The sequence below is a fragment of the Cetorhinus maximus genome, unplaced genomic scaffold (assembly GCF_964194155.1).
Source record: "Cetorhinus maximus unplaced genomic scaffold, sCetMax3.hap1.1 HAP1_SCAFFOLD_316, whole genome shotgun sequence".
In the NCBI taxonomy this organism is placed as follows: Eukaryota; Metazoa; Chordata; class Chondrichthyes; order Lamniformes; family Cetorhinidae; genus Cetorhinus; species Cetorhinus maximus.
Genome location: NW_027596266.1, coordinates 391,462 through 463,550, shown reverse-complemented (window position 1 = coordinate 463,550; position 72,089 = coordinate 391,462). Strand labels below are relative to the sequence as shown.

Here is a 72,089-nt window from a genome sequence, read left to right as displayed (position 1 = left end):
TGGCCCGACCATCATCAAAGTTGCCCCTGAAATAAGCAGATGGCGAAGTTCTCACTGACAGAAGTAAATAGATATCCACTGGGTTGAACACGACGGACATACATCTCCCAGTCTCTGTTTGACTGTCTCTTGCAGCTTCCTGCAAGGTTGAGTTGGACGAGGAACCCTCATCACCTGAGCTCGAAAAGGCCATTGATTGTTTAGCAAGCGGAAAGACACTCAGCAAGGATGGAATTCCAGCTGAAATGCCCCAACCCGGAAAGTCCCATCCACTGTCACAGCTCATTACCTCCTCCTCCTCTGTTGGGAGATAGGATCATTCCACATGACACGAATGATGCAAAGATCCTCACATTATACAAAAACAAGAGTGACAGAGGAGATTGTCACATTTACAGGGACATCTCACTCCTCAGCGTCACAGGGACGACCTTCACTAGGGTCAGGCTTGAAAGACTCCATCTACTTGCAGACCGAGTGTATCCAGAAGCACAGTGCAGTTTCTGTGCTGGCAGATCTACAGTGAACATGATCTTCTCCATTCTCCAGCTCCAACAGAAGTTTACAATTGGGATTGAATATAAAATGCTGCCAGCTTCTGTGCTGAGAAAAGTGAAAGGTTATAATTACTGAGTGAAAGTAAACCTTTAAGTATGAATTACAAAGAACTTGTACAATTGTAAAAGGCATCGAAAAGTTGGATTCCCTAAAGATAAGCTTCAGCCTTGAGGTTATGATGTGGAGCTCACAAGCTGTGGGACACTCCACCCTCTTTAACTCTTTTTAGTCTCAGAAAGTTGAAGTTTTTGTTTATTTGTGAAAGGAAACTTTTCCAGTTCTACTTTTCTTCAGTTTTTTTTGCACTTATTTGGAAAGATGCCTGAAGAAAAGCTGAGAAAAAAGCAAAAGATTTTAAAAGCAGATTAAAATGGTGTTTGGTTCATCTTTGACCTGAAAATAATGTTATGTAAAGTTGACACAATTGTGCATATTTGTGAATGTTTGATCCACCCTTTTGCAAAGAAGCAGAGAAGTTAACCCTTTCCATTGACAGTACGTTGACAATTTAAACTGCAGACTTTGCCACGTTAAAGATTTGGCTTCATTCCATTTGTTATCTTTCAAGGTAAAGTGCTTGAGAACGGGAGATATGGGAGTTACCTCCAAACTGATTGCAACTACTTCTGTCTCTGATCTTCAAACAGTATTCTGAAAATTGAATTAATCATTGAGGTTTCTCTAGGGCTCATGAATGAGATAGAATTGTCATTAATGGGATGCCCCACTTAGAATAAAATCACAGTACAAACTTGGAATTGAAATAACTTATCCTGGGTGTTGCTCAATCGAATAAATCAATCCTCGAGGGAGATACTGGTGCAGTGGTAATGTCACTGGAGTAATAATCTCTCTAGGGACATGGGCTCAAATCCCAACATAGCAGCTGGTGGAATTTAACTTAAATTAATTGATTCTAGGAAATGATCTCAGCTACCATCTGCTTCACTAATGTCCTCAGAAAGAAATCTGCCATCCTCATCTGGTCTGGCCTACATGTGGTTGCTGCTTAACTTCCCTAGCAAGGCATTCAGTTCAATTAGGTAACAAATGCTGACCTTGATGAAAATGAAAGAATAAAGAAAATCTGGCATCCATGGGCATTACAGTGACAGTCAGGAAAGTGTCGATGAAGCTATCCTTCTCTTGGACAGGCTCGTATCCTTGACCCTGAACTTCTGAAGAAAATGTCATTTGTCAGTCTGGCCACTTCCTGAGGCATTTCACCTCATCTCCACCATGGATTTATTGCCAGTTATTTTAAGGCTGTGTTTGCTGCCAATGCCGCACATGCACTGTTTCTCCACCATGTTCACTGTTTCACAGACTGTCACCCTGAATCTGTGAAAAAGGAAATGAACAGAAACTTTGACTGCACCCGGACACATCCCGGGTTCTGAAGAGACAGGGACATTCCCTCTGTTTATTGCAGAGAGTGGGGAAGGGGCCATGTCTAGCGCAGGTTTGGATTTGTGAGTGAAAGACCTTTCTCTCTGAAATCTGCAGAGATTACAACAGGTAAGAGAGGGTCAAATATGGGACATTTTATCACTGGCTGGCACTGCCCCTGAGTGCGAGATTAATACTGTGTTTGTCTCTGATACAATATCAGTCAGAGATGAGACTGCATCTTCTGTCTCTCCAATAGAGGTTTTCTAGGTGAAACCAGGCTTTACAGGGTTTTCTGGAACCGATACTATGTCTGACCATCTGTGACTCAGCCCTGACTCATTCTGAAACTGTCTCTCACTCCATACTCTCTATTTCTCCTCCCTTGTGCTGTGTAACAAAGTGGGAAGCTGCTGTTTCTGAAGGATACACATGTTTCTATTTAGAGGCTTTCTGACAGACTGGGAGCAGCAGAGTGACATCTGCATGGACCACTGAGCATGTGCAGACAGATATTTTACATTGACAGGAGACACAGTGTTATTTTAAAGCTGTGATCAGCGGTTACCAACCATCCTGCCAATCAAAACTACTTCTCCCTATGTGGAGGGAAACTCCTCAAAAATGTCCACATTTCAATTAAATCACCTCTTAACTTTCTCTGCTCAAAATAGAATAATCCCAGTCTCTCCACAGAACTGAAACCCCTTATCCCTGATACTATTCTGGGAAATTTTCCCCACACCCTCTCCAAGGCCTTGACATCTTTCCTAAAGTGTGGTGCTCAGAATTGAACACAATATTTCAGCTGAGGAATAATCATTGATTTGTAAAGATTCAGGATAACTTTCATGCTTTTGTTCTCCATGAATAAACTGAGGACCCCATTAGCTTTTTATTAAACAGCTTGATCAACTTGTCCTGTCACATATAAATATTTGTGTACATACACTCTTAAGTCACCCTGTTGCTGCACTCTGTTAAAAATTGTACCATTTACTTTATTCTGCTTCTCCTCATTCTTCCTTCCAAAATACATCATTGACTGTGAATCACTTTGGGATTTTCTGAGGGTGTGAAAGATGATAAATGAACACAAGAAATTTCTTTCTCTTCTGCAGCTGATTTAAAGTTGCAGATTTTGCTCCGAAGATTAAATTGGGATCGATATTCAAAGTTAACTATTTAACTGCAGAAACAACGTCAGCTGGGAGTCAGTAAATTTAGAGGAAAGATCCCAGACAGCGGCTCTGCAAGGTACACTGCAGGCCCGACAGCTCAATCAGCTCCACTCTCAGCTCAGGAGAGCTCAACAACTCCACATCCTGTCCACAGGGGAGTTCTCCTGGTGCAGTGGGACCAACATTCGTGTTTTAACTAACACCACCAAATAAAACTGGATTAATCAGTTAGTCTGATTGCTGTTTGTGGAATCTTACTGTGCACAAACTGGCTGTCATGAAACAGAAACAACTTGTATTTATAAAACACGTTTAATGTAACAAAATGTGTCAAGGTGCTTCACAGGACTCTCATAAAGAAACATTTGACATCGAGTGACATGGGGAGATATTCGGGTCAATGGGCAGAACCTTGATTGGAGAGGCAGATATTAACAAGCATCTTTAATCAGGAGAGAGAGCTGGAGGGGCTGGGGAGGTTTAGGGAGGAAATTCCAGGACTTTGCACCTAGGCACAGCCGATGATGGAGTAATTAAAATCAGGGATGCTAAAGAGTACGGAATGAGATAGCACAGATATCTCAGAGGGTTGTGCGACTGGGAGTTACAGAGATAGGGAGGGATAATGCCATGAAGGGATTTGTAAACAAGGTTACGAATTTTAAAATTGAACAGGAGCCAATTTAGGTCAATGGCTACAGGGGTGAACGGTGAACGGGACTTGATGTGAGAAGGCTCATGGGCAGCAGAGTTTTTGATGATCTCATGTTTCTGTGTGGGGATGGGGTGAATGTGAGGGGCCGGCTAGGAATGTATTGGAATTTTCAAGTCTAAAGGTAACACGGACATGGATGAGGGTTTGAGCAGCAGATGAGCTGGGGGTGGGGTGGAGACAGGCGACGTTATGGAGATTGAAATATCTGGTGTTAGTGATGGTGTGGATATGTGGTCAGAAACTCATCTTGGGGTCAAATAAAAGACCAAGATTGTGAACAGTGTGGTTCAACCTCAGACAGTTCCCAGGGAGAGGGATGGACTCGGTAGTTAGGGAACGGAATTTGTAATGGTGACTGAAAAAAATGATTCTGGTCTTCCCAATTTTTAATTGGAGGAAATTTCTGCTCATCCAGTTCCGGATGTAGGATAAGCAGTTTGATAATTTAGTAACAGTGGAGGAATGGAGAGGGATGGTGGTGAGGTAGAGCTGGGTGTTGTCAGTGTACATGTGAAAACTAACACGGTGCTTTTGGATGATGTCACCGAGTGGCAGCATGTAGATGAGAAATAGGAGGGGCCAAGGATAGATCCTCGGGGGACACCGAGTACAAGGACTTTGGAGAGGAAAGGGAGGTTGAAGATGGGGCGGTAGTTTGAAAAGATGGTCAGGTCAAAAGTTTATTTTTAGGATGGGTGATGACGATAGATTTGATGATGAGATGGACATTACCAGAAGAGAGAGAGACATTAACAATATCAGCTAACATGGGGAAGTTGGATAATCAGCAGTTTGGTGAGAATAAGGTCGAGGGAGCAGAAGGAGGGCCTCATGGACAAGATGAGCACTGAGAGGGTATGAGGGGAGATGGGAGAGAAACTGGAGAAAGATGTGAGTTCAGGGCTCAGACAAGAAGGAACCTTAGAGACAGTTTGGCCCAGTTGGCTAGTGGAAGGGAGGGAAGCAGCAGAGGCAGCTGATCAGATTGTCTCAATCTTAGTGAAAAAGAAGCTCCATGAGCTCCTCTCACTTGTTGTTGGAGATGACAGGGGAGAAGGAGAGTATTGGAGATATTAAAAAGATTCAACACACCTTGTATTTCACACCAAGTTGATTTAATTGATTTGTATCGACAATATTAGCCTCTATAACTGGGCTGAAGTTTATTAACATCAGCAGAAGCAGACCCCAATGAACATGGTTCCAGCCAGGATGTGATTAACTACAATGATTGGATTTTGCTGTTACTTGTCAACTTGCTGGTGTCTCAGCAGCACAAATGACTGAGTGAATTGCTTCCCACACACAGACCAGCTGACTGGTCTCTCCTCAGTGTGAACTCGGTGGTGTTTCAGTGGGTAGGTTCAATTGATGAATCCCTTCCTACAGTCAGGGCAAGTGAGCAGCCCCTTCTCCAGTGTGAATTTGCTGGTGTCTCAGCAGGTTGGATGACTGAGTGAATCTCTTCCCACACATGGAACAGATGAGCGGCCTCTCCCCGGTGTGACTGCGCTGATGTACAATGAGGTCAGATGATCGCCTGAACCCAGTCCTGCAGTGAGAGCACCTGAACGGTCTCTCGTCAGTGTGAACACGTTGATGCAAGATCAGGTCCTGGTAACTTTTATAGCACTACCCGCAGACTGAGCATGTAAACTGTCTCTGGTCTGAGTGAACCAGCCGATGTCTCAGTAGGTGGGATGACCTAGTGAATCCTTTCCTACACTCAGAGCAGGTGTACGGCCTCTCCCCAGTGTGAACTCGCTGGTGTGTCAGCAGGTCGAATGATCGAGTGAATCCCTTGCCACATTTTGAGCAGGTGAATGGTCTCTCCCCATTGTGAACTCTCTGGTGTGTCTGCAGGTTGGTTGAACTAATAAATCCCATCCCACACTCAGAGCAGGTGAACGGTCTCTCCCCAGTGTGAACTCGCTGGTGTGTCAGCAGAGTGGATGACTGAGTAAATCCCTTCCCACACTCAGGGCAGGTGAATGGCTTCTCCCCAGTGTGAGTGCATCGATGAGTTTGCAGGTCAGACGGGTAATTGAATCCCTTCCCACAGTCCCCGCACTTACACGGTTTCTCCCCAGCGTGAGCAGCACTTTCTGCTTCCATGTTCAAAGGCTGATAATATTCAGGTCCTGATGAATCAAGTGACTCTCTCAGGTCTTGGTGTGAGTTTCCCGACAGCAAATCCTCCCCTTCAAATATCCTGTGAAATTGATTTAAAACAGAAAAAATGGAGTGAGAGAGAACCCACAAAAACACAAAGGCAGGTTGTGAAATTGAGCTGAATGAATCTGGGAATTTGTGGGGCCGGCACGAGGAAAAAGTGACCATGAAAACTGCTGGATTGTCATAAAAACCCAACTGGTTCACTAATGTCCTTCAGGGAAGGGAACCTGCCACCCAGTCTGGGCCTACACAAGATTCAGGTTTCTATGAGAGGAGGGAGAAAGAGCGAGAGAGAAGTGAGAGATGCAGGAGAACCCTGACAGAATCTCCCAAACCCTCAACCTCCACCCCCTAGAAGGACCAGGGTAACAGGTATGTGAACACCATCACCTCCAAGTTCCTCTCCAAGTCACACACCGTCCTGACTTGTCTGACATCCAGTACTGGATGAGCAGAAAATTATTCCATTTAAATAATGGGAAGATTGAAGCCATTGTCTTCAGTCCCCACTACAAACTGCATTCACCAGACACTGACTCTGCACCTTTCGCTGACAACTGAGGCTGAACCAGACTGTTCACAACCATAGTGAAATATTTCACCCCAAGATGAGCTTCCAACCACATATCCACATCATCACCAAGACCGCCTATTTCCACCTCAGTAACATCGCCCAACTCCATCCCAGTCTCAGCTCATCTGCTGCTGAAACTCTCATCCATTCCTTTGTTATCTCTAGACTTAACTATCCTAACACACTCCCAGCCGGCGTCCCACATTCAGCCTCCCTGTAATCTTGAGGTCATCCAAAACTCTGCTGCCCGTGTGCTTACTTGCACCAAGTCTTGTTCACCCATCACCCCTGTGCTCACTGACCTACAAACGCTCCGTGTTAAGCAGAACCTAAATTATAAAATTCTCATCCTTATTTTAAAGGCTGTGTTTGCTGCCATTGTGCAAGCGCAGTTGTTCTGTTTTACTCTGTCTTCATAGGGTTAATCTCTCGTCCTCCTCAGACTCAGGTCCCACTGCAGACTCACCACGAGGAAACTCAGACTGACCTGGTTACAGTGTCCATCAATCAGCCAATTCAGAACTCAGTCAACAGCAGAGAGCTTTGACTGTACATTCCTAATCTCTAATGCTTTTTATAAACGCATACTGTTCTTTGAAATGCCTTGGAAAGTTTTATTACGTTAAAGGTGCTATATAAACACGAATTGCTGTTGTTGATTTGGACATATATCACTGTTCCTTCATCATCACTGGGTGAATAACCTGTAACTCCTTACCTAACAGCATTGTGGGAGCACCTTCACCACACGGACTGCAGCGATTCAAGAAGGTCAAACATCATCTTCTCCACAGGCAACTGGGGATTGGCGATATTTGCTGGTCTTGTTAGTGAAAGGGCAGGGGAGTGGGACTAGCTGACTTGCTCTTGCAGAGAGCCAGCATGTGCACAATGGGCTAAATGGCCTCCGTCTATATCGCCATCATTCAGTGATTCTGTGACTTGATGAGAAAGGACCTACACTGGAGGCCAGGGACCAACTTCTGGTAACCAACACCCACCCTGATACAAACCAGCTCTTAACTGGTCCGTCTGTGACTCAGTTCTGTGACCAACGCCTGCAATAAAATAATAGCAAAATACTGCAGCTGCTGAAAATCTGAAATAAATAAAAAAATGTTGGAAATACTCAGCAAATCAGGCAGGATCTGTGGAGAGAGAAACAGAGTTAACATTTCAGTGTGTGCAGAATGGATTACAGGGAATAAAAATGGTGCAGAATTTGATGGTCAATATAAGTTCAGAAGTGGATTATAGCGCAGGAAAAACAATTCCTGACTGTGAAAGATACTGTGGGAAGATAAAGCTGGTAAGACAGCAGCACATGGTCAGGGGATGGGCAGCAGTGGAAACCTTATTTGGACACAATCAGCAGAAGTAACAGTTAAATGCCAAACACAGCTAAAATGCACCCAGTATTAGAGACAGAGAAAGTTAGACAATGACCGAGAGGTGATCTGGGATGGCAGAGGTGAAACAGAGCAAAAGATGGACATGGATTCAGATCCACAGGAAAGGAGCCACACTAGCCCCAGAGCGATGGAACCTCTAAAAGATAACAGAGCAGAGAACTAAAAGCTCCAAATTGTAGATGAATGGTCAAAAATACTCTACTCTGAAACAATTTCAGTTTTCAACTTTAAAATCTCCTGCAGCTGGAAAGATATCAGAAGCACTGGAGTCAGAGAAAAATCTCCCAGTTGAGGAAATACCCGGGGAGCGGGATGATATCACCGTGTAATTGTTGATGTGTGATGATGTCACCGTGTAATTGTCGAAGTGTGATGATGTCACAGTGTAACTGTCGATGTGTGATGATGTCACACACACAGACCCAAAACATCTGGGTTTGTACAAACCAGTGATCACCACACATTATGAAGGATGGGAGGGTCCTTGAGAGGGGGCAGAGGAGATTTACCAGAATGGGTCAAGGGATGAAGGATTTTAGTTGCAAGGTTAGGTTGGAGAAACTGGGATTGTTCTCCTTGGAGTAAAGTAGATTGAGGGGAGATTTAACAAAAGGTGTACAAAATTATGAAATGTTTACATAAAGTAGTTAAAGAAAAGTTGTTCACAGTAGCAGATCGTGAAAGGATCGTGGTCACAGATTTAAGATTTTGGGTAAGATGTACAGGAGGGATGTGAGAAAGAAATGTTTGCACAGTGAGTGGTAATGACCTGGAACTCAATGCTTACACTCAGAGGCCGATAGAATCCAGGTCCTGAATTTCTATCCTGGACTGAGTGTGGCAGGTTTGGGAAATGGTTTGTACAGAGCATTAAAAAAGGAGGATCCAGGTCCTGATGAATTGAGTGACTCTGTCAGATCTCACCCGTCTGTAAATGTTCCCCTTCTGACCCCCTGTAAAAGGAGTTTCCAAAATCCATCCCTGCCAGTCCAGGGTAGAATTCCACAATCTTCTCTCCTCCTGCTACCTAGACCAGGATGCCCGCGCATGCGCCCTGCTGCACATTGCCCCCTATTAAGATGGCGGCCGTTACCCCGGGCCTGGCGAAGGGAGAAATCCAGACTTTCTCAGCCAGTTCTCTGCAAACACAAGACTTGTACCTTGTTATTTGGGGTTTGCGGCCTTCACTGTGTCTTTATGAAGCCTCCCTGCCCACTCCGCTGGCTCCATTCCTCCTCACACACCCACTAACTCTGTTAGTTTGTTCCACTCGACATTCACTCACCCTCTCTGAGCAGCTTCAGTCACAGACCAGCACTGCGCATGCTCATGAAATGGGCCACACTGCGCATGCTCCAAACACACATCGTAATACGCATGTGTAGGGAGCGCCTTTTGTGAGGATAGGGCACATTCTGGCCCCTATTGAATGCTGGGTAACGAGGCTGCCATTGAGAGTTCGTTTTTTTGAATAGAAAATTCTGTTTTGTGATCTGATGACGAACGAAGCCCAAGACCAATATACAAAATTATTCAGTCAATTGGTATGACAAACAAAGTGCATGGGTCCTCTGCCATAATACTGTCCCGGGTGTAAATAACTGCAGTAAAACCCCCGACATTTAGATGTAAACTCACCGGAGTCTCAGTAGGCGGTGTGAACAATTATTTTTTCTTCCCATACACAGAACATTTAAACTCTGTCTTGTCAGTAAGAACGTCACAATTCAGCCGGTAAACAATCCTTTCACAATGTCATTTTACCCCTAAGTTGCAGGACCATTGTGCATGGATTTGGGAGGTGAGCATGAATTTGGAGACAGAAGAGTGGTCGGAGATTGAATAAGAATTGCAAGGATGTCGGCGTCAAGGATGTACTCGTGGGAGGGAGAGAAGCAGGAGAGGCAGCTGATCTCAATTTTCTCAAGATTGTCTCAATCTTAGTGACAAAGAAGCTCCATGAGCTCCTCACACTTGTTGGAGGTGTGGATGCAGGAGACAGGGGAGAGGGAGAGTCCAAAACAAGGACTAACTTGTGTTAGAGATGTTTTTAAAAATTCAACATCCTCTGTGTTTGACAGAATGTTGATTTATTTGACCTTTATCCAGAATATTAAACTTATAACTGGGCCGGAGTTTATTAACATCAGCTGAAGCAGACCCCAATGGGTATAGTTCATTCTTGTACATTAATAACAGCAAAATCCAATCACTGTAGTTCGTTGTGAACTCGTTGGTGTCTCGGCAGGTGGGATGACTGAATGCGTATATTGCCACACTTGGTGCAGGTGTACAGCCTCTCCCCAGTGTGAGAGCACTTGTGTAGAGAGAGGTGGGATGATTGCCTGAACCCAGTCCCATAAAGAAGGCATCTGAACGGTCTCTCATCAGTATGAATACTTTGCTGGTGGTCGTTCAAGTTCCTGAGAATTTGTAAAGCACTTCCCACAGTCCTGAAATTTGAAAGCTCTCTTTGATGTGCAATCAGGTTGGATAAATTAATGAATCTCTTTCCACACAGCACAGATGAATGACCTCTCCCCAGTGAGAACTCGCTGGCGTGTCTGCAGGTGGGATAATGGAGTGAATCCCTTCTGACACTTTAAGCAGGTCAATGGCCTCTCCCCAGTGTGAATGCTCTGATGAGTTTCCAATTTCGATGGGTAAATGAATCCCTTCCCAGTGTCAACATTTGCACAGCTGCTTTCAGTTGTGACTGCATTTACGTTTTGACCAGGCCAGATGATCAGCTGAAACCTCATCCACATGTAGAACACTGTGAACGGTGCTTTCTTCTCCCATTTTCAAAATCCCACAATTCTCTGCGGCCCAGAAACCGCTCTGTCCAATAGAGACGCCCTCTGAAGAAGGGTCATACAGACTCGAAACTGCTGTCAGGCGTTGCAAGGGCCAGGGACATAAAAGTTCATTCACAAATGTTACAGGAACGGATACATTATAATCGCCAGGAAAGGCTAAACAGCCTGAAGCTCTTTTCTCTAGAATAGAGAAGGCTGAGAGATGACCTGATAGAAATAGGATAAAGAATGGAGTTGGTAGCTCAGGAATGAAAACAATAGCTTCAATCTTCCCAAAATTTAATTGGAGAAAATTTCTGCACATCCACAAACAGTCTGATAATTTAACAAAAGTGGAGAAGTGGAGAGAGGTGGTGGTGAGGTAGAGTTGGGCACTGTCAGTGTACACGTGATAACTGACACTGTGTTTTCAGATGATGTCGCTGTGGGGAGAATGTTGCTGAGAAATAAATGGAAGCCAAGGCTGGATCCTCTGAGGACACCAGAGGTAACTGTGGGAGTGGGAAGGGAAGACATTCCAAGTGATTCTCTGACTATGATTAGATAGAGAAGAATGGAACTAGGAGAGAACAGCCCCACCCAGCTGGACGACAGTGGAGAGGTGTTGGAGCCGAATGGTGTGGTCAACCTTGTCAAAGCAGGTCGAGAAGGGATAGTTTCCCTTTGCCACTGTCACATAGGGTGTCATTGGTGGCTTTGATCTTAGCTGTTTCAGTACAGTGGCAGGACAGAAACCTGATTGGATGGATTCAAGCAGGGAGTTCTGGGAAAGATAGAGATGGATTTGGGAGGTGTGAACACTTTTCAGGAGTTCAGAGAGGAACTGGGGGTTGAAGATGGGTCAATACTTTGCAAGGACAGTAGAGTTAAGTAATTGTTTTTTGAGGAAAGGGTGATGATTTGAAGGAGAGAGGGATAGTACCAGAACGGAGAGAACTGTGAACAATATCAGTGAACATGGGGAAGTTGGGTAATCAGCAGTTTAGTGGGAATAGGGTCGATGGAGCAGGAGGTGGGTCTCATGGACAAGATGAGCACTGAGAGGGCAGGAAGGGAGATGGGAGAGAAGCTAATGAAAGATGTGGGTTCACGGCTTGGACAAGGTGGAACATTTTAGAGACAGTTTGTCCCGGTGGGCTAGTGGAAGGGAGGGAAGCAGCAGAGGCAACTGATCGGATTGTCTCAATCTTAGTGACAAAGAAGCTCCATGAGCTCCTCACACTTGTTGTTAGAGGTGAGGATGGAGGGGAGAAGGAGAGCCCTTCCAGAGAAACTAACTTGTGTTAGAGATATAAACAAAACTCAATATGCTATATTTAACACAAATATATTTTATTTGTCCTTATCCTGAATATTAGCCCCAATAACTGGGCTAGAGTTTATTAACATCAGCAGAAACAGACTCCAATGAACAAGGTTCAGTCCTGGATGTGATAAACAGCAACATCCTGTTCGTTATTTGTGAACTCGCTGGTGTCTCATCAGTTGGGATGACCAGGTGAATCCCTTCCCACACCAGGAGCAGCTGAATGGCCTCTCTCAGTGTGAATTCGCTGGTGCTTCAGGAGGTCAGAGGACGCAGTGAATCCCTTCCCACATACAGGACAGATGAACGGCCTCTCTCCAGTATGAATTCGCTGATGTCTCAGCAAGTGGGATGACTGTGTGAAGCCCTTCCTGTGCAGGTGAACTGTCTCTCCACAGTGTGAATTCGCTGGTGTCTCAACAGATCGGATAAATTAACGAATCCCTTCTCACACTCGGAGCAGATAAATGGTCTCTCCCCAGTGTGAACTCGCAGGTGTGTCAGCAGGTTGGATAACTGAGTGAATCGCTTCCCACACTCGGAGCAGGTGAACGGCCTCTCTCCAGAGTGAACTCTCTGGTGTATCAGCAGGTTTGACGACCGAGTGAATCTCTTCCCACACTCGGAGCAGGTGAATGGTCTCTCCCCAGAGTGAACTCTCTGGTGTGTCAACAGGTGGGATGAATGACTGAATCCCTTCCCACACTCGGAGCAGGTAAATGGCCTCTCACCAGTGTGAACTCGCTGGTGTGTCAGCAGGTTGGATAACTGAGTGAATGCCTTCCCACACTCGGAGCAGGTAAATGGCCTCTCACCAGTGTGAACTCTCTGGTGTGTCAGCAGGTAGGATAACTGAATGAATCCCTTCCCACACTCGGAGCAGGTAAATGGCATCCCCCCAGAATGAATTCGCTGGTGTCTCAGCAGGTTGGATGCCCCAGTGAATCCCTTTCCACACTCGGAGCAGGTGAATGAGCTGGTGTCTCAGGAGGGTGGATGAATTAACAAATCCTTTCTCACATACAGAACAAGTGAAAGGCCTCTCCCCAGTGTGTGTGCGCTGGTGAGTTTCCAGCCTGGATGGATAATTGAATCCTTTCCCACAGTCTCCACATTTCCATGGTTTCTCCGCACTGTAACTGCATTTATGTTTTGACAGGTCAGATAATCGGCTGAAGCCTCGTCCACACGCAGAACACGTGTACGGTTTCTCCCCACGGTGAACGGTGCTTTTTCCTTCCATGTTCAAAATCCGATGAAATTCAGGTTACGACTAATTGTGCGACACCGTCAGATTCTGATGAAATGTTGGGTTTCACAATTGAAAATCCTGGGGAAATAGTTTAAACAGACAAAAGTGAATGAGAGAGAAACCACAATATCACAAAAACAGGCTGTGAAATTGAGGTGAATGAATCTGGTAATTTGTGGGGCCAGTACCAGGAAAAAGTGACCATGAAAACTGCTGGATTGTTATAAAAACCCAACTGGTTCACTAATGTCCTTCAGGGAAGGGAACCTGCCAACTGGTCAGGGACTATACAAAACACCAGCATCTACTGGGGGAAATAGAGAGGGAGATGGGAGAGGCAGGGGGTGAAGGAAAGGGATTTTATGCATCTGCAATTCTACCAACATCTCCCAAACCCTCACCCTCCATCCCCTAGAAAGACCAGGGTAGATGTATGTGAACACCATCACCTCCAAGTTCCCCTCCAAGTCACACACCATCCTGACTTGTTTAACATCCAGTGTTGGATGAACAGAAATTTCCTCCATTTAAATATTGGGAAGATTGAAGCCATTGTCTTCAGTCCCTGCTACAAACTCCACTCCCTAACCATCAATGCCATCCATCTCTCTGACAACTCTGAGGCTGAGCCAAACTGTTCACAACCTTAGTGTCATATTTCACCCTAAGCTGAGCTTCTGACTACATATCACTAAGACCATCTATTTCCACCTCAGTAACTTTGCCTGCCAATAGAATAATAGCAAAATACTGCAGCTGCTGGAAATCTGAAATAAAAAGAGAAAATGCTGGAAATACACAGCAGGTCAGGCAGTATCTGTGGAGAGAGAAACAGAGTTAACATTTCAGGGGTGCAGAATGAACTACAGGGAATAAAAATGATACAGAAGCTGATGATCAATATAAGCTCAGGGGTAGAAGCGAGATGGACTATATCGCAGGAAAAACAACTCCTGACTATGAAAGACATGGTGGGAAGCTATAGCTGGTAAGCCAGCAGCACATGGTCAGGGCAGCAGTTGGCAGAAGTAACCGTAAAATCCTAAAAAGAGCTAAAATACACCCACTATTAGAGACAGAGAAAGTTAGACAACAGCAGAGAGGCGATCAGGGAGGGCAGAGGTGAAACAGAGCAATGGATAGACACAGAATCAGATCCACAGTAAAGGAGTCACACCAGCCGCAGAGCTGTCGGACCTCACACGGATAACAGAGGACTAAAAGCTCCAAATTGTAGATGAATTGTCAAAACTACTCACCTGTGAAACAATTTAACTCTTTTCAGCTTTGGAAACTCCTGCCAGAGACTGTAGCTGGAAAGATATCAGAAGCACTGAAGTCAGAGAAAAATCTCCCAGTTGAGGAAATACCCTGGGAGCGGGGTGATGTCACCGCGCAATTGTCGGCGTGTGCTGATGCCACAGTGTAATTATCGATGTGTGCTGATGTCACAGTGTAATTGTCGATCTGTGATGACATCACAGACATGGACACAGAACATCTGGGTTTGTGTAAACCACTAATCACAACACATTATGAAGGATGAGAGGGTCCTTAAGAGGGTGCAGAGGAGACTTACCAGAGTGGTTCAACGGGTGAAGGATTTTAGATTAGTTTGGAAAAACTGGTGTTGTTCTCCTTGGAGCAAAGTAGATTGAGGGGAAATTTGATAGAGGTATACAAGTTAATGATTGGTTTACATGAGGTAGTTAAAGAAAAGCTGTTCACATTATCTGATCATAAAAGGGTTATGGGACACAGATTTAAGTTAAGAAGCAAGATTTACAGGAGGGGTGTGAGCAAAAATTTTACACAATGAGTGATAATGACCTGAAACTCATTACTTACTCTCAAAGGTTGATGAATCGAGTGAGTCTGTCAGATCTTGATCTGACGTTTGGTTTGAGTTTCCCATCTGCAAATCCTTCCCATGTTATATCCTATGAAAAGATTACAAAACAATCAATCACTGTCAGTCCAGGACAGAAAATGAGAAATATTTCTCTTGGTTTGAGTTTGTTGTGTGTAAATCCTCCCCTTCTAACCCCCTGGAAAAGGAGTTTCCAAAATCCATCCCTGTCAGTCCAGGATATTCACAACATTCTGTCCTCCTGCTACCTGGACCAGGATGACCGCGCATGCGCTCTGCTGCACAGCCGCGCCCCCGGGCCGAGCAGAGGGAGACCCAGCCATATCCGGTCTGTTCGCTGCAAACGCGGGGCCTGTAGTTTCTGATTAAGGCTCTGCGGGCTGCACCAAGTGTTTATAAAACCTCCCTGCCCACTCCGCTGGCTCCATTTCTCCCGCACACCCACTAACTCTGTTATTCTGCTCCAGTCGCCATTTTCTCACCCACTCTGCCACTCGAGTCACAGGACAGCACTGCGCATGTTCAGCCAAGAGCCCGCAATGCGCAGGTGCGAATCAGACTCCGCAATACGCATGCGTACGACCCTGGCGCTCTGGATAGGGCACATTCTGTCCCGCATTGAATGCTGGGTGGGAGGACGTAATTGCATATCCAATAAATTTTTATGATCCGATGGTAATTGCAGCTTTATGGTCAAGGTTTAAATTATACAATCAATTGATACGATAAATTGTATCGGCCTCTACCATGCTTCTGTCCTGGGTGTAATTAACAACAAAACAAACCCCTACAGTTAGATGTGAATTCACTGGATTCTTCGCATTTGAGGTGAAGAAGTGATTTCTCCTTCCATACACCAAGCATTTAAACTCCGTCTTGTCAGTAAGAATGCGCCTATTGCGGAGCAAATCCTTTGAACTTTTATAGCTGGATTGTTCACTGGTGGCCAAACTGAGTAAATGCCTTCACACGCAAGAAATCTCTAAATTTTCTCCATCAGATGTGACTGCTGCTGTGTTAGCTAATCAGATGATCGAGTAAACTTTTTTCCATAATTAGCTGCTGAATGATGTTTTCACAGTGTGACTTTACCTAGGCGTGTCCAGCACAGACTTGGATTTCTAATCCTCTGGCAATGGGCTCTACATTCTCTTCTGAAGAAAAAAATGAAAGGCGATGCTGTAAATCTGAAATAAAAACAGAACTTCGAATTCTAAACAGGTCTGGTAGCGTCTGAGGAGAGACATAGTTTAATTCCCAGATTTTCTGAGTATTTCCATCATTTTCTGCTTCTATCTTTGATTAAAGACGTTGCTTCTGAATTGGACATTGGATTTCCTGGTGACCAACTTTTATTTATTCTTGTCTATCCATAAGTGGAAGCATCTTCCAAACCCTTTCGGAATATTAAAGGCTTCGATCGGGTCATGCCTCACCCTGTTTTCTAGAGAAAACCTGTTTAATCAATTCAATCTTTGTTGAATGTTAAAACTTTTCAGTTCTAACATCAATCCAGTAAATCTTTATTGTTGCCGGGTCTTAAGGAGTTGAGTTACAGGGAAAGATTAAACAGATTAGGACTTTATTCCTTGGAGCGTAGAAGAATGAGGGGATATTTGATAGAAGTTAACAAAATTGTGAGGGGAAAAGGCAGAGTAGATGCGAGTAGGCTCTTTCCACTTAGATTAGGAGAAATAAACACGAGAGGACATGGCTTTAGGGTGAAAGGGGAAAGGTTTAGGGGGAACATTAGGGGGAACTTCTTCACTCAGAGAGTGGTTAGAGTGTGGAACGAGCTACCATCTGACCTGGTAAATGCGGGCTCACTCTTAAGTTTTAAGAATAAATTAGATAGATACACAGATGGGATAGGTCTGGAGGGCTATGGACTAGGTGCAGGTCAATGGGACTGGTCGAATAATATTTCCGCACAGACTAGAAGGGCCGAATGGCCTGTTTTCTGTGCTGTAGTGTTCTATGGTTCTATGGTTCTACCTTCTCCAGTGCTTCTAGATTCATCTTATAATATGGAGACGGAGCTAATCTGAGTATCAAACTGATAATTGCCCCCAAATACCTGTAAATTGGAAGGATCAGCATTGCAGTGGGCGAGAGGAACAAGGTTCCAAGCTGTTATTCACCAACCTCTATTTCGGCCATTTTCCCATCTACAGAACTTAAAATGAAATGAACACATCCAATAAAAAGATTTAGAAAGTTGGTGTTACTTTTGTTTGTGATTCGTTCCCTCGGGTATTCAGTAAATGCTGCTCGGAGGTTAGGGACCGGGATATAATCTACCTGCGTTTCCTTGAGCCTGTGTTCGGTGAATTGGGAAGTTTGGCCCGGGTTGGAGTATCTTGTGTTCCAGGGATGGGCAGTAACCCGCTCATTGAAGCTGCAGTCGCTGCTTTCTGCTGGCAGCAGGTGAGTGGAGAGTGCGGGGCCGGAATATTGCTGTTTTTCTGCTTTTCCCTGTCTCACTCACTGTGGAGCTGAGGAAGTGAGAATAAATGATGGGTTTGTTTGAATCCAATAATTCTATAGATTTCGGAGGGGCTCGATGCCGGCCTAAATGTTTTTTTCATTATATTGCGGATTAATATTCGTGAACATTGACCAGGACACATGGCTGTGAGTTCAAGCGCCTCCTCATTTTTCTCAGTCGAAATATACAATCTAATATATTTTGCTGTACAACCTGTTACAGAGATTGTTATAGAAAAGAGGGAAAGGTTTGCTACAGCTATACAAAGCCCTGGTTAGATCACACCTGGAGGACTGTGAATAGATCTGGGGGCGGCCCCTTTTAAGGATCAATATTTACCTTGAAAGTTTCAGAGGAGCCGCATTGATGAGGTTGGTGGGTTTTGGAAATTGAAAGTTGTACATCCGCAGCTTGTGGCATTATTTCACCTCACTGTTCACTTCATGTTCATGTCTAACACACTCGATGCTGTTATTGGCTGAACGAGTCTTCTGTGTTTTAACTAAACATGCTATTATTTTGTAGGAAGAACGACGACAGACAGTGTAAATTGCAGGGTTCTGGAGAAAGGTCAGGTAATGGCAATGCTAGGACGGGCAGAAGGCCCACTTTCCCTGCTGTAACCATTCTATGATTTTAAACAAATAATATTAGCATGTTAGCAAGTTCTGTAGTTGTTGTCCAATGTTTAAGTTGAATGGGTTTAAAATCCATTGGGGCCTCCTGACGTTGGTTTGAATCTTGCTGACTGTGCTTCTCGTTATTTCTGCTTGACTGTAGAATTAATTCTCATTCAAATAGAAGAAAAACCATCCAAACAAATCCATTTCTGTGTCAGTCTTCTGCAAGTCTCCAGTCGGATATGAAACAAAAACTGAGCCAAGTTGGTGACATCTTGTTTTCTGGGCGTTTGTTTCTCCTTAGGCCTCTGTCACACTCGGTGTATCCGTCTGTGTGTGTTCCTCTGTATGTGCCAATGTGCTTCAGTTCCCCGAGGGATTGAATACATTTTACCAGCACAAACTTCATTTACTTTAGTTGTGGAACTTCATTTTAAAATATTACAAGGAAAAACTCTCAGGGTAAAAGATGCAAGAGGAGTTTGTCTATTTCTCTGTATGTTAAACTGCAACAGCAATTTATATTTATAAAGCGCCTTTAACCTAATGAAACGCCACAAGGTGTTCCACAGGATCATTATATAACAAAGTGTGACACCGAGTCACATATTCGGTCAGGTGACTAACAGCTCTGTCAAAGGTGAAGAACTGTATTAATGGAGGAAACTATCGATTTCATGTTCCAGATAACAGCAATGGTTCTTCTCGTTGGCTCATTGTGTTCAACCTGAACAGACCATTTGGTCAGAGAAATTTATCTCTGGTGAAAGGAATCGGGAATGAAAAAATGCCAAAATCAGCCTTCATGAGCCAAATTTCCAGCCCTGTTAACAGCTTCCCTGATGGCCGACTGGTTAGGGTTCAGCACTTTCACTGCTGTACCTCCAGTTCGATTCCCTGTCAGGAAATTGGGATTTACTGCCCTTGGGCGAACTTTTAAAACCAATGTTATTGTCTTCCTGGCTGAAAGCAACACAGAACATCTCTGTCAGAGTCAGGGGAGTGAGAGTCAAAGTTTCACATCAGGGCTGGAAATGTCACACGTGCAACAAGTCAAGAACAGATCCAGAGGGCGTGAAAATGAAAGAGAAGGGCTGTGATGGGTTACAAAGCACTGACTATAGAGCTGGTGGTGCACAGCCGAATATTATTTCTGTATTACCCATGTTACTTGCAGCTCTAATTTCCTGATTTATTACAGTGCCCAACATTACCACTGCAGTTTGTTGACCAACTCGCACCAATGTTTGTTGCCTCTTGCCCGTTTCTTAGCTCCCCCAAAATTGATTCGACATCTTGATCCTTCAATCTAAGACCCTCTCTCATGAATGTACCGATCTTGTCGTTATTAAGAGCGCGACCCCGCCTCCTTTCCCTTTTTGTCTATCCTTCCTAAATTACGAATACCCTTGAATATTCAGATCAATCACACTGCTCTTTGAAAGCAGCACACAGGGCCAAATGGCCTCTTTATTTGCTGTAACTTTCTGTCATTTTGTGTTTCCTAACACCCCGGTTGCATCTCTCTAAGTTATTCTGGCATTTCATAACTTAATCTCGCGAGATGTATATCTTGCCCTTCTATCCAACACTTTGAATCTCAGACACTAAACGGATTAGGAACTGAATTTGAAACCAGACTAGTACAACTGCAGAAATGATCGGAACCATTCACTTGAGTTTCAAACACACAGTGCTTGCACATGAGCATGTACCTTCTTGTATATCTACTGAACAAAATAAGCTCATTCCGATTCTTCACATTGAAAATCAGTTCAAAATAATTTCAATGTTTAACAACATACACAAGACTGTGGATAATTGATACTGTGCACATTCCTATTATCAGTGTCTGGGACAATCAGGTCCTGTGAACCCTTCTCGTGTCCTACATTCCCATTCCCTGCTTTCCAGGGAAAGATTGAGTTCATAAACTGGACGGGTGGGTAGTCCCTGGCTAGGTCAGCCCTCTTCCAGAGAGTATATAAGAGTTATTGCTGGGACAGCAGATTTTCGTCCCTACTGCCATTAGTGATGATCACAAGATGTTTCATTGAAAACAAATTTCACCATTTGCCATGGTGAGATTTGATCCCCAGAATCCCAAACCAGTGAAAGTACCACTGTGCCACAGCCTCCTACCAAGGTAAACGCGTTTAGAATTTGACGTGTGTCAGTTACTTTCAGTGATGAATTTCTGCCGTGGGCTCCCTTGTCAGTTTCACAGGAGCCGCAGTGATGAGGTTGGTGGGTTTTGGAAATTGAAAGTTCTACATGAGCAGCTTGAACAGCGAGTTGAACAAGTGCCAGCTCAAATCGAATTGTACGGTTTGTGTGCGGTGTTTCATTTTAACAGGAAGGACGAGGAGAGACAGATTCAAAATAAATTGCTGTGAGGAAAAAGACGAGGGTTATGGAACGAGTTAAACTGCTCTTCCAGAGAGCCGGCACGGACAAGAATGTTCTCCTTCTCTGCTGTAGCCACCCATGATTTCATATTAGCAACATCACCCTGTGCATTGAGTCAGTCGTGGTGACTGAGTGGTGAAGGCGATAGAGTCCAAATCCATTGGGGTTTCCCGCTTCTCATTATTCCTGGTTTTAACTCTGTGTTTACAGAGTTAATTACCGGTTACATTGAATCAAGTCCATCCAAACACTCGGGCGTTTTCCTATTTCCGTTCACTCACGAAAATATTCACGAAACGTCTAGTCGGAAATGGAACAAAAACGGAGCCAGGTTGGTGTCAGGTTTGCTTTCTGGGTGTTTGTCTCTCCTTAGAAACAATCCCTTGTCCTCTGTCACTCTCGGTGTAAATGTCTGTGTGTGTTCCTCTGTGTGTGTCAATGTGGTTCAGTTCCTCATTTGTACCATCCAAACATTGTTTACGATCGTTATGTGGCTTCATATTAAGATGGTCCAGAGAAAACAAAAGCGCTGTTTTAAAAGATGCAAGAGGACATTACTTTCTGTTTCTTTTTGGGTGGAGACTGTTCAGCTACTAAATGTCCGGATGTTACAAAGCGGATAATGATTGAAGTTTTCACATAATCTTATGAAGTAGCTGAGAATGCCCGAGGGACCGAATGGCCTATTCCTGATCATATTTTTCCCACACTCTAATTCAGAGCCGATGCCGGTCAAGGCAATGGTTGTTTCTGCTCTAAATGTGGTACTGAGTCGCCGAGTGGGCTAAGATGCTGGCCGAGGCTTTCCTGCTTTGGGCTCCAGTCCCGCGGCTGCTAAACTTTCCAGTGCTTTGTTGTTTGAGACGCTTCCAAAAAATCCTCCGTGCGGCCAGGGGACGGCTGACCTGTGCAGTGTTGCATTTTGGTTGGGAGAATGGGGAGAGGTGGTTGGGGCAATGGCACAGACTGAAAATCTTTTTTCACTGTTACTCCCTGTCTCCATTCTATTATTTTATACAAACAATGTAGCCGTCTATGATTTTATACAAACAGCAGTGACGTCATTATCGGCCCTGTGTTCAAGACGAAGTGGATAAGGGGTTGGAGTTGGAATCCTGTGAATTCTCCTCACAGAGGCACAGGTCCTACCGGCTCCAGTTCTCATCATTCTTGATTTTAATAAGGTGCCCATGGAATTAATTATTGGATAAACGGAATCAAAACCACACAAACACTCCCGTGGTTTCTTCTTTCCGTTGGTCTGTGTGTGTCAATGTGGTTCAGTTCCCCAAGGGAATGGACACATTTTTAACAGAACAAACTTTATTCACATTAGTTGTGCAACTTCAGATCAAAAAAATATCGGGGTGAAAGTTGGAAGAGGAGCTTGTCTCCTTCTCTATATGCCCCATTACAACAACAGCTTACATTTAGATAGCGTCTTTAACGTAATTAAAGCTCCAAAGATGGTTGACAGGATCATTATGTAACAGAGTCTGACACTGACACACATATTGAGATGTTGGGCCTGGTGAACAAAAGCTTGGTCAAAGAGATAGGTTTTACAGAGCGTCTTAAAGGAGGAAAGAGAGGTCGAGGGAATTCCAGAGCTTGGGGCCTAGGTAACTGAAACCTCGGTCACCAATGGTGGAGCGATTCTGATTGGGAATGTACAACAGGCCAGGATTAGAGGGGCACAGATATCTCAGAGACGTGTGGGGTTCGAGGAGATCTCAGAGATATCACCCAACTGTGTGGAAAAGTTGTATCGCTCCCATTCCTGTTTGTTGTTGAATGTGAGCTGAATGCTGGATCTTGCAGCCACATTAGATTCGTTCTTCACCATTTCTGAAGATAACATTCAGCAAAATAAGAAGATGTTTCAGCTGGCAGCGGGTGATTGGAGAGTGCAGGGCTGGAATATTGTTACTTGTTCCTGTCTCACTCACTGTGGAGCTGAGCAAGAGCGATTAATTGATGGGCTTGTTTCAATCCAATAGCCTCATAGATCTCTATTGATTTAGATGGGGGTTCATGATCGTTCATATTCTTTGTTATATCTGAAATGAATATCCATAAACAGAGCTTGGTGTGGGAACTCAGTGGGTGACAGCCGAGTTTTCAACGTGGGGGGTGGGATGGATTTTCTTGTAGTTTCAGGGCCCCAAAACAAATCAGAGCGTTAATGAGTAATGATGGGGAGGAAAAAATGCCAGCTTCGTCTCTGGGTGGTCTCGAACCACCAACCTTTCGGTTAACAGCCGAACGCGCTGACCGATTGCGCCACAGAGACTTGATGGAGACGCTGGCACTCTGTAAGATATCCTAAACCAATGGCTCAGTGAGAGAAAGCTTCAGATTGCCGTGACTGCAATGACAATTATTCCCTATCAGTTTTACTCTTCCCAAATAAAGGTTGGGACATTCATTGTGGACACATGGAAAAAGTCTGATCCCACCCACTGCAGACACATCCATGTCACCGGGAACCAGCTCTCCTACAACCGGTGCCGTCTCCCTTCGAGCCTCCCTGTGTTTTGTCTGTTACTGAGTATTCTGATAGTCCCGAAGCCGGTAATTCTAAAGGGGTTTCTCTGTTACACAGCGAGTGGTTAGGATCTGGAATGCACCACCTGAGAGTGTGGGGGGGAGGCAGATTCAATCGCGGATTTCAAAAGAGAATTGGACAGAAAATGCAGGTCTCCAGGGACAAACGCGGGGGAGTGAGACCAGGTGAGTTAGTTTTCAGAAGAGAAAGAGATCTCCCTTTTCAGACGGAGTTAAGGAGATTTATTTCCTCTCATAGGGTCATTCGCCTGTGGAATTATTTTCATCAGAGGTTTGGTCATTGAATTTACACAAGGCAGAATTGGACAGATTTTTGATAGACAAGGGGGTCAAAGGTTATGGGGGGCGGGCAGGAAGGCGGAGTTGAGACCACAACCAGATTTGCCGTGACCTCAATGAATGGTGAAGCAGGGTCAAGGGGCTGAATGGCCCACTCCTGCCCCTGAGACCTTTGTTCCTCCGACCCAGGCTGAATTGCCTCCATCTGTGTGTAGCCTTAGCTGTGATTCTCTGACACTATGAGGCGCTGGAGAGGCAAATGGCCAATTCCTGCTTCTATTTGTTAAGTTCTATTTTGGAGCTGTTACCACCCAAGGCAATGGTTAGTTTACCTTTGATAGTGGGAGCGTGGCCGGCTGGGTTAAGGTATTTTGTTTGGGCTCTGTTCTCTTCGTGGGTTCGATTCGAAATTTCAGTTGATTTGTTCTTTCAGCCACTTCACCTGAGCATGGGCTCACGGCCGTCGATGTCTTAAGATCTTCATCTTGGCAGGAAGAACGAGGAGACGCAGTATGAATTGCAGGGTGACTGGGGATATGTGGGGCCGAATTCCCTCTTTCTCTGTTATAACCTTTCTGTGATTTCATATGAACAAGATTGAAATTGATGTGAGATCTGTAATTGCGGATGAGTGGTTAAGACAATGGGTTTGAAATCTACTGGGCTCTCCCCATGTAGGTTTGAATCCTCAATGTCTGCTGCTCCACACTTTAGGTGAATCCAGAATTAAATTAATTGTTGGTGAAATGGAATAAAAACTTTCCAAACACTCCCGTGTGTTTCTCCTGCATCTCCTCCGCATTTCTTCATTTCCGTTCATCTGCAAGCATTCACCAAATCTGCAGTCTGAAATGGAACAATAATTGGAGAAGCTGGTGACATCCTAACTTTCTGGGTGTATGTGGATCCTGAGGCCTCTGTCACTCTCGATGCATGTGTCTGTGTGTGTTCCTCTGTGTGTGTCAATGTGGTTCAGTTCCCTGTGGGGATGAACACTTTTTTACCATCACAAACTTCATTCACATTATTCGTGCAACTTCATGTTAGAATGTTATGGTCCCCCGTCTTTTCCCCGGAGACCTGAATTTTCTGTCCAATTCTCTTTTGAAATCCGCGATTGAATCTGTCTCCCTCACACTCTCAGGCCATGCATTCCAGATCCTAACCACTGGCTCTGTAACACAGAAGCCCCTTCAGAATGGTACACTTTATGTGATGTTGCCTCTCTTCATTCTTCCGACCAACATGAATCACTTCACACTTCCCTACATTAAATTTCAGGTTCGCTTTAACAGTTTACACGAGGAATTCCTGTGCATTGTGACAGTTCACACAGCGGTAAGAAAAAAGTTAGCTCCTGATCAGGAGTTGAACCTGGGCTGTGGTGGTGAAAGTATTAAATCCGAAGCACGAGGCTCTTTGACTTCCAGTGAAGCCGAGGCTGTTTTCATTCAGAAGCCAGCGGCTGTGATATTAACAAAGCGGGATGGAGAAAGACTCAGTTTGAGCGGTGACACTGCTGGAGGGATGGGGAGTTGGGGATCACCCATCAAAGTTTTAAAAAAAACGGCAGCGCCCAGAGTGGGGCTCGAAGCCACGACGCTGAGATTAAGTCTCACGCTTTACCGGGTAAGCTAGCTGGGAATGCACAGTCATTGCTCCCTATGCAAAAATTCAGGGAGATCAATGTTCCTTCCTCCCTGGAGCCTCAGCTTGTTCTGAATTTCAAAGTGTGAAAGGTAATCGGCCTACAAAAGCCCCAAGGTTGCAATACATTCCTCTCAATCACCAATAACATCATTCACATCTTCCACTTCTTAGCTGCACCTCCTTCCAAACATTGCAAACTCCACTTGCATCTTTCATCCTGATATTTTTCTCTTCGACATTTTAATATGAAGCTGCACAATTAATGTGAGTCAAGTTTATGAAGTGAATATGTGTCCACCACCTCGGGGAACTGAACCGCATTGACACACACACAGAGGAACACACACAGACACATACACCGAGAGTGACAGAGGCCTAAGGAGAGACAAACACCCAGAAAGCAAGGATGTCACCAACTTGGTCAATTATTGTTCCATTTCAGGGGCCAAATGTAGTGAATGTTTTCAGATGAACAAATGTAAGAAATACGGGGGTGTTTGGGTGGTTTTCTTTTTAATTGGACTGATAATTTATTATGCAGACAGTTTGTGTCAATCAGGAATGAGAAGAAGGGGAGTTGCGAGGATTCGAACCATGTGGACCACCTGGACCACTCGGCCAGGACAACTGGGTAAAGGCTGATTATTGTGTGTTTAAAATAATAGAATGAATACAGGGAGTTCCAGTGAAAGAAGGTCTTCCAGTCCGTGCCATTGCCCCACCTTTTCCCAGACCCCTGGGATTAACACTGTCTCCCCTCATTCTTCCAGCTGAAATACAACACTGCACAGATCAGCTGCCCCTTCACCTCACGGAGAATTTTTGGAAAGCGCCTCAAATAACAAAGCACCAGAAAGTTTGGCAGCGGTGGGAGTAAAGCCCAAATCACCAGAGAGATCGAAACCTGAACCAGAGGTTGAGCCCGCTCGGCCTCGCTACCACATTCAGATTAGACACAAACATTGTCTTCACCAACATTGACACTGAATTACAATATAAAAAATTATGATCAGGAATTGGCCATTCGGCCCCTCGAGCATTCTCAGCTACTTAATAAGATCATGTGAAAACTTCAATCATCACCCAGTAACATCCGGACCTTTAGTTGCTGAACAGTTTCCATTCAAAGAAAAAAGAGAAATGTTTTAAAACTGCTCTTTTTTTCCTTGTACCACCTTAACATGAAGCCACAGAACTAACATGGCCAATGTTTGGGTGGTAAAAATGGGAAACTGAACCACATTGACACACACAGAAAATCACAAATATGCACGTTGTTAAGATTTGAAATTGTGCTTATTTTCACACTGTCTTTCAGTGTGCAGAAAGTGGAGCTGTGATCAGCTTATAGCTCAGAAGATGTACAACAAGAATGTACATAACAGGCTGATGCTCACTGTGCCTGTTTGGACTCAGCATCTGACTATTGAAAACATTTAGTTGCCACTCAACGAGTCCGGTTCCAAATTCCCTGCCATAAATGAAAGGAAAACTCGCTGAATTTGCTGAATGTCTTGAATTCAAAGCATCATATGGAAGGTAAGAAAGTTCATCTTAACCGTGGTATTAGGAAAAATAAAATGACAGAAAGTTACAGCAAAGAAAAGAGGCCATTCGGCCCTGTGTGCTGCTTTCAAAGAACAGTGTGATTGGTTGATCTGAATACTTTTAGGAAGAATGGACAAAAAGGAAATCGAGGCGGGGTCGCGCTGTTAATAAGGAACGAGATCGGTACATTAGTGAGAGAGGATCTTAGATTGAAGGATCGATATGTGGAATTAATTTGGGTGGAGCTAAGAAACAACAAGAGGCAGCAAATATTGGTGGGAGTTGTTTAAAGGCCACCAAACTGTAGTGGGAATGTTGGGCATGGGATAAATCAGGAAATTAAAGCTGCATGTGACATGGGTAATACAGGAATAATTTTCTGCCTTGCACCACCAGCTCTATAGTCAGCGCTTTGTAACCAATCACAGCCCTTCTCTTTTATTTTCACTCCCTCACTCCGACTCTGTGTTTATTTCCGAGTTTTGCCCTTCTGACATTTCCAGCTCTAATGTGAAACTTCCACCCTCACTCCATCATTTCTAGCAGAGCTTTACAGTGTTATTTTCAACCAGAAAATCAATCACATTGATTTGAACAGCTCGCCCAGGAGGAATAAGTTTCAAATCCCTAACCAGGAATCGAACGCAGGCTGTACTGATAAAATTACCGCATTCTGACCATTAACCCAGCAGTTTGACACATGCAGGCTGCTTGTGGCATTTTCCCTTTCCAGATCTCTTTTACCAGGGGCAAGTTTCTTTGACCAAATGGTCTGTGTCGTTTGAACACAAGTGTCGCCTTCAGCCAATGAGAAGAACCATTGCTGTTAGCTGGAACATGAAATCGATACTGTCCTCCTTTAGGACAGTTCTTAAAGCCTCCCCCTTTGACCGAGCTGTTAGTCATCTGACCGAATATGAGGCTCAGCGTCATACTTTGTTATGTAATGATCCTGGGGAACGCCTTGTGACGTTTCATGAGGTAAAAGGAGCTTTATAAATATAAGTTGTTGTTGTACTCCATACATAGAGAAGTACAGACTCCTGTTGTCTCTTTCATCCTGATATTTTTCACTGTAACATTGTAATGTGAAGTTGCACCACGAATGTGAATACAGTTTGTGCTCGTAAAAATGTGTTCACCTCCTCGGGGAACTAAACCACATTGACCCACACACAAGAACAAACAGAGATATACACCGAGAGTGACAGGGGCCTAAGAAGAGGCAAATGACAGGATGAAATCATGTCACCAAATTGGCTCTTTTTTTTCCATTTCCGACTGGAGATTTGCAGAAGGCTGACAAGGCTGACAAGAGACCACGGATGCGTTTGGATCACTTTTCCTCGATTCAAACGACAATTAGCTCTGTCTGTGTGCAGTTAAAGTCAGAAATAACAGGAAACATAGTCAGCAGGATTCGAACCTGCGCGGGGTAACCCCAATAGATTTCCAATCCATTGCCTTAACCACTCGGCCACGACTACAGAAATTGCTCCTATAATACTATTAGTTGTATGAAATCATAAAAGTTCCAGCAGAGAAAGCGGTCTTTCTGCCCATCTTGTCATGGCCATTACCTGGCCTTTTCCCCAGAACCCTGCAATTTATCCTGTCTCTCCTCGTTCTTCCCACCAATCTGGGAATGAAAGAGTGAGAATGATCTAACCTGGCCAATTACCGCCCCATCAGTCTACTCTCCATCATCAGTAAAGTAATGGAAGGTGTCATCAACAGTGCTATCAAGCGGCACTGAATTAGCAACAACCTGCTCACTGATGTCCATTTTGGGTTCCGCAAGGGCCACTCAGCTCCTGACCTCAATACAGCCTTGGTTCAAACATAGACAAAAGAGCTGAACTCCAAAGATGTGATGAGAGTGACTGCCTTTGACATCAAGGCAGCATTTGATCGAGTGTGGCATCAATGAACCCTAGCAAAACTGGAGTCAATGGGAATCAGAGGAAAACTCCCCGCTTGTTGGAGTCATACCTGGCACAAAGGGAGATGGTTGTGGTTGTTGGAGGTCAGCCATCTTAGCTCCTGGACATCACTGCAGGAGCTCCTCAGGGTAGTGTTCTAGGCCCAACCATCTTCAGCTGCTTCACCAATGACCTTCCTTCCATCATAAGATCAGAAGTGGGGATGTTCGCTGATGATTGCGCAATGTTCAGCGCCATACCCGACTCTTCAGATACTGAAGCAGTTCATGTCCAAATGCAGCAAGGCCTGGATAATATCCAGGCTTGGGCTGACAAGTAGCAAGTAACATTCACACCACACAATTGTCAGGTAATGACCATCTCCAACACGAGAGAATCTAACAATCGCCCCCTGATGTTCAATGGCATTACCATCACAAATCCCTCACTATCAACACCCTTGGGGTTAACATTGACCAGGAACTGAACTGGACTAGCCGTACAAACACTGTGGCTCCAAGAGCAGGTCAGAGGCTAGGAGTCGTGCAACGAGTAAGTCTCCTCCTGACTCCCCAAAACCTGTCCACCATCTACAAGGCACAAGTTTGAAGTGTGATGGAATGCTCCCTACTTGCCTGGGTGAGTGCAGCTCCCGCAACACTGAAGAAAATGGACACCATCCAGGGCAAAGCAGTCTGCTTGACTGGCGTTACATCCACATTCACTCTCTTCACCACCGACGCGCAGTAGAAGCAGTGTGTACCATCTACAAGGTGCACTGCAGGAATTCACCAAGGCTCCTTAGACAACAGCGTCCAAACCCACGACCATTCCCAGCTAGAAGGACAAGGGCAGCAGATAGATAGGAACACCAGCACCTGGAAGTTCCCCTCCAAGTCACTGACCATCCTGACCAGGAAATATATCGCCGTTCCTTCACTGTCACTGGGTCAAAATCCTGGAACTTTCTTCCTAACAGCACTGTGGGTGTACCTACACCACATGGACTGCAGCAGTTCAAGAAGGCAGAGCACCTTCCCAAGGGCAATTTCGGATGGGCAATAAATGTTGGCCCAGACAGATAAGCCCACATCCCATGAATGAATTTTAAAAATCATTCATGTTAGCCTGCAAATTATATTGCCTTGTTCTTCTGGCCAAAGTAAAGCTCTGCAAACGTCAGGGCCTGGAGTAAGTCTGACGTATTTGCTCAGGTGAGGAACCAGCTGAAGCTTTCAGTATTGGCTTTCTTAACTCCGAGTTTCCAAATGGGAATTGAACAATGGCTTGAAAGTGAAAAAGAAACAGGGTTAAGGAGAAAGAGAAGGAAATTGTCGTTAATTATAAAGCTCTTTGTACAAAACTTACATAGACACGATGGGTGTAAGGGCCTCTTAATGTGTTGTGCCATTTGATGATGACATTGTTGATCAGTCTGTCTCCAGCATTCCTAATGAGAACAGCCGAATTCCATTTCTTCAAAACAAAGACCCAAAGTGCTGCTGCATGACGTCACCGCTTAACATTCCAGACAGCTCCATTGGGATCTTTACAGCGCAGGGTTTATAGAGGCGAGTGGGGTCATATTCACTTCCCATATGATGGAGCTGCGGTTTGACACCTGGCAAGAGCATTATTCAAGCTTGTTTATTTGAGTGTGAGCGAAAGTTCGATAATTAACGTTTGTTGTAAATATGAACACAAGGGTTGGAATCCTGCTGACTAAAGTTTTCACCATTTTAGATTTTAACAAAATTAATTATCAGCTAATTAGAAGGAAACCCATCCAAATATGTCGGTACTTTCTGATTTCCATTCATTTGTCAACATTCAGGAAATTTGCTTTCGGAAATGGAACAAACACTGAGCCAAGTCGGTGACAGCCTTGCTTTCTGGGTGTGTGTCTCCTTAAGCCTCTGTCACTCTCGGTGTATATCCCTGTGTCTGTTCCTCTGTGATTGTCAATGTGGCTCAGATCCCTGAGGGGGTGAAAAAGTTTTTAACGTCGCAAACTTTATTCACATTAGTTGTGCGGAATTCATGTTAAAATGTCGGCGAGGAAAGCATCAGCGTGAAAGATAAAACTGGAGACTGATCCTTTCTACAGCTTATATTGAAAAGCGCCTTTAACCTAATGAAACGTCACAAGGCGTTCCCCAGGATCATTATATAACAAAGTGTGACACCGAGCCACATATTCGGTCAGATGACTAAAAGCTCGGTCAAAGGGGGAGGCTTTAAGAACTGTCTTAAAGGAGGAAAGTACCGATTTCATATTCCAGCCATCAGCAATGGTTCTTTTCATTGGTGAAGAAGTCACTTGTGTTCAACCCAAACAGACCAATTGGTCAGAGAAAGTTGTCTCTGGTGAAGGAGATCGGGAATGAAAAAGAAAATATCATAAGTTGCCTCCATAATGCAAATGTCAAGCCTTGTTGGTAGTTTCCCTGATGTCCACTGACTGGGAATCGGTGCTTCCATTGGACCAACAGCGAATAGGGTGGAGGGTTTTGGAAATTGAAAGATGCACATGAGCAGCTTGTGGGACTATTTCACCTCACTGTCAATTTCATGTTCCAGCTCACAGCAACCGTTGTTTTCATTGGCTGATGAAGTCGTTTATCTTGAACCTAAACAGGCAGTTTTAAGGTGAAAGAAATCTGAACTGAAAAACAATAGGCAAAAGCAGCGTAGATAAGCGAAATCGAAAATTATTGGTGCAGCTTCCCTGGTGGTCTGAGGTGTCAGCTATGGCTCAGTTCATAGCACCCTTGCCTTTGAATCAGAGGGTTGGGGGTTCATGTCCCTCTCCCGGAAACCAAGAACTATGATTGTACTCGAAAGAGTTGCAATCTGTGATTGTTGATAACTCGAAAGAGTTTCCCTGGTGGTCTAGTGGTTAGGATTTGGCACTCTCAGCGCTGCAGCCTGGGTTCGATTCCTGGTCAGGGAATGTCAATTTGTTGGAACGAATGTTGATTATTCATTGATTGGAAGCATTTAAAAGCTCCACCAGAATCAGAGGAGTGTGGTTTTAAGTTTTGCCTCAGAGCTGGAAAACATCACACTTCGGGGAAAGGAAATGAAGGAAGAGGAGAGAAGCGCTGGGTGCAAAGCACTGACTGCAGAAATGTTGGTGTGAGGTCAAATATGGGTGGGAGAAGTACGAATTTTGCTGCCTACTGTTTGCACTGACACAAATATCACTCCTGATGGATCAACCAATCACTACTGCTCTTTGAAACCAGCACGCCCGGCCGAATGGCCTCTTTCTGTGCTGTAACTTTCTATAATTTTATAGCAACAGCACGGGTCATTCTGCCATTTTAAAACCCACTCGAGCGAGATGTACTTTCTTACCTTGTATTTGGCTCTTTTGAAACCTAAACAAGGAACAAATTCAGCGAGTTTTCTTGTCATTTCCAGCACGAGATTTGTCACGAGACTAATTGAACGGCACATTAATGGTGTCAATCCTTCACTGGAGCTCACCGCGTCCAAAGAGCACTGTTATCATCAGCCTGTTATGTATCTTCTTGCAGTACATCTGCTGAACCATATAAGCTTATCACAGCTCTGCTTTCTTCACATTGAAACCCAGTGTGAAAATCAATTAAAAAGCTGAACAACTGGGAGGGGAGTGACTGTGGATAATCGGCACTGTGCACATTCCTGTAATCAGTATCTGGGAGAATCAGGAAGATGAGATCCAGGTGTCTCTTTACCCACGACTTTTCCCCATTCCCACGAATTGACTGTGTCTGCATCAAGCAGCTAATTAACCTGGGGGCTGGACGGGTAGAGGGAGCTGGAGGCGAGACAGGGACAGAAGCAGAATGAGATGCGACATGAAAGTGTTTTGAATTAGATGTGTGTCAGTCACTTTCAGTGATGAATGACATTCTTGTAAGTTTCACAGGAGCCGCAGTGATTAGTTTGGTGTTTTTTGATTTCAAGCAGCAAGATTTTAAAAGTAAAAAGATAAAAGACTGAACCTTTCTATATATATATATATATATCCTGCAACAACAGCTTATATTTATAAAGCGCCTTTAACCTAATGAAACATCATAAGACGTTCCCCAGGAGCATTATATATCAAAGTGTGACACCGAGACACATATTCGGTCAGATGTATAAAAGCTCGGTCAAAGGGGGAGGCTTTAAGAACTGTCTTAAAGGAAGAAAGTACCGATTTCATGTTCCAGCCATCAGCAATGGTTCTTCTCATTGGTGAAGAAGTCACTTGTGTTCAACCCAAACAGACCAATTGGTCGGAGAAAGTTGTCTCTGGTGAAAGAGATCGGGAATGAAAAAGAAAATGTCATAAGTTGCCTCCATAATCCAAATGTTAAGCCTTGTTGGTAGTTTCCCTGATGTCCAGTGACTGGGAATCGGCGCTTCCATTGGACCAACAGCGAATAGAGTGGAGGGTTTTGGAAATTGAAAGTTATACATGAGCAGCTTCTGAGGCTATTTCACCTCACTGTCAATTTCATGTTCCAGATCACAGCAACCGTTGTTTTCATTGGCTGATGAAATCGTTTATCTTGAACCTGAACAGGTAGTTTTGTGGTGAAGGAGATCTGAACTGAAAAACAATAGGCAAAAGCAGCGTAGATAAGCCAAATCAAAAACTGCTAGTGCAGATTCCTTGGTGGTCTACTGGTCAGGATTCAGCGCTTTTACATCCGTGGCCGGGTTCGATTCCCGGTCAGGGAATGTTGAGTTACTGAATTTGTTCGAATGGGTGTTGATTTTTCATTGATTGGAAACGTTTAAAAGCTCCACCAGAATCAGCGAAGTGAGAGTTTAAGTTTCGCCGCAGAGCTGGAAAACATCACACTTGGTTCAAATGGAGTGAGGGAATGAAGGAAGAGGAAAAGTTGCAAAGCACCAACTATACAAATGTTGGTGTGAGGCAAAATATGGGTGGGAGAAGTACGAATTTTGCTCTCTACTGTTTGCACCGGCACAAATATCACTCCTGATGGATCAAACAATCACTCCTGCTCTTTGAAACCAGCACACCCGGCCGAATGGCCTCTTTCTGTGCTGTAACTTTCTATAATTTTATAGCAACAACACGGGTCATTCTGCCATTTTAAAACCCACTCGAGCGAGATGTACTTTCTTACCTTGTATTCGGCTCTTTTGAAACCAAAACACGGAACAAATTCAGCGAACTTTCTTGTCATTTCCAGCATGAGATTTGTCACGAGACTAATTGAGCGACATATTCATGGTGCCAATCCTTCACTGGAGCTCACCACGTCCAAAGAGCACTGTTATCATCGGCCCGTCATGTATCTTCTTGCAGTACATCTGCTGAACAATATAAGCTTATCACAGCTCTGCTTTCTTCACATTGAAACCCAGTGTGAAAATCAATTAAAAAGCTGAACAACTGGGAGGGGAGTGACTGTGGATAATCGGCACTGTGCACATTCCTGTAATCAGTATCTGGGAGAACCAGGAAGATGAGATCCAGGTGTCTCTTTACTCACGAGTTTTACCCATTCCCACGAATTGACTGTGTCTGCATGAAGCAGCTAATTGACCTGGGAGCTGGACGGGCAGAGGGAGCTGGGGGCGAGACAGAAGCAGAAAGAGATGCGACATGAAAGTACTTTGAATTTGACGTGTGTCAGTTGCTTTCAGTGATGAATGTCTGCCATGTAAGTTTCACAGGAGCCGCAGTGATCAGTTGGTGTTTTATTTAAGCAGCAAGATTTCAAATTAAAAAGATAAAAGCAAATTACTGTGAATGATGGGAATCTGAAACAAAAGCAGGATATGCTGGAAAAACTCAGCAGCTGGAGCGAGGGTCAATGTTTCCAGACAGTACGACTTTTATTCAGATTTTCAAAGTATTTCAGCACCAACATGGGGCTCGAACCCATGACCCAGAGATTAACATTCTCATGCTCTGCCGACTAAGCTAGCTAGGAACATGAAAAACTGTTTTGTATCCCAACATACATGGTTAAACATGCTGCTTTCTACCTGATACCTCAGCTTGGTCGGAATTTTAAAGTGTGGAACGTAATCGGCCTACAAATGCCCCAAAGTTGCAATGCATTCCCCTCAGTCATCAATAACATCATTCACATCTTCCACTTCTGAGCTGCACCTCCTTCCAAATACTGTGATCCATTTTCCTCGGAATTTTCTCCTGGATTTAATATTTAGCTGCTTCGTGTCCTCATTTTGAAATCAGAATCGCTTCATTATCCAACACAATTTGAATTGCAAACCTGACGGGCAAACAATGGAAAACAAGTCACTCGGTAACACAAATCCCATGGTGCTCATTTTCAGATTCACAACAGTCAGATTTTCAATAAAATGAAGGAATTTTACAGTGATAAGTTTAGAAAGTTGGTGTGACTTTTATTTGTGACTCACTCATTCGGGTATTCTGTAAATGCTGCTCGGACGTTTAGTGACCGGGATAGAATCTACCTGTGTTTTACCTGAGCTTGTGCTCGGTGTATTGGGAGGTTTGGCCCGGGTTGGAATATCTCGTGTCCCAGGGATGGGCAGTAACCCGCTGATTGAAGCTGCAGTCGCCGCTTTCTGCTGGCAGTGGGTGATTGGAGAGCATGGAGCGGAATATTGCTGCTTTGCTGCTTTTCCCTTTCTCACTCACTGTGGAGCTGAGGAAGAGAGAATAATTGAGGGGTTCGTTTGATTCCAATAATTTCATGAATTTCTGATGGGTTAGATGAAGGTACATAGTGGGTCCAAAGCTTTTCTCATTGTATTTGACAGAAAACGTAATTTTAAAAAGAAGCTGTTTTTGTGGGACCTCACTGGACAACAAAAGACCTGCCACCGTTTGGGGATATCTTGCAGCCCAAGTACCCAATGACAACCTGGAACTGTGCGGCAATGATTGGTGATGAGGGGGAAAAACAGTAAAAATCTTCACCCCCTGGGTGGTCTTGAATGACCAACCTTTCACTTAACAGGCAAACACGCTGACCAATTGCGCCACAGACACTTACACAAACCTAACTGACATGGAATCCTAACCAGGGTGTCAGTGAGTCCAATCTTCAGATTGCCGCTACCCAGATAGCTATCGTGCTCTATCAGTTTTACTCTTCAAAAATAAAGGGTGGGACATTCATTCCAGATACATGGAAACAGTCTGATCCCACCCACTGCAGACACATCCATGTCACCAGGAACCAGCTCTCCTACAACCGGTGCCATTTCCCTTCGAGCCTTTCATTGTCTTGACTGTTACCAAGTATTCTGATTGTCCCGAAGCCGATATTAGGTTTGAATTCCTGATGTGCAGTAACGAGAATCCTTTCAATGTCCCAAATCAGTTAATTTCACTGATAACATTAGAGTCACTGTTCCAGCGTCTTAAAGAAGGGAAATGTGCCTTGACTTTCTCTGGTCAGTCGGGCAGTTCACCCTTCATTCGCATTGGATTCCATTCCTCAAAGGGGATTTTCACTTCCTTCTTGAGTTCCCTTACTATATCTGGCAGTATCTTTGGTTTGAGAGGCATGATTAACATTTCAGATGCAGTACAATTCTGATGAAAGGTTACAGACCTGAAATGAAAACCGTGTCTCTCTCTCCACAGTCACTACCAGATCTGCTGAGAATTCCAGCATTTTCTGTTTTTATTTCAGATAACCAGCATCTGCAGTACTTTACCTGATCAGTGAAACATATAAGATCCTCGGGGTACTTGACAGGGCGGATTTGGAGAGGATGTTACCTCTTGTGAGATAATCTAGAACTCGGAATCACTGTTTAAAAACAAGGGGTCACCCATTTAAAATGGAGATGAGGCGATTTTTTTTCTCTCAGAGGGTCGTGAAACTTTGGAACTCTGTTCCTGAAAAGGCTGTGGAAGCAAAGTTTTTGAATATTTTTAAGGCAGAGGTCGATATATCCTTGGGAAGCAACGGCGTGATAGGTTATCAGTGATAGGTGGGATACAGATTTCAGGTGACTATCAGGTCAGCCATGATCTTATTAAACGGCGGAGCGGACTTGAGGGGCCGAATGGCCTACTCCTCCTCCTTTTTCTTATGTGGTGCTAAGAATATGGAACCCATTACCAGTCGATTTCGAGATCCATTACTGAGCTGAAAATGTGTAGGTAAACTCACACTGTAAACAGATTGTTCACCAGTTAAAATTGGAAAGGGATTCACTCTCATCCCATTTACTGACACAGCAATACAGTCTTGCTGGTGGGAGACCATTCAGAAACTTCACATGTGCAAAGGGCTTTATTCAGTTTGCCCACATGTCAACACTCCAACTTTAAAAGTTCAAAAAATTTGATCCACAATCAGAGCAGAGATGCTGGCAAGACACGGTTTAAATGTTCCATGTATCGGGGGAAATGTTACTAGCTCACCCCATCTGCTGAGACTACACTGAGTTCAGATCTAACTGTCGGGGTTTGTTCTGCATCCAGGCGAGAATTGCGGTGGACCCCGGAGCAATTTGGCCGCTGTATCATTGATTCAACAATTTTATGTCTTTCCCCAATGGCACTCATCGTATTCTGATTACAGGACAGAGGTTTCTGTTCTACAACGTGATCTTTCAATGGCGGAGCGGCCACCCAGCATTCCCTGCGGTGCAGAATAGGCCCTATCTTCACAACAGCAACGCGATACGCATGCGCGGTTCTGATAGTGGTGGGGCATGCGCATTGCGGTCGGATCCATGAGCATGCGCAGTGCTGGTCTGTGACTGAAGCTGCTCAGAGCTGGTGAGAGAATCTCGAGTGGAGAAAACTAACAGAGTTAGTGGGTGTGTGAGGAGGAATGGAGCCAGCGGAGTGGGAAGAGAGGCTTGATAAAGACACAGTGCAGGCCTCAGACCCCAAATAACAAGGTACCGGTCTTGTATTTGCAGAGAACGGGCCGAAAAAGTCTGGATTTCTCCCTTCGCCAGGCCCGGGGTAACGGCCGCCATCTTTATAGGGGGGCCATGTGCAGCAGGGCGCATGCGCGGTTATCCTGGTCCAGGTAGCAGGTGGAGAGAATGTTGTGCATTTCTATCCTGGACTGACAGGGATGGATTTTGGAAACTCCTTTTACAGGGGGTTAGAAGGGGAGGATTTACACACAGCAAACTCAAACCAAGAGAAACGTTTGTTCTTTCTGAATTTCAATCCTGGATTGACCGTGATGGATTTTTTGAATTCCATTTACAGGATGTTAGAAGAGGAGGAACTCAAGGGATACTTGAGGGAGATGAGAAACTGAAACCAAACATCACGACCAAATCTGAAAGTCTCTTGATTCACCAGGACCTGAATAGTACCAGCCTTTGAATGTAAGCATTGAGGTCATTTTCAGTTACTGGGTAAAAAATCTCTTCCTCACATTGTGAATCTTACCTAAAATCTTAAATCTCTGTTCCTTAATCCTTTCATAATCAGCTAATGGGAACAGCTTTAATTTAACTACCTTTCATAATCCTGTACACCTCTATCAAATCTCCCCTCAAGCTCCTTTACTCCAAGGAGAACAACCTTAGTTTCTTGAATTTAATCTTACAATTAAAATCCCTCATCCCGCGACCCATTCTGATAAATCTCCTCTGCCCCCTCTCAAGGACCCTCACATCCTTCATAACGTGTGGTGATGACTGATTTGCACAGACCCAGATGTTCTGTGTCTGTGACATCATCACACATCGACAATTACACTGTGACATCATCACACATCTACAATTACATGGTGACATCATCCCGCTCCCCGGGTATTTCCTCAACTGGGAGATTCTGTTGAAGGGTCATGAGGACTTGAAACGTCAACTGTGTTCTACTCCGCCGGTGCTGCCAGACCTGCTGTTCTTGGTCTTTCAGGCGATCTTATCAGAGGGTCAAACTGGGTCTTTGTCAAAATATCTTTACTTTACCCCCACTGCATTGGTCTGCAGTAGTGGCCAGACTATCAAATGCATCCACAAAACAGTTCATAAACAACGATACAAATATCTCCAGAAGCTATCAAGTTAAGAGCCTCCACTACACTTTCGATTCATGTGAATGGACAGTGATACCAGGTTGATATATTCCATTGAACTACACCAAAGGTGAAGGAAAATAGGGAGTGTGGTGAATTGTGAAGAGGACTGAGAGTGATTCAGTGTGAACACATAGGTTAGTAAATAGGGCAGGTAGATGTCAGGTTGAATTCAACACAGCCGAATATGAACATTTTGTAAGTTACAGTAAAATAAAATATACACCATACAATGAGTACAGCAGCAGGACTGGGACATCCTGTCTCCAAACACATCCCACCCTGTTCACTCTGAGAATTCCAGGGTGGAGAATTGGGGCATCCTGTCTCCAAACACATCCCACCCTGTTCACACTGAGAATCCCAGGGTGGAGAACTGGGACATCCTGTCTCCAAACACATCCCACCCTGTTCACTCTGAGAATCCCAGGGTGGAGAACTGGGACATCCTATCTCCAAACACATCCCATCCTGTTCACACTGAGAATCCCAGGGTGGAGAATTGGGGCATCCTGTCTCCAAACACACCCCACCCTGTTCACACTGAGAATCCCAGGGTGGAGATCTGGGACATCCTGTCTCCAAACACATCCCGCCCTGTTTACACTGAGAATTCCAGGGTGGAGATCTGGGACATCCTGTCTCCAAACACATCCCACCCTGTTTACACTGAGAATCCCAGGGTGGAGATCTGGGACATCCTGTCTCCAAACACATCCCACCCTGTTCACACTGAGAATCCCAGGGTGGAGAATTGGGGCATCCTGTCTCCAAACACATCCCACCCTGTTCACACTGAGAATCCCAGGGTGGAGAACTGGGACATCCTGTCTCTAAACACATCCCACCCTGCTCACACTGAGAATCCCAGGGTGGAGAATTGGGACATCCTGTCTCCAAATACATCCCACCCTGTTCACACTGAGAATCCCAGGGTGGAGATCTGGGACATCCTGTCTCCAAACACATCCCACCCTGTTTACACTGAGAATCCCAGGGTGGAGATCTGGGACATCCTGTCTCCAAACACATCCCACCCTGTTCACACTGAGAATCCAGGGTGGAGAACTGGGACATCCTGTCTCCAAACACATCCCGCCCTGTTCACACTGAGAATCCCAGGGTGGAGATCTGGGACATCCTGTCTCCAAACACATCCCGCCCTGTTTACACTGAGAATCCCAGGGTGGAGATCTGGGAAATCCTGTCTCCAAACACATCCCATCCTGTTCACACTGAGAATCCCAGGGTGGAGAACTGGGACATCCTGTCTCCAAACACATCCCACCCTGTTCACACTGAGAATCCCAGGGTGGAGAACTGGGACATCCTGTCTCCAAACACATCCCACCCTGTTCACACTGAGAATCGCAGTAATTGGGAGGTGACAGCATGTTGAAACAGTGTGGCAAGGAGAGGGACGTTTGAGGTGGGGCAGTAATTTGCAAGGATGGTGGGGTCAAAGGTTTGTTTTTTGGTGGGGTGGGGTGGGGTGGTGAGAATGACAGATTTTAAGGAGAGAGGGACAGTACCTGAGAGAAAGAACTGTTAACAATCTCAGCGAATATGGGGAAGTTGGGTGATCAGCAGTTTAGTGGGAATAGGGTCAATGGAGCAGGAGGTGGTTGTCATGGACAAGATGAGCACTGAGAGGGCAGGAGGGGAGATGGGAGAGAAACTAAAGGAAGATGTGGGTTCAGGGACCAGACAGTTTTGAGACCTGAGAGGAACTTTAGAGACAGTTTATCCCGGTGGGTTAGTGGAAGGGAGGGAAGCAGCAGAGGCAGCTGATCGGATTGTCTCAATGTCAGTGACAAAGAAGCTCCATGAGCTCCTCACACTTGCTGTTAGAGGTGAGGATGGAGGAGAGAGGGGAGTGGGGGAGAACTTCAAAAGGAACTAACTTGTTTTGGAGATAATACAAAGATTCGACAAACTGGGTGTTGAGCACAAAGCTGATTCATTTGACTTTTATCCAAAATATGAACCCCTATAACTGGGCTGGAGTTTATTAACATCAGCAGAAACAGGCCCGAATGAACATGGCTCAGTCATGGATGTGATTAATAGCAAAATCCAATCACTGTAGTTACTTGTGAACTCGCTGCTGTCTGAGCAGGGCGGATGACTGAGTGAATCCTTTCCCACACGTGGAGCAGGTGAATGGTCTCTCCCCAGTGTGAACACACTCATGTCTCAGAAGATTGGATGATTGAGTAAATCCCTTTGCACACTCAGAGCAGGTGAACGGCTTCTCCCCAGTGTGACTGCGCCAGTGTACAGTGAGTTCAGATGATGTTTTGAACCCAGTCCCACAGTGAGAGCACCTGAACGGTCTCTTGTCAGTGTGAATCTGTTGATGGCGAATCAGGTTCCCAGAACTTTTAAAGCCCTTCCCGCAGTCTGGGCATTTAAATGGTCTCTCCTCAGTGTGAACTCGTTGGTGTATCAGCAGGTGGGTTGAATCAGTAAATCCCTTCCCACACTCGGAGCAGATGAACGGCCTCTCCCCAGTGTGACTGTGCTGATGAGCTTCCAGCTCACACGGGGAACCGAATCCCTTCCCACACTCTCCACATTTCCACGGTTTCTCCCCAGTGTGACTCTGCTTGTGTCTCGAAAGGCCAGATGATTGACTGAAGCCTCGTCCACACACAGAACACGTGTACGGTTTCTCCCCACTGTGAACGGTGCTTTTTCCTTTCATGTTCAAAATCCAATGATATTCAGGTTACAATAAATTGGGTGACTCCGTCAGATCCTGATGTGATGTTTGGTTTCAGTTTCCTGGCTGCAAATCCTCCCCTTCTAATGCCCTGTGAAATTGAGTTAAAACAGAAAAAATGGAGTGAGAGAGAACCCACAAAAACACAAAGGCAGGTTGTGAAATTGAGCTGAATGAATCTGGGAATTTGTGGGGCCGGCACTAGGAAAAAGTGACCATGAAAACTGCTGGATTGTCATAAAAACCCAACTGATTCACTCGTGTCCTTCAGGGAAGGGCTTGAGGGAATAATGGTCAAATAATATGGAATTAATACAGGAATCTTTTGTTGAAGGTTACTCTGGGTAAATTCACAGTGAAACATAATTTAACAGAGGTCAAAACTAGTTCGTAAAAGTAGCGAGGTTAAATCCCCTCACAACAAAGGTGAGTTTACTGATGAGAAATACACACACCTAAAAAAATGGGATTTCATGGTTCTTGCTATGACACTGACACAAGCTAAAATACTGGCTCTGATAATTAAAACCCCAAAACAGAGAAATGAAATACTCAGCCCCAATTTTCATTATCTCAATACCTTGACTCAGCAACATTGACCAACAAGACTTTTACGGGAAGTCCAGTTTTCAGGAATTATTTCAAAATAACATTTCCTAGAAATTGAATGGGCACCCTCATTATAATAGGTGGTCCTTTCACCAAATATAGAATACTAATTAGAGGTGGTCTGTTAGTGATCAAATGGGCATCTTATACCATTAACTATACAACCCCAAAATTCATTATAAATATCTCAACCCAAACTTGAATCTTTAGATTTGTCAGGGGGATTCATCAGGTTCTCGTCGATTGACTTCAGAACTGTTCTGAACGGAGTGAATCTCACATTCTGGAGGTTAAGGAAATATTACTTTCATATTTGATGGATATCCTTACTGACTGTAGAATTCTTATATCCATAACAAGGAAAGTTTAAACTTTGGATTCTCATATAGAGATCAGAACGAGTTATCTTTTCGGGATTTATTTAGCTTTGCAAATTATACTCTTTATATACTCACAAGATCGCATGTTTTCTTATAATAACAGCCGTTTCATCAATGACCTTCCTTCCATCATAAGGTCAGAAGTGGGGATGTTCGCTGATGATTGCACAATGTTCAGCACCATTCGTAACTCCTCAGATACTGAAGCAGCCCATGTCCAAATGCAACAAGACCTGGGCAATATCCAGGCTTGGGCTGACAAGTGGCAAGTTACATTTGCACCACACAAGTGTCAGGCAATGACCATCTCCAACTCGAGAGAATCCAACCATCGCCCCTTGACATTCAATGGCATTACCATCACTGAATCCCCGACTATCAACATCCTGGGGGTTACCATTGACCAGAAACTGAACTGGACTAGCCATATAAATACTGTGGCTACAAGAGCAGATCAGAGGCTAGGAATCACGCGATGAGCAACTCACCTCCTGACTCCCCAAAGCCTGTCCACCATCCTCAAGGTACAAGTCAGGAGTGTGTTGGAATATTCTCCACTTGCCTGAATGAGTGCAGTTCCCACAACACTCAAGAAGCTTGACACCATTCCAGACAAAGCAGCCTGCTTGATTGGCACCACATCCACAAACATTCACTCCCTCTACCACCTTCGCACAGTAGCAGAAGTGTGTACCATCTGCTAGATGCACTGCAGGAATTCAACGAAGCTCCTTAGACAGCAACTTTCACACCCACGACCACTACCATCTAGAAGGACAAGAGCAGCAGATAGATGGGAACACCACCGCCTGGAAATTCCCCTCCAATTCACTCACCACCCTGACTTGGAGACATATCACCATTCCTTTACTGTTGCTGGGCCAAAATCCTGGAACTCCCTTCCTAAGTGCACTGTGGGTGTACCTACACCACATGGACTGCAGTGGTTCAAGAAGGCAGCTCACCAACAGCTTCTCAAGTGCAACTGGGGATGGGCAAGAAATGCTGGCCCAGCCAGTGAAGCCCACATCCATCCCACTGCAGGATCCATCGTTCCCTCCTAAACGAATAAAAAAAAAGAGAGATACACAGAGAGAGAGAGAGAGAAAGATGGAAGGGGAAACATTTCAAACATCTGCAACACAACCAGAGCATTGACAGAATCTCCCAAACCTTCAACCTCTACCCCTGAGAAGGACCAGGGTAGCAGGTGTATGTGAACACCATCACCTCCAAGTTGCTCTCCAAGTCACATACCGTCCTGACTTGTCTGACATCCAGTACTGGATGAACAGTAATTTCCTGCAGTTAAATGTTGGGAAGACTGAAGCCATTGTCTTCAGTCCCCACTACAAACTCCACTCCCGATCCACTGACTCCATCCCTCTCCCTGACAACTGTCTGAGACTGAACCAGACTGTTCACAACCATGGTGAAATATTTCACCCCAAGATGAGCTTCCAGCTACATATCCACATCATCACCAAGACCACCTATTTCCACCTCAGTAACATCTGCTGACTCCACCCCAGTATCAGCTCATCTGCTGCTGAAACTCTCATCCATTTCTTTGTTACCTCTAGACTTTACTATCCTAATGCACTCCTGGCCGGCTGGCCTCCTACATTCAATCTCCCTGTAATCTTCAAGTCATCCAAAACTCTGCTGCCCATGTGCTTACTTGCACCAAGTCTTGTTCACCAATCACCTCTGTGCTCACTGACCTACAAAGATCCCTGTTTTAGAAGCACCTTATCGAATTCTCATCCTTGTTTTCCTCCATGGCTGTAATCATCTCTATCTCTGTAACCCCCTCCAGCCACACACTCCTCCGAGATATCGACACTTATCTAATTCCAGCCTCTTGAACATACCTGATTTTAATCGCTCCACCATTGGTGACCGTTCTTTCATTTGTCTAGGCCTCAAGCTCTGGAATTTCTTCTTTAAACTTCTCCACCTCACTTTCTCCCCTTTAAGATACTCCTTAAAACCTACCTCTCTGACCAAGCCTTTGGTCACCTGCCCTAATATCTCCTTATGTGGCTCAGTCTCAACATTTCTGTGAAATGCCTTGTGAAGTTTTATTATGTTACAGGCACATTGTAAATTATTGTCACTGACTTGGACATATACCGTTGTTCCGCCTCAACAATAAGACATTGTAACTCAAAGCGTGAAGCAGTTTGATGGACAAGTTGTTCCCATTGTGTCATCATTGAAAAGATTCCCAAAACATTGCCCCCTACAAAGATGGCGGCCGCGCATGCGCCCTGATGTACATTGCCTCCAACAAAGATGGCGACCACCTGCCCCGCGTCGGTAACTGTGAAAAAGCTGCGGCCTCGCTCGCTACAAACAGGTGACGGTCTCCCTGTCATCATTCTCGGGGTTTGCTGCTTATACAACATATTTGCGAAGCCTCTCCGCCCACCTGGCGGACCCATCGCTCCCTCCGCCCCGCCATTCACCCACTCACAGATTGTGGTTCACAGAAAGATCCATCTCTCAATCGCCATTACTCATACTGCGCATGCTTCATTCCCAGCCCGGCCCCGCCCCTCATTCACTCCGATTGGTTGGAGGACCAGCCGCTCCCGTTTGGTCCTCCGGCTCTTTCTATTGGTCCGGAGCTTCCTTCAATCAGCCGGGCATTGTGACGGTTTCAAATGGTGAGAGCGGCCGCAGACTCAGCCTGACTTGCTGATTCTTGGCAGCATTTTCTGTTTGGGAATTAGAGCTAGAGATGGATGGTCAGTTCCCCTCTGTCCGGGGGGGATTCACACTCATTTCCCTAGTGCACTGATTATCACCTTTACTTTACATGAGAAAGTCCCCGGTTCAATCCCAGCTGGAAGCTTTGTGTTTACAATTGTTACGGAGGAGGAATTAACAGTGAGTTTAGTTTCATGTCGAACAGGGGGACAGTTATTGTCTCATTCTTCAAAAGCTCCTTCTTCACCTCTAAACAGGGAACGATAATTCAGAAAACTGATCCACTGTGATCCAAAAAGAAGATACTGCAGGTACTGGAAATCCGACCTCAAAACAGAAAACATTGGAAACACTCAGCAGGGCAACAGCTTCTATGGAGATAGAAACAGAGTGAATGTTTCAGGCTGGTGACATTTTAACCAAACTGGAAGAATTTAGAGATTCAATAGTTTACAAACAAATACAGAGTCAGTAAAAAGAGAGAGCGAGAGGGGGAAAGAACAAACGGTCTTGTGATAGGATGGAAGGCTGGAGCGATTAAATGACAAACGGGAGGATAATGCAAGGCAACATTAGAGACAAGGAAATCGACTAATGGGACAAGAGGAGAAACAAAAAATAGGCCCAGAGGAAGTACAAATGGTGACAGCAGAATCATCACCAACACCTACTGTATGAAAAAAATGGGAGTGGTAGTTATGATCTGAAATTGTTGAAATGAATGTTGAGCCTGGAAGGTTGTAAAGTCTCTAATCAAAGATGAGCTGCTGTTCCTCCAGCTTCCATTAAGATTCATTGGAATAATGCAGGAGGCTGAGGACAGAGAGGTCAGATAGGGAGTGGGTGGAGAATGTAACTGGTAATGGCTTGAAGCTCAGGATCCATAGAGCAGTCACCCAATCGGTATTTGGTCTCCACAGTGTAGAGTAGGTCACATCGTGAGCAGTGAGTACGTATCACTAGATACCAAGAAGTACAAGAAAATCACTTTGCCACCTGGAAAGTGTGTTTGGGGACATGGAATGTTGGTAGGGAGGAGGTGAAAGGGTGGGTGTTGAATCGGCCGTGCTTGATTGGAAATGATTCACAGTGTTGATCAAAAGAACACCAGAAATAAGAGCAGGGGTAGACAGTCCGTCCCCTTGAGCCTGCTCCAACATTGAATGATCTTCCACCTCTACTCTACTTCCTCTCCCCCACCCCCCTCCCGTTCCATATCCATTGATTCGCTGAAAGTCCAAATATTAATGGATTTCCATCTTGAATACGCTTATGATGGAGAACAATAAATTCAACTGAATTTTAATCTGGAAAATGTACAAACAAGGTGCTCTTGAATTGCAAATTCACTTCCTCACTCCTTGGCAATCATGTTAACTGTACTTTCCACTGGCCCCGTGCAGAAATCTAGTCATTCTCTGACTTTTTAAAAATAAGAGGTCGCCTATTTAAACAGAGGTGAGGCTGAGTTGTTTTCTCTCAAAGGATGGTGAGTCTTTGGAACTCTCTTCCTGAAAAGGTGGTGAAAGCAGACTCTTTGAATACTTTTAAGGCAGAGGTGGATGGATTCATCATAAGCAAAGAGGTGATAGGTTATTAGATGCAGATCTGAGTTTACTATCAGATCAGCCATGGTCTTATTAAATGATGGATCAGGCTCGAGGGGCCGAATTGCTTACTCCTGCTCCTTGTTCGGATGTTACTGACAAGACAGAGTTTAAATGTTCTGTGTATGGAAAGAAAAATCATTTGTTCACATCGCCTGCTGAAACTCCAGTGAGTTCACCTCTAACTATAGGGAGTCATTCTGCAGTTATTTACACCCAGGACAGAACTATGGCAGAGGGCGTGTGCACTTTGTTTGTCACATCAATTGACTTCATGATGTTATATCTTGGCTCTGGGCTTCAATCGTCATCGGGTCACAAAACACAATTTTCAGTTCATAAAACTGGCTTTTCAGTGGCGGCGGAACTACCCAGCATTCAAATGGGAGCAGAATGTGCCCTATCCTCACTTTAGCAGCTCCCTGTACATGCGCATCAGAGTGTGAGCGCAATGCACATGCGCCTTCCGTCCAGATACATGAGCATGCGTAGTGCTGGTCTGTGGCCGAAGGTGCTCAGAGCGAGTGAGACAATTTCGAGTGGAGGAAACGAACAGAGTTAGTGAGTGTGTGAGGAGGAATGGAGCCAGCGGAGTGGGCAGGAAGGCTTCATAAAAACACAGTGCAGGCCGCAGACCCCAAATAACAAGGTTCCGGTCTTGTGTTTGCAGAAAACGGGCCGCAAAATTCTGGATTTCTCCCTTCGCGTGGCCCGGGGTAACGGCCGCCATCTTTATAGGGGACAATGTGCAGCAGGGCGCATGCGCGGCTATCCTGGTCCAAGTAGCAGGAGGAGAGAATGTTGTGGATTTCCAAGATAAAAGCAAAATACTGCGGATGCTGGAAATCTAGAACAAAAACAAAAATACCTGGAAAAACTCAGCAGGTCTGACAGCATCTGCAGAGAGGAATACAGTTAACGTTTTGAGTCTGAATGAGTCTTCATCAGAACTAAGGAAAAATAGTCAAGAGGTGAAATATCAGCTGGTTTAAGGGGGGGGCGTGGGACAGCTAGAGCTGGATACAGGGCCAGTGATAGGTGGAGATTGCCAAAAGATGTCATAGACAAATGGACAAAGGTGTTGAGGGTGGTGATATTAGCTAAGAAATGTGATCATGGGGACATTAAGGGTAGAAAGCAGGACGAGCAAGGGACAGATAGCCCTAGTGGGGGTGGGGTGTGGTGGGGGGAAGGGATCGAAATAGGCTAAAAGGTAGAGATAAAACAACACCTGCCCCTTTACTTCCCCCTCCTCACCGTCCAAAGGCCCAAACACTCCTTTCAAGTGAAGCAGCATTTCACTTGCACTTCCCTGCTCCCAATGCGGTTTCCTCTACATTGGAGAAACCAAACACAGACTGGGTGTACGCTTTGCCAAACACCTTCGGTCTGTCCACAAGCATGACCCAGACCTCCCTGTCGCTTGCCATTTCAACACACCACCCTGCTCATGCCCACATGTCTGTCCTTGGCCTGCTGCATTGTTCCAGTGAAGCTCAATGCAAACTGGAGGAACAACACCTCATCTTCCGACTAGGCACTTTACAGCCTTCTGGACGGAATATTGAGTTCAACAATTTTAGATCATGAACTCTCTCCTCCATTCCCACCCCCTTTCCGATCCCCCTTTTTTCCAATAATTTATATAGATTTTTCTTTTCCCAACTATTTCCATTATTTTTAAATGTATTTCCATTCATTGTTTTATCTCTACCTTTTAGCCTATTTCGATCCCTTCCCTTCACCCCAACCCACCCCCACTAGGGCTATCTGTACCATGCTTGTCCTGCTTTCTACCCTTAATTAGCACATTCCTTAGATAATATCACAACCTTCAACACCTCTTTGACTTTTGTCTATGACATTTTGCGGCAATCTCCACCTATCACTGGCCCACTATCCAGCTCTACCTGTCCCCCCCGCCGCCCCCCCCCCCCCCCCCGCCTTAAACCAGCTTATATTTCACCTCTTTTCTATTTTTACTTAGTTCTGTTGAAGAGTCATACGGACTCAAAACGTTAACTGTGTTCCTCTCCGCAGATGCTGCCAGACCTGCTGAGTTTTTCCAGGTATTTTTATTTTTGTTTTGGATTTCCAGCATCCACAGTTTTTTGCTTTTATCTGTAATAATGGCGGCTGATCCTACCCAGGATGTTCCGCGGGTTCGAATACGGTCTATCTCCATCAGCAGGGACACAACCCGCATTAGCTCCACTGTTTTGAATCTAATTTTCAATTTATCCGTGAAGTCTGCAAATCTATTGTCTTCCTGTTTATGCCTGCAGTTCTTCACCTCCTTAACTCTCTCTGCGCCATTGTTGCCACCTGCACATTGCGACAACTGATCTTCAATAAGAAAATTAACAACTTTTCGATAGAGCGTTTTCTGGGGCGCATGGCATTGTGGGAGTGCTGGCCGCCATTACTCAGCTGCTGTCGCTGAGAGTTTTCATGCAATCCGAAGGCCAATCTTAATCTGTTTCTTAATCGGGTAATGCCGCCTGACCTGCTAGGTATTTAAAGTATTTTATCTCTTAATTTCAGACCCAGCCTTGGAGAGTTTTGCTTTCATTTTATTGATTTTTTAGAACCGAGCCAAAAACGCAGACAGACCAATTCGGAGCCGGTTTGAATTTGGTGGGTGTTGGATGGGGGTCTTTATTTGTTGCATCAGTTTGGGCTGGAATGTATTTCACCCCGAGGATTTTGGAACACAGTCAATTTCCAACGTGAGACTGTCAAGGGAGGTAGATTCTGGGGGAGATTCGGTTGCTAAACAGACACTATCAATTCATTTAAGAACATTCTCTTAGTAACAAATATTTCTACGGTGCCTTTTGATCCGAGATTTTTTTGTTAACTCCATTCTTGGTATTTGGGTAACAAGACGAGCAAATGTTGTCAATTCCCAGTTGTCTGTTGGTCAGATGTTGGTGGGCCATCTTCCTGAACAGCTGCAGCCACTGTGGTTAAGGTGCTGTTTGGTAAGAGTTACATAATTTTCACTCAGTGATGATATATGTCCAAACCAACAACAACAAGTTGTATTTATATAGCACGCTGGATATTATAAAATATTCCAAAGTATTTCACAGGAATATTACATTCCAATAATTGACACTGAGGCACATAAGGAGACGTCAGGGCAGATGATCAGAAGTTTGGTCAAAGGGATGGTTTTATGGAGAGTCTTAAAGGATGAGAGAGAGGCAGAGAGGTCTAAGGAGTGAATTCCAGAGCTTCTGGCCTGGGCAGCTGAAGGCACGGTCACCAATGGTGGGTCAGTTAAAATCAGGGATGCTCAATAGGCCAGAATCGGATGACCACAGATATCTTGGAGCGATGTAGGATATTATTGAAATAGTGAGGGGCGAGGTCCTTGATGGATTTGAAAACAAGGATGAGAATTTAAACATTTCAGGTTCTGCTTAACCAGGAGCCTATGTAGCTCAGTGAGCACAGGGGTGTTGGATGAACGAGAATTAGTGTGAGTAAGGCCACGGGAAGCAAAGTTTTAAATCACTCCATCTTTATGTGGGCAGCTAGGAATAGTCCGGTTTAGAGGGAACAAAGGAATGGATGAGTTTCAGCAGTAGATGAGCCAAGGTAGGCAATGTTCCTTCACTCACACCTTTACCTTTACAGATGTATACAGATTTTTAAGGATAACTCAAGTCACAAAAGCTATCTTATACTTTAATGTACACAGTAAATACCTAGTCCATATAAACCTATAGCACCGTGTAGTCAGACACACCACACTCTGACCTCAAATGACAGATGTCACCTCAACCAGATGCTATGGATCTCTCCTCAACTTCCCCCAGACGCTTGTCTCACCGTGAGGCAACCAGTTTCACTGAATTCTGTCCTTCACACGAGAGTTTCCACTCTCCACTTTCCAAAACCTTGCCTTGGAATCTTCTCCCAAACTGACCTTTTCTCTCAGACACCTTCCACAAGGGTTCACCTCCAGGGTTTCGAACTCTCCTTCTGATGTTCTTCTTCCCTGGGTAACCATATTCATTCGAGTTGTCTTCCATGCACTCTCTCTCACCAACTCAGCCATCAACAGTACACCACTGCTTCACATGCCCATAGCAAAGATACAGACCTTCAGTTGGCTCTTTAAACCTTCTTGCTTCTTGCAAACTTTCCTCACTTAAAAACTGAAGCTTGGAGACTTTCTCTCTGCCCCTCACTCTTAACTTCACTTAACAGGATGTTTTCCCAGGTTCCTGTCCTTCCTTTGTCCAGAAGATCTTCTTTGGACTTCCCCCTCTTCCATTCTCCTGGATTTTTAGGGGTTTTCTTCAGTTTGGAACTTCTATCTGTCCACTTTGCTCCAGTCTCGCTGGCAGCAACTTCAAAACCAGCTGAACTCCAACAGGTTCCAAATAAAACTGCTGCCTTTCTTCTGTGTGTGTGTCTGAGGGAGGAACCTGCCTATCTGTACACCCGCCTCCCTCCCCCCACCCCAGGTGCTAGGCAACAGCAATGTTGTTTCTCCTCTTGCGTATTAACTTTTACTTTATATGGATTGTAAACGTCTCATTAGAAATGCAACAGCCTTTTAAGATGAAACTAAAACATTTGATCTTTCTTAACACACAGATACAGAAAAACAAAACAAACCTAAACTTTAAAGCTAAGACTCATTCCTAATGCCTACAAAAATAAAGATAACATAATTAAACTAACTCTATATCCTAACAGGACTGAAGACAATGACTTAAGTCTTCCCAATATTTAAATGGAGGAAATTTGTGTTCATCCAGGACCAGATGTCAGACAGTCATGTCTATGTGTGACTTGGAGGGGAACTTGGAGGTGATGGTGTTCACATACACCTGCTACCCTGGTCCTTCTAGCTAGTGGAGTTTGAGGGATTGGGAGATTCTGTCAAAGTTCTGGTCGAGTTGTAGACATATAAAATCCTTCTCCTTCACCCTTTGCCTCTCTCATCTCCCTCTCTTTTTCATCTCATAGATGCTGGACTTTTGTATTGGTTCTGGCCAGTTGGCAGGTTCCCTGTCCTGATGTGCATTAGTGAACGAGCTGGGTCCAGCAGCTTTGATGGTCAATTTTCCCAGTGCCGGCCCCACAGGTTACCAGTTTCATTCAGCTCAATTTCACAACCTGCCTTTGTGTTTTTGTGGGTTCTCTCTCACTCCCTTTTTTGCTGTTTTGAATCAATTTCACAGGGGGTAAGAAGGAGAGGATTTACAGTCGGGAAACTGAAACCAAACATCACACCAAGATCTCACAGAGTCACCCAATTTATCGTAATCTGAATCAAATCGGATTTTGAACATGGAAGGAAAAAGCACCGTTCACAGTGGGGAGAAACCGCACATCTGTTCTGTGTCTGGACGTGGCTTCAGCCGATTATCTGGTCTGTCGAGACACAAGCGCAGTCACAATGGGGAGATATCGTGTAAATGTGGGGATTGTGGGAACGAATGCAATTTCCTGTCTAAGCTGGAAACTCATCAGCGCAGCCACACTGGAGAGAAACCATTCACCTGCTCTGAGTGTGGAAAGGGATTTACTCTGTCATCTGACCTGCTGAGACACTGGCGGGTTCACACTGGAGAGAAACCATTCACCTGCTCTGAGTGTGGGAAAGGATTCACTCTGTCATCTGATCTGCTGAGACACTGGCGGGTTCACACTGGGGAGAGACCATTCACCTGCTCCGTGTGTGGGAAGGGATTCACTAGGTCATCCAACTTACAAAGACACCACAGAAGTCACACTGGGGAAAGGCCATTCACCTGCTCTGAGTGTGGAAAGGGATTCACTCAGTCATCGAACCTGCGGACACATCAGCGAGTTCACTCTGACGAGAAACCTTTTAAATGTCCAGACTGTGGGAAGTGCTATAAAAGTTCCGGGGAGCTGATTCGTCATCAATGGGTTCACACTGATGAGAGGCCATTCAGGTGCTCTCAGTGTGGGGCTGGGTTCAGGAGGTTATTTCACCTCACTGCACACCAGCGCACTCACACTGGGGAGTGGCCGTTCACCTGCTCAAAGTGTGGGAAAGGATTCATTACCTCATCCCATTGGCTGAGTCACCAGCGAGTTCACACTGACAAGAGACCTTTTAAATGCCCAGACTGCGGGAAGTGCTATAAATGTTCTGGGGACCTAATATCTCATCAACGTGTACACACTGACGAGAGACCGTTCAGGTGCTCTCACTGTGGGACTGGATTCAAGTGGTCATCTCAACTCACTGTACACCAGCGAATTCACACTGGAGAGAGGCCTTTCACCTGCTCCAAGTGTGGGAAGGGATTCATTGACTCATCTAACCTGCTGAAACACCAGCGAGTTCACAAGTAACTATAGTGATTGGATTTTGGTGTTAATCACGTTGAGCACTGAACCATGTTCATTGGGGTCTGTTTGTGCTGAAATTAATAAACCCCAGCCCAGTTATAAGTGTTAATATTCTGGATAAAAGTGAAATAAATCAGGTTGTGTTGAACACACGGTGTTGAGTCTTTTAATATCTCGAACACAAGGCAGTTTCTCTCCCTCTCCCACATCTTCAGCCACATTGGCACCAGTTTTGTGTTCACCAGTTTCTTAACCTTATGCTCCCATTTATTTACATTTGAAACTTTAATTCCTAAAACTAAAAGTTATATTCTAAAACATATGAATTATATTCACGACAGCTCTTAGTTCGTATGTTTGTATGTCCCTCTCCCTTGTTTCCTCCATCTTCACACCCAGCAACACGTGTGAGGAACTCATGGAGCTTCTTTCTCACTAAGATTGAGACAATATGATCAGCTGCATCTACTGCTTCTCTCCCTTCCAGTAGCCCACCGAGACAAACATCCCCCTTGTCTGAGCCCTAACTAATCTCTTTGTCCATGCAACCTCCATACACACATATGAGTGAATTCATACTGGAGAGAGAGGGGGTTTAATACTTAGATTGTACCAAGAGCTTTAAAAACCTACAGTCACTGATGTTTCACCAGTGCATTCACTCCGGTTCCACTCCATTCATCTGCTCTCACTGCAGGAAGAGGTTCAGGCGATTGTCCATCCTGCTACAACACTAGTGAGTTCACACCGGGGAGAGGTCATTCATCTGCCCCATGTGTGAGGAGGGATTCACTGTTGGCATATCAGTGATTTCACACCGATGGAAGATATTTTAAATGCCTGGATCACAGGAAGTGTTATAAAAGTTCTGTGGAGCTGATGTGCCAACAACAGTGACAAAAGACCATACGTGATCTCTCGCTGTGGGACTGGGTTCAGGCGATCATGTGAACTCAGGGTCCACCAGCGCACTGACACTAGGGAGAGACCGTACGCCTGCTCCCTGTTTGAGAAGAGTTATCCCACCTCAATACACATCAACTTGTTCACACTGATAAGGAATCTTTTCAAACTTCTGTCCATGAGCAGCGATTTCAAAGCAAAATGGATTTGCTGACACACAAACACATTCACACTGGGGAGAGGCTGTTCACCTGCTCTGTGTGTGGGAAGAGATTCACTCAGTCATCTCAGCTGCTGACACAGGAGTGACTGCTGAGGTTAGATTCTACTGTTGTTGCTTCTGTTAATCACATCCAGGGCTGAATTTTGTTAGTGTTATTAACCCCTGTGACTGGCCTGAAGTTTAATATTCTGGACAAAATGTCAAACAAATCAGCTTTGATTTAACACATTGTTGTAGATTTCTGTCTTTCCCACTTGGGTGTTTAACATCACCTGGCTGGAGCTCAGAAAGGACAATCTGGGTCGTGGATCATACAGCAGGAACAGAACTTCAACCTGGACACAGTCCCTCAGGGTCACACTGAGAGGGACAAACAGCACTTTGGTCTTTCTTATCTCTCTTCACTGACAGCAAAGCCCCCGTGTGGGTTAATCCTGAAATGTGTAAGAAATGTGTCCCAGCCGCTCTCTTCCATGGTTCAGATCTCCTGGACATGGAACAGAAGGCTCATTTCCAACTGAGACAGGAAGAACAACGGTAAATGCTGCAACCGTGCTGTCAAGTCAGAAATTTGTGTAAAACTGTGATCTGTTCCTGACTGAAAATGAAACAGCAGGTTTAAGTTGAAAAGATAAATTGGTAACCAGGGTTTCCCAAAGACTCACTTGACAGGTCAACTCAGGTTCAGCCCTCAAGCCCTGGGATTTGTTACAGAACTCGCTGCTCTCTTGGTCCTCTGACCTCTGAGCTCTCTTCCTTTTGGTTTCCAGAACCATCAACAATCACTCGCCAACATTATATTGGGAGATGGAGTTCAGGGGGTGGGAGAAAGAAGCAAATTGTGGCCATGAATCTGAGTTTGGAACTAAAATTAGATAAACATAATTACATATTGAAAGAGAACATTTAAAATAATACAATGAACCACTTTAGTTTTCAATGATTATGATACTTTATCCTTCACACCCTTGAATGCATAAATGGTGATCCCTATTACCCACAATGTTAAGTGTGCGTTAATACAGCCTATCTCCATCAGAAGGGCACAAAGTACATGGAAAGGCTCTGCCCTGTGCGCTGGCCTCCCTGCAGGGAGCATGCGTTTTGCTGCTTCAGGAAGCTAGGGGGCGCAAGCTTAGCCTCAGTAACAGTCAATAAATAATTATAAACCTGTGGGGACTTCCAATGGTGGCTATTCTACCCAGCATTCCCCGCGATGCTAAATGTCCCCTATCCCCACCGGTACGCATGCGCCTTGCCACCCAGTGTTCCAAACATGCGCAGGGTGGGTGGTGATGATGGGGAGATGCTTGTTCACAGAATCACAGAAATGGTATGGTGCAGAAGGAGGTCAATCGGTCCATCGTGTCTACACCGGCTCTCTGAGCTTTCTAACTTAGTGCCAATGTCCTACCTTTCCCCCATAAACCTGCACATTGTTTCTATTTGAATAATCACCCAATGCCCTCTTGAATGCCTCAATTGAACCTGCCTCCACCACACTTCCAGGCAGTGCAGTCCAAACCCTGATTACTCACTGTGTGAAAGTTTTTTCTCATCTCACATTTGGATCTTTTGCAAAACACTTAAAAATGTTCTCGGTCCATTTATGAGTGGGAACAATTTCTCCCGATATGCTCTGTCCAGACCTCTCATGATTTTGAAAACTTCTATCAAGTCTCCTCTTAACCCTCTACTTTCCAAGGAAAACATATCCAATTTCTCCAATCTTTGCTCATAACTGAAGTGTTTCATCCCTGGAACCATCTCGTAAACCTCTTCTGCATTCTCTGCAATGTGTTCACTTCCTTCTTATAGTGTGGTGCTCAAAACTGCACACAATACTCTAGCTGAGGTCCAACCAGTGCCCTGTATAAATTCATTATAACCTCCCTGCTCTTGTACCCTATGCCCCTCTTAATGAAGCCTAGGATACTGTATGCTTTAGAAACAGCTCTATCTACTTGTCCTGCCACATTTAATGACTTCTGCACATATACACCCAGAACTCTCTGCTCCTACACACCTTTATTTTATACAGTCTCTCCATGTTCGTAGCACCAAGGTGTATCACCTCACACTTCTCCACATTGAACTTCATCTGCCATCTATCTGCCCTCTCCACCAATGTGTCAATGCCCTTTTGAAGTTATACATTGCCTTCCTCACAGTTTACAGTTCATGTTTTGTGTCATCCGCAAACTTTGAAATTTTCCCCTGCATACTAAGGTATAGATCATTTATATATATTAGAAAAGCAAGGGTCTCAATATCGACCCCTGAGGAACTCCACTACAAACCTTCTTCCAGCCCGAAATATACCCATTAACCATTACTCTCTGTTTCCTATCCCTCAGCCAATTTTTAATCCACATTATAGCGTCCCTTTTATTCCATGAAAGGAGACAGAGTCTCTGTTGAGAAGATCTTGCTCTGTGCAAAGAGGGGAACACTCTGAAGGCGAGTCGTATGGACTCGAAATGTTAACTTTGTTTCTCTCTCCATAGATGCCGCTATACCTGCTGGGTTTTTCCAGCATTTTCTGTGTTTGTTGTAGTGAACCTTCACTGATGCCCTTGTCCTTCTAGATGGCACAAATCATGGATTTGGAAGGTGCTGTCGAAGGAGCCTTGGTGAATTCCTGCAGTGCAGCTTGTAGATGGTACACACTTCTGCAACTGTGCATCAGTGGTGGAGGGAGTGAATGTTTGTGGATAGGGTGCCAATCAGGCAGGCTGCTCTGTCCTGGATGGTGCCAAACTCCTTGAGTTTTGGGGGAGCTGCACTCATCCAGGCAAGTGGGGAGTATTCTATCACATTCCTGACTTGTGCTTGTTGATGGTGAGCAGGCTTTGGGGGCTCAAGAGATGAGTTACTCATCGCAGGATTCCTAGGCTCTAGCCTGCCCTTGTAGTGAAAGCATTGTGAACTGGCTAGTCCTGTTTATTTCTGTGAATGCTTACGGATGACCAGGAAAGAAGGAACACAGAAGTGAAACAGGAAAAACAGATGGGAGTGTTTGGAAGGTTCTGACTCCATTTAGCCAATAATTAATTCTGGAGGCACCAAAAGGAAGGAACACTGAGCAGCGCAATCGGCAGGATGCGAATCTGCGGGGGCAGATCCCAGTGGAGTTCGAATCCATCACCTTAATCACTCAGCCATGACTGGAGACCTCACACTGGTGTAAATGTTGTTCATGTAAAATCATGGAATGGTTACAGCAGAGAATGAGAGCATTCAGTCCCGCCTATTCCCAGTCACCCTACAATTCCTACAGCCTCCCTTGTTCTTCCTACCAAGACAAACCACGTCATAGGTCAAATGCCCCGAGCCTATCCTAAGGGATTTGATGAAACGTCTGAAAGGATGAACCAACAGAAACTTTGGCAGTGATGAGATTCAAATCCACGACTCAATAGAGGCTGCAGCCTAAATCCAGCGCCTTTGACCACTCAAACACGCCACTGCTGGCAATATGATAGCAACTATTGCCTTGAGTGGTATTGGTGCTGAATAAAAACATAACAAACAGCAGCAGAAATAGACCATTTTGTCGCTCGAGCCCCTTACAGTTCCATAAAATCAGAGCCAAGAACAACACATAGAGACCACTCAGCCCGGGTCAGAGGAACAGAGGCCATTCAGCTCGTTGATCCTGCTCCACCATTCAATAAGGTCATGGCTGATCTTGTGGTCTCAACTCCACTTTCCTGTCTGTCCGTTCTGCCCCCTCCCCCCGCAACACCCCCCCCCCCCACCCCACCCCCCAAACCCCTCGCCACCCCCCGCGACCCATGGCCCTGGGCTCACTTGTCTATCAAAACTCTGTTTAATAGTGCCTTGAATAAATTCAATGACCCAGCCTCCGCTACTTTCTGGAGAAAATTCGTCAGACTAACGACCCTCTGAAAAATCTAAACAAGTTCTCTTCATCTCCATCTGAAAAGGGAGACCTCTTACTCTTCTGGAATTAACTCACCTGGTCCCTCTCCCCCACCTTTTCCCTGGACATGCTGCTGATTTTGGTCCAATTCCCTATTGAGTTCCACAACTTAATCTGCCATCCCCACACTCTCAATTTAACCCAGCTGCCAGATCCATCCCTCCCAGATCGCCATGTGGAAATGCATGGTGACCCTGCACTGAAGAACAGGTCCCAGACATACTCAGCTACTTAACAACAGAACAACATGAAGTGATTATTGTGGAAAATTGAATGAGACATTTTAAATCATCAAGACATTAACACACACTCCATAGAGAAACTGACTGTCAAACTATCAGGATAGAATTAAACACACCAGTACCTATCAGAGGGAGTAAAATTAAAGTGAAGAGGGAAATAGAATCTGGATGTAGAAAATATCCACAAGGTGGATGCAGGTGAACAGAGAGCTGGAGAATCTTTAAAGTTCATGCATGAACTTTTGTTTGAGCCAGATGTATTTACGACATGCCAATAATTTAAAATTGTGTGTGATGATCTGCAGGTGGGGAGGACGAATCTCAGTCGATAGTTATCACATTTAGTGGATAAAGTTTTCACATTTATTCTTGGTGGTAGCTCAATGGTTTGTGTTGCTGATTCTGATCATTCTAGTATCTTTAGTATGTTATTTACGGTTTGTCATCAAGAAATTAGGCAAACAGCTGGTAGCTGAGAAATAGTGAAGTTGGTCAGAAATCAGTTGCGAGAAGTCAATAAGGACATTCCCTTACAAAAACAAAAATACCTGGAGAAACTCAGCATATATGACAGCATCTGTGGAGAGGAATACAGCTAATGGTTCGAGTCCATATGACTGCATTCCCTTCTCAGGGTGGAGAGATCTGTAAGAAATCACTGTCTAATAACCCTAAAAAATCTTCAGAAACGTATTGAATATTACAGGAATGGCTCTCCCTCCTCTCTCTATCACTTCGGATCAAAGATTCCTGGCTTGACAAACATAGGACAACATATCCCAATGTTACTTCATAGGGATGGGCTCGGGAGTTAGGGAACGAACTTTGTACTGGTGACTGAAGACAATGGTTTTGATTTTCTCAATTCTTAAAAGGAGCAAATTTCTGCTCATTCACTACTGGATGCAGGATAAGCAGTTTGATAATTTAGTAACGGTGGAGGAATGGAGAGGGATGGTGGTGAGGTAGAGCTGGGCATTGTTAGTCTCCATGTGAAAACTAACACGGTGCTTTTGGATGATGTCACCTCGTGGTAGCATGTAGATGAGAAATAGGAGGGATCAAGGATAGATCCTTTTTTTGGGATGGATGATGATGGTGGATTTAAAGGTGTGAGGAACAGTACCAGAAGAGAGAGAAAAAAACATCATATCAGCATCATATCAAAATAATATCAGCAAACATGGAGAAGTTGAATGGTCAGCAATTCAGTGGGAATAGGGTCACTGGAGCAGAAGGCGAGTCTCATGGGCAAGATGAGCACTGAGGGGCTATGAAGGGAAATAGGAAACTGGAGAAAGATCTGAGTTCAGAGCTCAGACATGGGGGGAGCTTTCGAGACAGTTGACCCGGTGGGCTAGGGGAAAGGAGGGAAGCAGCTGATCGGATTGACTCAATCTTAGTGACAAAGAAGCTCCATGAGCTCCTCACACTTGCTGTTAGAGGTGAGAATGGAACAGACAGTGGAGAGAGAGAGCATTTCAAAAAGAAATGACTTCCGTAGAGATATGAAAAAGACTCGACACACAAGTGCGTTTTACACAAAGCTGATTTATTTGACTTTTATCCAGAATTTTAACCCCATAACTGGGATGGAGTTTATTATCAGCAGAAACAGACCATTGAACATTATTCAGTCCCAAATGTGATTAACAGCTCAATCCAATCACTGTAGTTACTTGTCAACTTGAGTTAATGTTTTGAGTCCATGTGACTTTAAAAGGCCTCATCAGTGTGAACTCACTGGTGTCTGCAGATGGGGCAACTGAGTGAATCTCTTTCCACACTTTGGGCAGGTGAATGGTTTCTCCCCAGTGTGACTGCACCTGTCGAATAAGGTCCCTTGACTGCCTGAACCCAGTCCCACGGTAAGAACATCTGAACGGTCTCTGGTCAGTGTGGGCACGTTGATGGGGTATCAGTTTCCCACACCTTTTAAAGCACTTCTCACACTCTGGGCATTAAAAAAGTCTCTCATCAGTGTGAATGCGCTGGTATCTCAGCAAGTGTGATGATGTCCTGAACATCTTACCACACTGTGAGCAGATGAACAGCCTCTCCCCAGTGTGAATTCACTGTGTTTCAGCAGGTCAGCCCAGGATAGAAATTAAGAGACAGACATATCTCTTGGTTTGAGTTTGCTGTGTGCAAATCCTCCCTTTCTTAAAAGGAGTTTCCAAACACCCGGTGTAAATTCGGCTCTGGGAGTTTTTAAGATAAAGGCAAAATACTGCAGATGCTGGAAATCTGAAACAAAAACAAAAATGCTGGAGAAACTCAGCAGGTCTGACAGCATCTGTGGAAAGAAAGACAGAGTTTCTAATCCGGGTTTGGAGTCCTACACCGGGTGTTTGTGAACCCTCCTAGTCCACCCTCCAGCGCCATTCCTCTCCTGCACTCGCCAGTTTCTCACCGGCTGCATTTTCAATCCTTCATCCCGGCTCCTACACTCACACTGCGCATGCTTCACACTCACTCCGCTCCGCCCCCTCATTCAATCCGATTGGTTGGAGGACCAGACTCTCCCGCACCGCCCGTCACCCCTCCCTCTTCCTATTGGTCCGATGAAGCCGTCAATCACTGAGTTGGAGCATGCGCAGCCGGTGGAGTCAGACGGGTAGACAGCTCCAGCGAGCGGATTTAAAATGCGGATTTTAGAAAAACGAATGCGGACCCAGTGCCGAAAACAAACCCGTGAACATAGAGAGGGCTGGCAGGTGAGTTGGGAAGCTTCATAAACTCACTGTGTTGGCCCCAAACTCTCAATAAGTTGCCTTCGGTCTCGCGTTTGCTCGGCGCTGCGGGGATAAGGCCTGAATTAATGGCCGCCATCTTTATAGGGTCAATATAGCGATGGACGCATGCGCAACCGCCATCTTTCTAGCGGCAAGTGCAACAATGCGCATGTGCGCACCATTCCAAGGAGGGGTGTACAATTTGCTACAGGGCGCATGCGTTGTATAAAGTGACAACACGGCCTGAGGGAGACATTCATCAAATGTGCGGTCGCCGGGACTTTTAGATCAGCAACAATAGAATTGTAAACCCATAGTCACTCATTCGTACAGAATTTAAGCATTGCTTAAAAAAGAGACATGCTGTTGAAGGTTTTCATATTGCACTCATCTGGACAGATGCAAGAAAACCAAATTTCAAAGTGAACAACAATTTATACTGCACGAGGAAAGGGTGATGATTGGTTTGGCCAGTCAGCTCTGATTGGTTAAGGCGTTGCCATGGAGAATACACCAGGGAGCGATCACCCCCCCCCCCCCCCCCCCACCGTGCTTTTGTTTAATTCAACCAAAGGCCCCCAAGCTTGGACATGTTCCTTCTGTCTGCAGAGGACAGGTCCTTGTGCATGAATATATGTAGCTTCCAGCAAGGGGAAGTGAGACACATTACGAGGCTGACTGACTGAAATTTGGTATTCTTGATTTCCTGTTGTGTACAAGATTAAAAAGTTTTGACAGAATGTCTATTTTTTAATCAATACTCGAGTGTTTTAAAGGAGGAAAGTGTGGTAGACAGATGGAGAGATGGAGGAAGAGATTTTCAGAGCTTGCGGCCGAGGGAACTGAAGGCACGGACACTAATGGTGGAACATTTAAAATAGGGAATGTACAAGACCAGAGTTAGAGCAGTGCAGATATCTCAGAGGGTAATGGGGCTGGAGGAGATTACAGAGATAGGGAGGGGCGAGGCCATGGAGGGATCTGAAAACAAGGATGAGAATTTTAAAATCAAGTTGTTGCTTCACTGGGAGCCAAGGCAGGTCAGGAAGCAGAGGGTGTTAGGGCAATGGGCCTCGCTGCCAGTGAAGACACCAACAGCAATGGTGCCAAGTTTGCGGAGCATTGAATGTGGGAGACCAGCCAGGAGTGTGTTGGAATAATCAAGTCTGGAGGTAACAACAGCAGTAATGAGAGTTTCAGCAGCAAATGCACTGAGACAGGGTGAGGTTGTGTGATGTTACGGAGGTGGAAACAGACGATGATGGCACAGATATGAGGTCAGAAACTCATCTCGAGATCAAATGTAACACTGAGGTTGTGAACAGACTGGTTTAATCTCAGACTGTTCCCAAGGCGAGGGATGGAGTTGGCATCTGAGAAATGGAAATTGTTGCAGGGACTGAAAACAGTGTCTTCAGTCTTCTCAGTGTTTAATTGGAGTTAATTAGTCATCAGGAAGAGAAGCAGGAACCGGAATGGGCCATGAGACTGATCCCAGGTTTAACTTAGTTAGAGAGGGAGAGAAGGAAGGAAGGAAACCCTGGGAGGTTTGGACAAACCATCTTCACGATCACTCATTAAATCTCCACACTGTGAGTTTTGAACACAAGGTTAATGTCTGCTATTCTGTCTGGTCGGTCAGCGGGTTTCAGATTAATGACTTGTCACGAGTAATGTCTGAAGTGAATGATCAGAGATATTGTTATCTCCAGTTGTACTAATTTGTTAAAAAGATACTGAAAGAGTTGTCCAAAACTCTCACTGGATTTCAGCACAGGGAGGAGGGAGAGTGTGTGGGACATGGATTAGAGGCTTTGGGGGAACAAGAGAGGAAAAATGTTCCATAGTATCTAGAATTGTTTGTTCTGAGTTTCTATCCTGTCCTGACAGTGATGGCTTTTGTAACTCCTTTTACAGAGAATTAGAAGACCATAAGACATAGGAGCAGAAATTAGGCAATTCGGCCCATCGAGTCTGCTCCACCATTCAATCATGGCTGATAAGTTTCTCAACCCCATTCTCCCGCCTTCTCCCCGTAACCTTTTATCCCCTTACCAATCAAGAACCTATCTATCTCCGTCTTAAACACACTCAATGACCTGGCCTCCACAGCCTTCTGTGGCAATGAATTCCATAGATTCACCACTCTCTGGCTAAAGAAGTTTCTCCTTATCCCTGGGCAATTTTTCACATAGCCAGGTAGGGTAGATGCCAGCGTTGTAGCTGTGCTGGAACAGCTTGGCTAGGTGTGCGGAAGGTTCCGGTGCACAAGTCTTCAGTATTATTGCCGGAATATTGTCAGGGCCCATAACCTTTGCAGTACCCAGTGCCTTCAAGCCATTCCTTTATATCACATGGAGTGAATTGAATTGGCTGAAGACTGGTATTTGTGAATCGATCATCCACTCGGCACTTCTGGCTGAAGATTGTAGCAGATGCTTCAGTCTTATCTTTTGCACTGATGTGCTGAGCTCCTCCATCATTGAGGATAGGTATATTTGTGGAGCCTGCTCCTCGCGTGAGTTGTTTAATTATCCACCACCATTCACGACTGGATCCGATCCGTTGGTGTGGGATCGCCTAGCTCTGCCTATCACTTGCTACTTATGCTGTTTGGCTTGCAAGTAGTCCAGTGTTGTAGCTTCACCAGGTTGACACCTCAGTTTTAGGTGTGCTTGATGCTGCTCCTGGCATGCCCTCCTGCACTCTTCATTGAACCAGAGTTGATCCTCTGGCTTGATGATAATGGTCGAGTGGGGGATATGCCGGGCCATGTGGTCACAGATTATGTTCGAGTACAATTCTGCTGCTACTGATGGCCCACAGCACCTATTGGATGCCCAGTTTTAAGCTGCTAGATCTGTTCGAAACCTATCTCATTTTGCACAGTCGTTGTGCCACACAGCACAATGGAGGGTATCCTCAATGTGAAGGAGGGACTTTGTCTCCACAACGACTGTGCAGTGGTCACTCCTACTGATGCTGTCATGGACAGATGTATCTGTGACAGGCAGGTTGGGGAGGATGAGGTCAAGTATGTTTTTCCCTCTTGTTGGTTCCCTCACCGCCTATGTCATTTGGGACCCAGCCAGCTCGGTCAGTAGTGGTGCTACCGAGCCACTCTTGGTGATGGACATTGATGTCCCTCAGCCAGAGTACTTTCTGTGTCCTTTCCACCTTCAGTGCTTCCTCCAAGTAGTGTTCAACATGGAGGAGCACTGATTCATCAGCTGAGGGAGGGCAGTATGTGGCAATCGAGGGGAGGTTTCCTTGGCCATGTTTGACCTGATGCCGTGAGACTTCATCAGGTCCGGAGTCGATGCTGAGGACCCCCAGGGCAACTCCCTCCCGACTGTATACCACAGTGCTGCCAACTCTGCTGGATCTGTCCTGCCGGTGGGACAGGACATACCCAGGGATGGCGATGGTGGAGTCTGGGACATTATCTGTAAGGTATGATTCCGTGAGGATGACTACGTTGGGCTGTTGCTTCACTAGTCTGTGAGACAGCTCTTTCGGCACTCACCCCCAGATGTTAGTAAGGAGGACTTTGCAGGGTCGACAGGGCCTAGGTCGATGCTGGGTGGTCCGTCCAGTTTCATTCCTTTTTTGTGACTCAGTGGTGGTTTAATACAATTGAGTGTCTTGCTTGGCCATTTCAGAGTCAACCACACATTGCTGTGGCTCTGGAGTCACATCGAGGCTGGACCAGGTAAGGACAACAGATTTCCTTCCCTGAAGGGCATTAGCGAACCAGATGGGATTTTACAACAATAGTTTCATGGTCATCATTAGACTTTGAATTAGGTTTTTATTAAATTCAAATTCCAACATCTGCTGTGGGATTCGAACCTGGGCCTCTGGATTACTCGTGTAGTGACAATGCCATTAATCCATCACCTCCTCCCTACTGGGGGTGATGTGCAGCAGTGTGCATGTGTGTCCGCCATCTTTTTAGGGGAAATGTGCAGCAGTTGTGATCAAATCTGGAGCAATTAAATTTTCAAGTCCGGATTATGGAATTAGAGGAAGTGAAGATATCTCAGAGGGTTGTGAGGCTGGAGCAGATAACAGAGATAGGGAGGGGTGAGACCATGGAGGGATTTGAAAGGATCAGAGGTTTATAATTTAGGTTCTCCTTAACCCCGACCCTTTGTTGGTCAGTGAGCACATGGGTGATGGGTGAACAAGACTTGGTGCGAGTAAGCACACGAGCAGCACAGTTTTGGATGACCTCAAGATTACAGGAAGGTTGAATGTGGGAGGCCAACCGGGAGTGCGTTAGGATAGTTAAGTCTAGAGGTAACAAAGGAATGGATGAGAGTTTCAGCAGCAGATGAGCTGAGACTGGGCTGGAGTCAGGCGATGTTACTGAGGTGGAAATAGGCAGTCTTGGTGATGATGTGGGTATGTGGTTGGAAGCTCATCTTGGGGTGAAATATTTCACCATGTTTGTGAACAGTCTGGTTCAGTCTCGGACAGTTGTCAGGGTGAGGGATGCAGCAGGTGCCTAGGGAGTGGAGTTTGTAGCGGGGACTAAGGACAATGGCTTCAATCTGCCCAGTATTTAAATGGAGGAAATTTCTGCTCATTTAGTAGTGGATTTCAGACAATTCAGGACAGTGTGTGACTTGGAGGGGAACTTGGAGGTGATGGTGTTCACATACACCTGCTACTCTGGTCCTGCTAGGTGGTGGAGGTTGAGGGTTTGGGAAATTCTGTCAAAGTTCTGGTCAAGTTCCAGATATATAAAATCCCTCTGCTTTACCTGGTACCTCTCCCACCTCTATTCCTCTCTCTCTCTCTCTTTCTCTCTTCCCATAGACGCCAGGGTTTTGCTTATACCCAGACTGGGTGGCAGGTTCTCTTCCCTGAAGGACATTAGTGAACCAGTTGGGTTTTTATGACAATCCATCAGCTTGAACAGTCCCTTTTCCCTGTGCCGGCCCCACAAATTACCTGATTCATTCAGCTCAATTTCACAACCTGCCTTTGTGTTTTTGTGGGTTCTCTCTCACTCCCTTTTTTCTGTTTTAAATCAATTTCACAGGGTGTTAGAAGGCGAGGATTTGCAGTCGGGAAACTCAATCCAAACATCACAACAGGATCTGATGCAGTCGCCCAATTTATCGTAACCTGAATGTCGTTGGATTTTGAACATGGAAGGAAAAAGCACCGTTTACAGTGGGGAGAAACTGTACACGTGTTCTGTGTGTGGACGAGGCTTCAATCGATCATCTGACCTGTCAAAACATAAATGCAGTTACAATGGGGAGAAACCATGGAAATGTGGAGACTGTGGAAAAGGATTCAATTATCCATCTGACCTGGAGAGACATCGGCGCAGTCACATTGGGGAGAGACCGTTCACCTGCCCTGAGTGTGGGAAGGGATTCACTACCACCTCCCACCTGCTGACACACCAGCGAGTTCACACTGGGGAGAGGCCATTCACCTGCCCTGACTGTGGGAAGGGATTCATTGATTCATCCAACCTGCGGAATCACCTGGAAATTCACACTAGCCAGAGGCTGTTTACCTGCTCTGAGTGTGGAAAGAGATTCATTCAGTCATCCCACTTGCTGAAACATCAGCGAACTCACAGTGGGGAGAGACCTTTTAAATGTCCAGACTGCGGGAAGTGCTATAAAAGCTCCAGAGACCTGATGTCCCATCAGCTTCTTCACACTGACGAGAGACCTTTTAAATGCTCAGACTATGGGAAGTGTTTTAAAAGTTCTGGGGAAGTGATGTTCCACCAACATGTTCACACTGATGAGAGACCATTCAGGTGTTCTCACTGTGGGGTTGGGTTCAGGTGATCATCTAACCTCACTGTACACCAGCGAGTTTACACTGGGGAGAGGCCGTTCACCTGTTCTGAGTGTGGGAAGGGATTCACTCAGTCATTCCATCTGCTGACACATCAGCGAGTTCACACGGGGGAGAAACCGTTCACCTGCTCCGAGTGTGGGAAGGGATTCACTCGGTCATCCTACCTGCTGACACACCAGCGAGTTCACACTGGGGAGAGACCGTTCACCTGCTCTGAGTGTGGGAAGGGATTCGCTATCTCATCCACCCTGCTGAGGCACCAGCGAATTCACACTGGAGAGAGACCATTCACCTGCTCCAAATGTGGGAAGAGATTCACTCAGTCATCCCACCTGCTGACACACCAGCGAGTTCACAAGTAACTACAGTGATTGGATTTTACTGTCAATCACATCCAGGACTGAATCATGTTCACTGGGGTCTGTTTCTGCAGATAATAAACTCAAGCCCAGTTATCGGGGTTAATATTGTGATTATAAGTCAAATAACTCAGCTCTGTATCAAACGTACTGTATTAAACATATTAATTAAGAGCAGGAGTAGGCCATTCGACCCCTTGAGCCTGCTAAGCCAGTCAATAAGATCATGGCTGATCTGATTGTGGCTTCAACTCCACAAGGAGCCGATCCCCGATAACCTTTACTCCCTTAGCAGAAACATGAAAGTGCTGTGTAAGCAGGCTAAGTTCTTGTTTTCTTGCAGTTTAGACAGGGTAAATTCACACTCTGTTGTGAGAGCTGAGTAGTTAATTCGCTAATTGGTTGAATCTGGTTATTCTAGCCCCTGTTTAGTTGGCTATAAATACAGGCCTCTTCAGAGCAGCTAAGGCAAACGAATGCATACTTGGAGTTTGGTGAGAGAGGGAGTTTGGTGAGGTGAAGGGAGGAGATGTTCATTTCCTTTTTTTATGTTTCTCACACTGTTGGAATTGGTTCTTGCTCTACCACAGGGAAAGTTTGGTGAGTAACTGGTGTGTGGTTAAGGCCTAGTCTATTCTTAAGGTTTAAAATAGTATTCAAATTGGAGGTAAAGTTAATAAATATATTAGAAAGCATTATAAATAGGTGATTAATATAATTGAGTAATTATTTAAAACACATTAAGGATGGCAGGACAGGTGATGTGTCAATCACAGAATCACAGAATTATTACGGCACAGAAGCCACAGATGCTACAAACCTTCCTCAAGCCCTAAAAATATCCATTGGCCATTACCCTCTGTTTCCTATTACTCATCCAATTTTGTATCCACGTTGCCACTGTCCCTTTTATTCCATGAGCAATTAGTTTTCTTACAAGTCTGTTGTGTGGCACTGTATCAAATGCCTTTTGACAGTCCATACGGACCACATCAACAGCATTAACCTCATCAGCCCTCTCTGTTACCTCTTCAAAAAACTCCAGCAAGTTAGTTAAACATGATTTCCCCTTTTGAAATCCATGCTGGCTCTGCCTCAGCAACCCACATTTTTCTATGTGACTGCTAATTCTATCCCATATAATTATCTCTAGAAGCTTCCCAACCACTGAAGTTAAACTGATTGGTCTGTAATTGCTGGGCTTATCCTTACAACCTTTTTTGAATAAATGCATAATGTTTGCTATTCTCCAGTCCGCTGGAACCTCCTCTGAGCCTAGGGAAGACTGAAAGATTATGACCAATACCCTTGTAATTTCCACTCTTACTTCCTTCAATATCTTTGGTTGCATCTCATCCGGTCCCAGTGCCTTGACAACCTTAAGTACTGACAGTTTATCCAACACTTCCTCCTTATCAATTTTGAATCATTTTAGTGACAAAGTTTCCTCCTCTATCACCGTGGCCTTGGTAGCATCTGCTTCCTTCGTAAAGACAGATGCAAAGTATTCATTTAACTCCTCAGCCATGCCTATTGCCTCCCTGTGCAAATCCCCTTTTTAGTCCCTGATCAGTCCTATTTTCCTTTGACCATCCTCTTACTATTTTTGTCTCAGTAGGAGACTTTGGGATTCCTCTTTGTCTTGGCTACCAGTCTTCTCTCATAATCCCTCTTTGTTTCTCTTATTTGCTTTCTCAGCTCCCCTCTGAACCTTCTGTATTCAGCTTTGTTCTCTTTTGTATTTTTTACATGACACCTGTCATAAGCACACTTTTTCTACTTAATCTTGATTTCTATCTCCTTTTTCATCCAGTCAGCTCTAGATTTGTTTTCCCTACCTTTCCCTTTGGAGGAATTATACCTTGACTGTGCATGAACCATTTCTTCTTTGAAGGTAGCCCATTGTTCAGCTGCAGTTTTTCCCACCAACCTTTGGTTCTAGTCTATCCAACCCAGCACCGTTCTTGCCCCATTGAAGTCTGCTCTCCCCCAGTTAATAATTCCTACTCTGAATTGCACATTGTCCTTTTCTAACATCATCCTAAATCTTACTATACAATGATCACTGTCTCCTAAATGTTCCCCCAATGACACTTGATCCACTTGGCCCACCTCATTTCCAAGAATCAGGCCCACCTCATTTCCAAGAATCAGGCCCAACAGTGCATCCTTTCTTGTTGCACTGGACACACACTGCTGTAGAAAATTCTCCTGAACACACTCTAGGAAATCTTGGTCCTCTCCACCCTTGACACGACCATTGTCCCAGTCTACATTCAGGTAATTAAAGTCCCCCATTATAATTGCTCTGTGATGTCTGCATCTCTAATTTCCCTGATGATTTGTTCCTCTGCATGCTTCCCAGTGGTCTATCGACACCAAAGAGTGTAATTGCACCTTATTTGTTCCTTAGCTCTAGTCAAATTGATTCTGCCCTTGAACCCTCTGGGACATCCTCTTTCTCCAGCATTGCAACGCTCTCCTTAACCAATACTGCCAGCCTTCCACCTTTTCTTCCTTTTCTATCTTTTCTGAACATCTTTTACCCGGGAATATTTAACACCCTGTCCTGCCCTTCCTTGAGGCAGGTTTCTGTTATCGCCACAACATCATATTTCCACATGGCAATCTGCGCTTGTAACTCCCCAATCTTATTTACTATATTCCATGCATTCACATACATGCACACTAACCCTGATTTAGTCATTATGACTTTCTCCCTCAGTCCGACTCCAACTATTAACTGTTGATTCTATTTTCTCGTGCTATCGGTCTCTCCCCGTATTTTGTGCACCCTGGTATTCCTCTCTAATGCTCTCTCCTGGTTCCCACACCCCTGCCTAGTTAGTTTAAAGCCCCCGCCCCAATGGCACTAGCAAAACGCCCTGCAACAAACTCAGTCCCGGCTCTGTCCACGTGCAACCCGTCTGGCTTGTACAAGTGCCATTTTCACCAGAGCCAGTCCCAGTGTCCCAGGAATCTAAAGCCCTCCCTCCTGCATCATCTTTCCAGCCACACATTCATCTGTCTTATCCTCCTATTTCTGTACTTACTTGCACGTGGCACTGGGAATAATCCAGAGATGACTACATTTGAAGTCCTGCTTGTTAGTTTTTGACCTAATTTTCTACCCTCCATAAACTGAGTTCATCCAAAACTGCTGCCCGTGTCTTAACTCATGGCAAGTACCAATCCTCTATCTCCCACGTACTTGCTGACCCATTTTGGCTCCGAGTCAAGAAATGTCTTTATTTTAAAATTCTCATCCTTGTGTTCAAATCCCTACATGCCCTCACCCTCCCTATCTCTGTGACCTTTTCAAACCCCATGATATCTCTGCTCCTCTAATTCTGGCCCCTTGTACATTCCCAATCAGAATGGCTCCACCATTGGTGACCGTGGTTTCAGTTACAAAGGTCCCAAGCTCTCGAATTCCCTCCCTAAACCTCTCCGCCTCGATCTCACTTTCCTCCTTCAAGACCCTTCTTAAAACCTACCTCTTTGACCAAGTTTTTGGTCATCTGACCTAATCTCTCCTTATGTGGGTGAGTGTTATATTTTGTTACATAATTCTCCTGTGCGATGTTTATGTTGAACTGCTATATAAATATAAGTTGTTGTTGTAGTAGTCCATACATAGAAAGAGACAAACTCCTCTTGTATATTTCACCCTGATATTTTTTTCTCTGGAACATTTTATTATGAAGCTACACAACTGATGTGAATTAAATTTGTGATGGTAAAAATATATTCACCCCGTCAGGGAACTGAACTGCGTTGACCCACACAGAGGAACACACAACAGACATATACAGTGACAGAGTCCTAAGGAGAGACAAACAGCCAGAAAACAAGGATGTCACCAACCTGGCCAATTATTGTTCCATTTCAGACTGCAAATTTAATGAACGTTTGGGATGACTGGAAATAAGAAACACTGGGAATTTGGATGGTTTTTATTCTGTTTAACTGATAATTAATTCTGCGATTGGTTATAATCAGGAATGATGAGAAGAGGAGTTGACAGGTTTCCAACCTGCGTGAGGAGAACCCACTGGATTTCAAACCCATCGCCTTAACCACTCGACCACAACTATTTGGGAAGGATGATAGAATGGATACGGAGTGTTACAGAGAAAAACGGTATTCGGTCAATCCAGTCTGTGCCCTTCCCCCACCCTTTCCTGGTCACCTGTAATTTACTGTCTCTGTCTCTCCTCATTCTCCCAACCAGAATGAAACACTGCACAGCTCAGCTGCCCCTTGCCCACATGAAGAACTTTCTGGAACAACCTAGCAAAGCAAACCACCCAAAACTTTAGCAGTGGTGGGATTCAAACCCACACCTCCAAAGAGACAAGATCCTAACTCCAGTACCATACACTGCTCGGCCACATGACCACGTTCACATCTGGAACATTCAAAATGACTAATAAAATCATGAAAGATGTTTTGTTGTGAGCTGTGTTATTTGGTAGAATTAGAGCGAAGTGCGGGATTGAGCCAGAGCCTAAGTCACCCACTTAAAGGAATGGAAGAGGGGGAATCTTGTCACGAATGTAGTGTTGTGATGTGGTAGATTTTGTAAAAGAAACTAACATTTCTTTTAAATGGGCGCAAGGAACCTTAAAAATAGCTGCTAAAGGTCACCTGACCTTTTACAACTGCAATATTTGCCAAGCTTCTAGGAGGCTTCAAGTAAATTGGA

General features: G+C 44.9%; 2 non-coding genes and 1 pseudogene across 2 annotated transcripts; 1 reads left to right on the top strand and 2 right to left on the bottom strand.

Annotated features, from left to right (window-relative positions):
* Positions 1–22,987: 22,987 nt before the first annotated feature.
* On the bottom strand, positions 22,988–23,061 carry trnan-guu (transfer RNA asparagine (anticodon GUU)). Its single transcript has one exon. It is a non-coding gene; the product is annotated as a tRNA-Asn (tRNA).
* Positions 23,062–23,461: 400 nt separating this feature from the next.
* On the top strand, positions 23,462–71,831 carry LOC144673220 (uncharacterized; annotated as a pseudogene).
* On the bottom strand, positions 28,219–28,300 carry trnas-gga (transfer RNA serine (anticodon GGA)). The gene has a single exon. It is a non-coding gene; the product is annotated as a tRNA-Ser (tRNA).
* Positions 71,832–72,089: the final 258 nt, after the last annotated feature.